This window comes from Mchenga conophoros, linkage group LG4, assembly GCF_057382185.1.
Source record: "Mchenga conophoros isolate Kocher_MC1m ecotype Shallow Benthic linkage group LG4, M_conophoros_male_GT1.1, whole genome shotgun sequence".
Lineage (NCBI taxonomy): Eukaryota > Metazoa > Chordata > Actinopteri > Cichliformes > Cichlidae > Mchenga > Mchenga conophoros.
Genome location: NC_140529.1, coordinates 4,474,030 through 4,536,329, shown reverse-complemented (window position 1 = coordinate 4,536,329; position 62,300 = coordinate 4,474,030). Strand labels below are relative to the sequence as shown.

Here is a 62,300-nt window from a genome sequence, read left to right as displayed (position 1 = left end):
AAAACTCAGCATCACCATGAAGCAGCTCTACAGAGTCCCATTTGAGAGGAACAGTGACGGGGTCAAAGGACTTCGAGCTGAATATGTACGGGTACGTGTAACTGTCCTTTACATGACAATACAGTATTGGTGAAATCCAGCAGCAGCTGAATATGTACCATATCAGTACCACATGGATCCATCCTGAGAGCTACACAGGTACCTGTGTGATGGGTGAGGGTCCTGTATGTGTAGCACTGTAGTGCAGTAATATGTTCTCTTTGTTTTACAGAGAATCTTGGCCATGGATGGAGCTGCACAGCCTCATTTTCATTGATGAAGCTGGATTCGACCTGTGCGAAACAAGATGACGGGGTCGTAATGTAATTGGCCAAAGGGCAATTGTGCACGTCCCAGGGCAGCGCGGGGGAAATATCACATTGTGTGCCGCCATAAGCCTTCGAGGGCTTCTGCACCATCATGCAATACTAGGTCCATACAATAGCCAACATATACTCACATTTCTAGATGCTCTCCATGATATAGTTGTACAGAACAGAGCAGATCAGCCCAGGTTTGTGGTGATATGGGATCATGTCAGTTTCCATCGGCTGCTCTGGTCCAGGCCTGGTTCTCCAACCACAGCCAACTTGAAGTGGTATACTTGCCCCCTTACTCATCATTTTTAGACCCTATAGAGGATTTTTTTAGGCTTGGAGATGGCGTGTATATGACCGCCAACCACATGCCCGCATGCCTCTTCTGCAGGCAATGGAACAGGCCTGCGGCGACATTCAGGTGACAGCAATCCATGGATGGTTTCGACATGCAAGAGGATATTTTCCCCGGTGCCCAGCGGGAGAAGACACTGCTTGCGATGTCGATGAGGTCCTGTGGCCAGACCCCAACAGACGGCGGGATCCATGAGCCCACGTATGCACAGTTGTCATGATTTTTTGTGTTTACAGTATAGTGTTTTTTCTATTACTGTATTATGTTGTTTTTGCTTGATCTGAATTCATGGTGCTGCAGTGGACAATATTGAGTAGGCCTATTTGCTTTTTTGGTTGTTTGTGTCTCCTGAAAATATGCCTTCAGAATAATATACTTGATGCTAATTAATTAATATTTCCCTTTGATGTTGCAACTATGCGGTCACTTCTGTCTTTAAACAAAATAATATTTTCCAGTTACAGAAATCATAAAGTCCAAACTAAAGTGCTACTGTTGCTATATGCATTTTATATAAATCATGGATGATGGTCCTGACATGAAGGAAGAGAAAGTTACAGGTTGCATCCTTTGACTTTGTCTCCGTGCCTTTGGGCCATTTTCAGAAGGACAGATGTTTCTGTTCAATTCTTAAATCAATTTTTTCAAACACAAACACTATTTTAAAGCTTCTAGAGAGTAAAATATTAATGATAATTATAATAACAATAATAAAAACAAAAGCTCTCAGATCCATCAAACCAAGCCGCAGAAAGAACAATAACTGAAGAGAAAACTTTAACCTTGTAGACTTCATTATGTTCCAGCTGCTCTACAGACGCTGTGACCTCGAACTTAAGCAGGTCGTAAAGTATGTGCAGCTCAATAACTTCATAATCAGACCCTGTGGTATTTAGGCAGCAGAACAACTAAGAATAACAACTACAAATAATGTTTTTAGGTTTCTGTTGTACTGCAAGGTTCTGTACAGGAGAACCAAACCAAGAGCAAATATTACGTCTCATTTACACCTGAGCACGAAGAGCCATCAACATTTAGCAAATTGAATCATCTTTGTTTAGATGCAAGAAGAATCATATAGAAATGAAAAAGTAGAAATAGAAATCCAGAGCAAAGATATCCTCTAATTCAGCGTAGCACATGTGCAGCTGCTGCGATTCACGTAAGCATTCGGCTCGTCGCTGTTGCAGATTTTTCTCTCGCTGTTCTGGCTCACAGCGCTGCAAACACAAAAATAAATATCCCCAAAGCTGTGAAAGGGAGCTAATTAGTAAGAGTATTGTTACTCTCCGCAGGAGTAGTCCAGCAGTAGAAACCAGTCCAATAACAAGGTGTGTAACATCTAGCAGGGTGACAGAAAAACCCAGGGTAACTTCTAAGGACCTCAACGTCTCTCTCACATTGTGTTTTTTAAACATGCTTCCATTTATCACGTCAGTCTTTACTCTGAAATACAGGAAGAGAAATCATGGCTGAAACAATTTCTCATGAAACCAGGGGTGTGGTCCAACAGTCAGTTTGGTGAGGAAGGTTCCTAACTGAGAGAAGTGACCCAGAAGTATCTGTGTAGCAGCCACAATGAATCCAGATCATGAGCTGATCCGTGACTGCCTTTGTACAACTTTTACAAAGTGACTGCAAACATTGTGGAAGGATTCATAGCGTTTGATTGCTTGTGTGAATGTATTAAACAGGAAACCAGGAGCTGCAGAAACCCAGTAATGCTGGGTTTCTGCAGCTGCGTGTGCGTTTATTATTATGGCTCCAGGTTACATTTCAGGTCTTCTCAGCCCACACCGCCCCACTCGAACTCTGCGCTCCTCCAGTCAGATGCTGTCATTAGTTCCACGCTCCCAGTTCAAATCTAGAGGTGACAGCTTTCTCCATTGCTGTCGTCCCCCTTTCATGAAATCCTCTTCATCCTTGGAAGTCTTCAAATCCAATCTGAAGCCCCTCCTATTTTCCAAGGATCTCTCTGACACCTCTGTTATTGTGTTTCAGCTATTCTGCTCTTTTATCTCATTGGATGATGTTTGCATGTGTAGACACGTGTACGTGTAGTTTAAGTTCACATATGTGTGTTTGTGTGTGAATGTGTACATTTTTGTATATGGATGTGCATATTTGCATGTACACATATTTTTTTACAAACATATACGGATGTCTCACTGTTTCTATGATGTTTTCATCTTATCTATTTTAATTCTTTTCACCATATCATCCCTCTGTTCAGCACTTTGGCCGACACTTGATGTCTTTTAAATGTGCTATATAAATAAAGATGACTTATATTTGCATCCGTGTGTCAGAGTGTGTGTTCTTACCTTTAATTTAGGACACGCACACACAGAGCATAGAGTGAACAGGGACTATTATTGTCCCACAAGGAGCAACAGGACAATTGACCTACTGTATGCTAATGTGAGAGATGCATACAGAGCCACCCCCCTCCCCCCACTAGGGAAGTCAGACCACAACCTGGTTTACCTACAGCCACAATACACACCCCTCGTCCAAAGGCAGCCGGTCACAACGTGCTCCATCCGGAGATGGACCCCAGAAAAGGAGGATGCTCTGAGAGACTGCTATGACACCACAGACTGGGATGTGCTCCTGAGCCCACATGGTGAGGACATAGAGGGGGCGACACACTGTCTTACAGACTACCTCAACTTTTGTGTGGACACAGTCGCCCCTGCTAAGACGGTACGGTGTTATCCTAATAACAAACCGTGGGTAACACAGGAAGTCAAAGCTGTCCTCAACATGAAGAAGAAGGCTTTCAGGAGCAAAGTGAAGGAGGAGATGAAAGCAGCACAGCGGGAGGTGAAACGCTGCCTGAGGGAAGCAAAGGACACCTACAGGAGGAAGGTGGAGCAGAAGTTGGAGAGGAACAATATGAGGGAGGTCTGGAATGGTGTGAAAACCATCACAGGCCACAACACCAAGAAAAGCACAGTGTGTGTGTGTGTGGGGGGGGGGGGGGGGGACTGTGGAGAAGGCAAACGAACTCAACAACTTCTTCAACAGGTTTGACCAGCCCACAACCCCCCCACCCTCACCTTCACTACAGAGTCCTCTCCCCACTCTCCTGCCTCCCTCGCTTCCCCCCCTTCCTGACACCATGACACCCCCCTCCTCCAATCAGCAGCAAGACATCTCCCCCCCTCCCCTCCTCCCAAACATCTCCCAGTGTCACAGTGGATCAGGTCAGGAGGCAACTGAGGAAGCTTCGCCCCAGAAAGGCAGCAGGCCCAGACAAGGTGTGTCCTAGGATGCTTAAGGCGTGTGCTGCTGAACTTGGGGAGCCGCTACAACGAGTCTTCAACCTCAGTCTGCGACTGGGGAGAGTGCCCGCCCTATGGAAGACATCCTGCATCGTCCCGGTCCCTAAAAGGAACCGGCCCAATGAGCTGAATGACTTCCGACCGGTGGCACTGACGTCACATCTTATGAAGACTCTAGAGCGGCTCTTCCTCAACCTCCTCCGACCACAGGTACAACATGCCCAGGACCCACTACAGTTTGCATACAAGGCGGGTGTCGGAGTGGAGGATGCCATCCTGTACCTCCTACACAGAGCCCACTCACACCTGGATGGGGGAAAAGGCACGGTCAGGATACTGTTTCTTGACTTTTCCAGTGCCTTTAATACCATCCGGCCCTGTATGCTTCAGGAAAAACTGAACAGGATGGAGGTGGACCCCTGCCTGGTGGCTTGGATCTCCGACTACCTCACCGACAGACCACAGTACGTCAGGCTGAAGGACATCACGTCTGACACAGTGGTCAGCAGCACAGGAGCACCACAGGGAACTGTGCTGTCCCCTCTTCTCTTCACCCTGTACACCTCTGACTTCTGCTACAACTCTGAATTATGCCATATTCAGAAGTTTGCAGATGACACGGCCATCATGGGGTGTATCTGGGATGATCAGGAAGAGGAGTACAGAAGTCTGGTGAGGAACTTTGTCGCATGGAGTCACACAAACCACCTGCAACTCAACACCTCAAAGACTAAGGAACTGGTTGTGGACTTCGGGAGGTCCAGAGAAGGTCCACTGCCGGTTCAGATAGAGGGGGAGGAGGTGGAGGTGGTCAACAAGTACAAGTACCTCGGGCTGTGGGTGGACAATAAACTGGACTGGTCATGCAACACAGAGCACCTGTATAAAAAAGCCCAAAGCCGACTGTACTTCCTCAGGAGGCTGAGGTCTTTTAACATCTGCAGGAAGCTCCTGAGGATGTTTTACCAGTCGGTGGTTGCTGGAGTACTTTTCTATGCTGTGGTGTGCTGGGGGAGCAGCACAGCAAAGAAGGACTCATCCAGGCTGGAGAAACTGATCAGGAGGGCTAGCTCTGTGGTCGGCATGAAGCTGGACACTCTGGTGACAGTGGCAGAGAAAAGGACATTAAAGAAACTGCTGGACATTATGGACAATGCTGGGCATCCTCTGCACACGGCCATAAACAATCAGAAGAGTCTGTTCAGTGACAGGTTGCTTCTCCCCAAGACAAGAACTAACAGACTTAATAACTCCTTTGTCCCACACGCCATCAAACTGTTTAACTCCTCTCTGGAGGGGAGAGGGAGGGGAAACAGGAGGACAAAGGAGGGGGGAACAACTAAGCTGTAGTGCCTCTTCACCTCACTGTACAATACCTTGTGCAATACTTTTTGTAAATAGTCAACAGTGCAATAGACTCAATACTTGAAATGTGCAATTCACTTGTATTTTTATTTTTTATTCCTATTTATTCTATTTATCCCCTTTGTATATTTTATTTATATTTGTCTCTGTATTATATATATGTGTGTGTGTGTGTGTGTGTGTATATATATATATAACAGTTCTGTAACTGTAACTTCGGTCGTTGCTGTGCTTTTTTTGGAAGTCGAATTTCCCAGAGGAACCCACCCGAGGGATTAATAAAGTTCTATCTTATCTTATCTTATCTTATCTTATCTTATCTTATCTTATCTTATTAAGCGTGTGGCCTGTGTGTATCTATGCCAGTGAAACTGGATCTGCTCATTTTGAATATTGAAAAATATCGTGACTTAAGACAAACATAATAACTAAAACAGAGCAGAAACACGACAATTCAGCAGAAAAGTAACAACTTAAGCAGAAATATTGGAAAATGAGCAGCTGAAAAAAGCTGAATAAGGTGACGTTCACTCAAAACTACTTGTTGTTCAACTGTGAAAAACTGGCAGAAATGTTAAAAACGCACGAAAGAACAGCCAGCAGATACACACAATTAGAAATATGAGCACATATGGAAACACAAATGCACAGAGACACACAGGATGTCAGTCAACCACTCTGAATATTCAATTTGAATCTTCCTGGTTTTATGGATTCCTGTCAAACGACTGGCCATAATTTCCTAACCGTAGGGGCTGGAGCGGTCATTCTTAGACCGTTCTGTTCAGAGGAGATGGGGGAATCTTCAAGTGTTGATAGTTCATAATTAAAATATAAATTATTAAAGATATATGGCTTATAATGCACCATAACTGAGTAGAGTTGAACTGCCTTGACTTGCCCTCAAACAACGGTTTGTAAGTCTAAATCTATTTGAAGCATCGATATCATTCTTTCACTGTCACATACAGCAGGCTTTGGTGAACAGTTAAGGCAATATTTTCAGGTCTCAGGCACATTTCATACACTGTGCTCTGCAGACAGGCACACGGACCTTTCAGGTCTACAAAAAGTTTCAAATGAAAAGCTCACAGGTGTGTTTTTATTAACTCAGTGTTGCAGAATCACAGTGATTCATTAAAAACGTCTGCAGAAGTTGCAAACTTATGATTCATGTCATAAGTTATGATACACTGCTCTCCCCTGCATAAGCTGTTTTTATAGTATCAGCATTGGTATCAGCAATACTGGCCATACATTTACTTGGTATCACATCTATCCCACAATCTGCAGTACTGCACACACTAAGATCACAGTGGACAGATTCTGTCTCTATGCTGGGAACGTCTGTTTTTCCCGGGATCAGCTGTTGCAGATTGTTGGTGCATGGAGGGCTGGGGCCTCTTCTGCCCCCCCTAACGGAGACCACGTAGGTAGTCGGAGGCTGTAAGACAGCGGCTCTCTGGAGAAATCTGATATCTCAGGAGGATGACAGGATTCAACCAGAGAAGCTGCTTCATTATAAAGTCTGTGGTTTATAACTGAAAGCTATGATACACATAAACAGCCGTCCATGCACTTAAGTAGTGAGTGAGTATTCACTCCAGTGATGACCTGTGAGAAAGAAACTGCACACACAGCGAGCGGGCGACCATAAGATTATTATTGCCAAGCAAGAACCTGCAGCTCGAGCAGGCTGAAGAAATCCTTTAATGCTGATGCAGGCTTCACAGTGTAGAAACGAGAACTCTAAGAAACAACAGAGCAGAAGTCATGTATGAAACACAACACAGTTAACATGTGAAGCACTTAAAAGAAAACACAAATAAAACACTTCCAGTGAGGCGTGGCGATTTAAACATTGCCTGTACTGCTCAGCAGTTGTAATGGCATCAAGAATATCTGCACATAGTTCATAATTACAATTAGAATGAACATTTCTTTCACTAAACTCAAAGTCACTCATTATAGAGCGACATCACTATTTTAACGCAGATGCTCTGATGTAGTAGGTCCAAATACAGGATGGTGGGTCACCCACCCTCCTGCTCCAACATGGTAGGAAAATTATACGGTAGAAAATGTTTATATTCATAACAATGTGAATTTTCTGCTTTAAATACTTTTATATATGTTTTTAAAATGGTCCCTCCACCCACTTTTAGTCCTTTTTCAGACATTGAAATCGGAGGAAATGTTCCAAAAATGTGCTGATTTGAAAGTGAATGATGCCGATCTTTGTTTCCATAGCACAGATTTGTCTGAGACATCATCGAGTGTCAGCATGTGCCTCTAAGGAGCGTCCAGCGTCCTGTTCATTGTCCATTTCTATCATAATGCACGCACTGGGGTTAAATATTGAATAACAATGTTCTTCCAACTTACGTTTTTCCCCACAGAGTTCAGACTCAATACTGTTAATAACAGACAATCATAGGGTCCTGCTGTCCACACTGTTATAGTTCTTACAAAAATACAGGCTGAAACATACAGACAGGAGCAGCTAAGAGAAGAAGAAATGTGCTGAAACTGTCAGAAAGGAGATTTATTTGTTTCCACTTTACATGTGTGTGAGCATGTGAAAGTTTGTGGATGTTCTTTGTCTGTGTGTCTGTATATAAGATGTAAGGGCGGTGGCCACAGAGATGGTCCTGGTGTTTCACTGGGATGCTCTCTCCACATTGCAATGTGTTTATTAAACCCACTTCAAATCAAGCTCACTGGGTGTGTTGCAGAGTATATAGTTAGTGTAGTTGTTGTTTTGTTTTGTGTGTCAGTTCTACTACTAAGTGTCTGTAATGTCGGGTTGTGTTTAGTGGTTGAGAGGAGGCGGCAAAAACACTTAGCAGGATAGTCAAAATCAGAATCAGAATACTTTATTGATCCCTGGGGGAAATTATTTTTTGTTACAGTGCTCCATTTTAAACCAACATTAAGACAAGACAGACAATACGCTAACTAAGAATAGTACAATATATACATATATATACATACATACTGTCATGGTCCTGAGTCTGAGGACTCAGTGTTTTGTGTTCCTTGTGCTTTTGTTCATTCAGAGTGTGTATTCTGTTGTGATTTTGCCATTTGTTAGGTTTCTGTTCTTTGCCTGCCTGCTTCCACTTCTCTGTGTTCCCTCTGTCTGTCCATGGTGTTATTGTGTCTGCTCATGAGTCTGCCTGTCAAGTTCAGTGTCCGGTCTGGTTCTCTGTGTCTGTTAGTTTCCTGTTTTATTCTGAAAGTTCATGTCTCATGTCAGTGTGTTCAGTTTTACCTCTCCCCTGTCTCGTTAGCCTTATTGCTCCCAGCTGTGTCTCCCTCCTGTGGCCCATTCCCTGATTACTCCCCGTGTATTTAAGCCCTGTTTTCCTGTGCTCTCTGTCGCGTCGTCTGTTTAACTCCATGTCAGTCTGCATTATTCTGTTACCTGGTATTCATTCTGCGTCTCTCTGCCATCTCTCTTTGTGCATTTCGCTCCTCCTCCCGTGAGTGTCTGGTTTAAGTTTTGTTCTTTAGTTTTCTCAGTTTAGGTTTGTTTACTCCCCGCTCTGCTCTTCCTGTTTTGTCACTTTATCACCTCTGCAAATAAATTTTCACTCGCACCCCAGTCAGTGCCTGCATCTTGGATCCTTTTCTCAATTCACCACACGACTGCTGTGCAGCCGTGACACATACATACATAAGTCACTTATAAATAAATAGTTGGAAAAGAAACATGTGTAGTTGTAGCAGCAAACAGTGTGTTAAGTGGATGCGTTGTACAAGGAGATGGCCACAGGCAGGAAAGATTTCCTGTGTCGTTCAGTGGTGCATCATGGGTAATCTCAGTCTCTCACTGAACGAGCTCCTGTGACTGACCAGCATGTCATGGAGTGGGTGGGAGGTGTTATCCAACATTGTCTTTATCTTGGACAGCATCCGCCTCTCCGACACCACCTTGAGGGAGTCCAGCTCCATCCCCACAACATTGCTGGCCTTACGGATCAGTTTATTAAGTCTGTTGGCATCTGCGACCCTCAGCCTGCTCCCCCAGCATGCAACAGCATAGAGGATCGCACTGGCCACCACAGACTCGTAGAAAATCCTCAGCATTTTCTGGCAGATGTTGAAGGACCTCAGTCGCCTCAAAAAATAGAGACGACTCTGGCCCTTCCTGTAAAGTGCTGTGGTGTTTTTAGCCCAGTCCAGTTTATTGTCAATGTGTACTCCAAGGTATTTATAGTCCTCCACAATGTCAACACTGACCCCCTGGATTGAAACAGGGGTCAAGTGTTTCCTGGTCTTCCTGAAGTCCACGATCAGTTCCTTGGTCTTTGCCACGTTGAGCTGCAGATGATTCTGCTCACACCACGTGACAAAGGAGTCGACCACAGCCCGGTACTCTGTCTCATCATCCCTGCTGATGCATCCAACCACCGCAGAGTCATCAGAAAACTTCTGAAGATGGAGGTCTCTGTGCAGTGGCTGAAGTCTGTGGTGTAGAGGGTGAAGAGGAAGGGGGAGAGGACAGTCCCCTGTGGTGCCCCTGTGTTGCTAATCACCTTGTCAGACACACACTGTGGGAGACGTACATATTGTGGTCTTCCTGTCAGGTAATCAACAATCCAGGACACCAGAGAAGCATCCACCTGCATCGCTGCTAACTTATCACCCAGGAGGGTCGGCCTGATGGTGTTGAAAGCACTGGAAAAGTCAAAAAACATGACCCTCACAGTGCTCGCCGGCTGGTCCAGATGGGTGTAGACACGATTGAGCAGGTAGATGATGGCGTCCTCTGTTCCGAGACGAGGCTGATAAGCGAACTGAAGGGGATCCAGATGTGGTCTTACTATGGGTCGCAGCTGGTCCAGGATGAGCCTTTCCAGGGTCTTCATGATGTGGGAGGTCAGTGCCACGGGCCTGTAATCCTGGGGGCCACTGGGACGAGGCGTCTTTGGTACAGAGAGAATACACACTCACACTGGGAATTCCACAGTGTGTCCTTTAATGCACCTGATAATGGATTGCATTTATATAGCGCTTTTCGAGACGCTCAAAGCGCTTTACAATGCCACTATTCATTCACTCTCACATTCACACACTGGTGGAGGCAGCTACAGTTGTAGCCACAGCTGCCCTGGGGCAGACTGACAGAAGCGAGGCTGCCATATCGCGCCATCGGCCCCTCTGGCCAACACCAGCAGGTGAAGTGTCTTGCCCAAGGACACAACGACCGAGACTGTCCGAGCCGGGGCTCGAACCGGCAACCTTCCGATTACAAGACGAACTGCCAACTCTTGAGCCACGATCGACCTTCTCTTCGGCAACCATATAAGCCCGGTTGAACGGCTGCAGCTTAACAAACATAGTGTTTACAAACATAGCACAGTGTTCGTACAACCCATAACGTTGCAAAAGAAAGGTGTCTGGAGAGGTAAAACATAAAATCCGTCCCTCCTCATGCACTAGCGTGCAAGCACATGTCCACACATTCACAGAGAGGGCAGTGGCGCATACCGATGACAACATTAACCCTCAACTTGGGTTGTCTTAAAGAGACACTATACCACTGTGACTTTTACATGTCACAGCAAAAAAGCCACCAACAGCAGGTTGAAGTGTAAACGCTGTGGGGAAACAGGAGGAGTGATACACCTCCTGTTTCCCCACAAAACAGCACAACCAAGGACTTAGAAGCACAATATAAAATACAAGTTAAAATGCTGGGTCACAAAGAACCGTGACAGACTCACCTTTAACTGCCCAAGACAAAGTTATGTGACATTAGTGATGTTTGTACTAACTTGGTTTTAAAGCTTTTACTTTAACTTATACGCTGTTCAATAGTTGTAGTTGATGATTTTATGGATAATTAAAGTCATATATAAGGAGGATTTTTGCTTCGGTTTTCTCATATTTTTTTCTCAGTCTCATCTTTTGTCATTTCAACTCCATGTGTGGCAGATTCCAACCTCAGCCAAGCTTTCCTATAACTATAAAAGACTATAAAGACACATCTCCGGGATGCACTGGTACGCATCTTCAGTGATGTATCCTGGGGTCATCAGGTGTTTCGGGTCTCACAACATCATACACCCTCGCCCAGGCGACCCAGCTGGGGGTGATCAGGCCCCGACTTGCGTACCAGTAGCTACCCACGGATCAGCCCTCTTGATCCACAGCCACCTTGTGGCTTTCTCTGCCGCTTCACTCACAGCCTGGATGGCCCTCTTCTTGGCTGCCCCAGCCACGCCCAGCCAGCCTAGGACTTTGCATAGTGATCGTCCTACAAAGCCCCTACAACCCACTTCTATGGGCTCATAGAAAGTCTTCCAGCCCCTTCCCCTGCACTCCTGCACTAGTTCCTAGTACTTTCCTCGTTTCCTTTCATTGGCCTCCTCGATCTGCTCTTCCCAGGACACTGTGAGTTCCAGCATGATCAGCTGTTTTGAGGCCTCAGAAATAATTATCATGTCTGAACGGAGGGATGTTTTTGCAATGTTCTGAGGGAACTGTAGCTGTTTACCCAGGTCAGCCTGTAGCTGCCAATCAGAGGCTGTGTTGAAGAGGCCGGTTGTTAAATTCGGGCGCACCTGGGGTTTCTCTCCAGCCTTAATGAAAGAGATTGCCTTCCTCGGAGCATGATGATGCTTGCTGGTGCTGATTGCTGAGGCAATCTTTTCAGCAACTACTCTGAGCACCTGGTCGTGCCGCCAACGATACCGACCATCGGCCAGGGCCCTTGGGCAGCTGCTAAGGAGGTGTTCTAGGGTCCCTCTTCCAGAGCACAGGGGACAGACAGGTGTCTCGCTCTTCCCCCACAGATGGAGGTTTGCTGGGCTTGGCAGAGTATCGTATACTGCCTGCACTAGGAATCGGATCCGGTGGAAGTCTGCCTGCATGATGTTTGCCCAGGTGACCTTGCGCTGCAAGGTGCTCTCCCACCTTGTCCATGCTCTCTGCCGCTTAAGGCCTACAGCTCGACTTACTCGCCCCTCCTCCACACCTGCTCGGACCTCTTCCTGGAGTAGCTGGTGTCTCTCCTTTCCCTGTGCCCTGCTGACCTGGGCCTTTGGGAAGTACCCCAAGCCTGCTCCCCCTGTTGCTAAGACCCTCACCAGTGTTTTCTGCCTTAGGTGTGACTCCGCCACCTCAACTGCCTTCTCAGCCTTCCACTTTCTTCCTGTCCTTACCTCAATACCTGCTGATGCCACCTCGCAGTCTTTAGAATCTCTGTACTGTAGGGCTTCTTCTAGAGCGGGTATTGGACGAATGTCACCAATGTCACCAATTTTCTAAAGAAATATATTTCAGAAGGTTCTGTTGACATGAAAATCTCACCAGATGTGGCAACAACCCATCAAATCCACACATGCAAAGTAATCAAACCACACGTTTCCATAGATTATGTGTAATAAAGAGAAATAAGACAGGGAAAAAGTCTTGAACACACTTGCTGCAGTTTGTTTAACACTTTGTACAAAAGCCTTTGTGTATGATGACAGCATCAAGATGCCTCCTGGTGGACAAATTAGTCGAACACATGTATTCTGTGCGCTGTGGGCGTGGCTCTACACAAAGTGACAGATAGTCTCTGAGGTAACCACCATGAGATGCTCAAATGCTCTTAACTTGCACATCACATGTGCTCAGACGTTTCTCCACATCAACAGGGCCCCTTCTATAAACTGTGAGGATTCAGGTCAATGGCTGTTCTATCAGCTTTAGTTTCTCTCTCTGAAACCAGCTGGCTGTGTTTGGGATCATTGTTTGCTGAAATGTCAACCCTTGTTTCATCTTCATCAACACAAATTTTACACTAGAGGGTGTATTTACAAATGTACTTACAATGTCTCAGAGTTTATGAAAAATCTAATATTAAACAGTTCCTAAAATAAGCACACTGGTCAACTGGCTGATTCATTTCTTTTATTTTTGTGTCTTCAGTCTCCTGTGAATGTGGAGTCAGTGTTTCTTTCCCAAGATGTATGTTTGAATTTTAAGTTGCTTTCAGATCATGTGAATGATCACACAGATCAGACTTGGTGCAGATAAAGTTAAAGGTGCAGATACATTTGAATTAAACTTGAATGAGCCCTTTCCACATCTGATCTCTGCTCTTGTTACAGTCACAGTTTCCAGGAAGCTCCACAAGTGTGACGTGCTGGAGAAGAGGTTTGTTTGGCAGCCTGACAGTCACACACTTCACTAGTGGCCAATACCACGTCTTTGCCTTATTACCTTCTCTTTGTCTTGAATCATTACTTGAAGAAGAAATGACATAACTAAAAGTTCATATTAAATAAACTGAAACTAGCAAACCCAAAGTAACAAATGAGTTTTGCATCAATCATTGGTTTTTAATTTGAGATTGTTTCGAGTTCGAAAAATGTTGAGCAACAGAACACACCAGCAGAGGCTCAGGAGAGTGCAATCAGACAATGAGTTTATTAAAACACACGCAGGAGAAGAAGTATACAGCATCACATCAGCAAAACGCCTCCCCCTAAGAATACACAAGATGATGATTTCATAGCATCAGGGTTTTACGCCCCCTCGTGCGTCAATTACAGATTAAAATACATCGATTACAGTCAATGGTACATCTTAAATGTGTAAAAAGAGATACAAAAGTTCAGTTTTTGATAACACCTGCCATACATGGTAATACATTTCAAGCCTACATGGTCCCTGAAGACTGATCCCTTTCTTAACTGCTCTCCTGTCATCTGTTACCAAGTAGACTAACATGCAGTTAGAAGCTAAATGAATTCCAGACCTTTGGCCTGGCAAGTTTCTAGATTATATGTGTTTGCAAGCGTGTACGCGGCCTTCTATGTTCCAGGTCACCCACACAATGGATTGTGAAGACATAGCGCTTCACAAAGCTTGAGACCTTTAATAGACTGAACATCAACTCTGAATGAGCACAAATATGCAATGTGTATAAAATGATCATAGCTACACCTGTAATGAAAAAGGTTAATATGATGGCAAACATCTTTGATACAATATCAATCCTGTAAGTAATATTATTAAGGCAATGTTAATAATGCAGGTTATATTATTGCAGTAAAAATAATTTCTGTATCTCCACAAGATCTACGTATGTCCAAGAATGCTAATCACAAACTGCTAATGAACTTCTACCATGGAGCTCCTTCTGCTGCACACTGTGGTTCAGCTGCTGTGGAGGACAAGAGGAAACTGCAGCGGGTGGTGAGGGCAGCAGAGCGGCCCTGGGCCCGACACTAACCTCCCTCAGAGACATTTATATACTGGCAATGTCATCCTCAAGGACCCCTCGCACCCTGGACACTCACTGTGCACCACCACCCATCACATTGCACCTTATATTGCACTGATCACCTCCTCCTTTGTCTGGCATATAACTTGTATATAAAAAAAGCAGGAACTCCAGCAACACTTGAGGGAAGAAGAACAACTTTAATAATTGACCACCGCGTTTCGGCTTGTGGCCTTCATCACGGTCATAGTAAAACATTGTAAAGAATTGCTTAAATACAAGACAGGAAACAGAAAAAAATTCAAATTAACCAGTCAAAACTTCATAGATAGGTCAGCTGACATATAATAGGTAGGTATTGGTTAATTGGTTAAGTCCCGCCCAAGTAAATACTGGGCTAGATCATTAATGATGAGGAGGGGGGGACATAACCCCCATATGTCTGAAAATAACACGTGCATGAAATGCATAAGAAGGATGCTATAAATATACACACAGATTTTAAACAAACAAAACAAAAACAGGGGGGCAGTCTTTAATGGTAAAAGCACGTTAGAATTAGAAAACACGATTACATCATCACATGGGAACACATTTGTTAAAAGAACCTTATTTATGTCTCTAAATTGTAAAGTCTCTAAAGATTAGACTTAAAATGTAGACTTAAGATGAGATGTCTAGCACGCTACTCCTTCTTTGGCTGAACTAACAAGATTACTTGAATAAACATTACTCATGTGAGAGTAATTTAACTGATAAAATTAGGATAAAAAAATAAAAATAATTCTTTTTAAAAAAGATGTAGTTCATAAAACCTCATTGATCGAAAAATGCTCATTCATACCTCTGGGGTGCAGACTCTTAAAACGGAATATCCAAGATGCTTCTCTTTTTTTCCGGATAAAATTTATGTTGCCACCTCTTTGGTTTAGTTTAATGGCTTCAATGCCGGAAAAATAATGGTGAATTTGGATGTTTATCGTTGAAGTGTCTTGCAACAGGGCTGGTTGAATCATTCCTCTTGATCGAACTTCTGTGTTCATTAATTCAATCTTTAAGAGGGCGGGATGTTTCTCCTATATATATCTTATTGCATGGGCACTGTATCATGTAGATTACATTTTTAGTTCTGCATGTGATAAAGCCCTTTGTGGCAATGGCTTTGTCACCTATAGGGTCTTTGAATGATTTGACATTTTTGGTGTATTGACAATTAATGCATCCCCCACACTTGAAATTACCATGTAGGTTATGAGTTATCAGGGTTTGATCTGGAGTGTCACCATTGGTGATCAGGTAGATTCTGTTCCAGTTATAGTCCCATAAATCATGAAGCTTGCTGCCAGAAAAGCTTCAAATCTCCTTTAAAAGCTGTTTGTGGTCTTGGTTGTGGTCACTGATATCATTTGCAAAAACCCCAGTGTGAGAATTGTTGTGTGTGTGTGTGCGCGTGCGTGCGTACATGCGTGTGTGTGTGTGATTAACATTATCGTGCAAACGAACCAACAGAGTTTGATTCTACCATGAAGCTTCTGATGAAACTTATCACAGTAGATCACCACCTTAGTTAAAGTGGGTGAAAGGTCACAGATAGAGACAGGGTGGGGCTGAGTGTCAGTGATGTGGGTGGAGATGGTGGAGATAAAGTGAGCAGACCAGAGGCGTCCTCACTGAGTCTCCTGTGAGACGAGCAGTTAAAGGACTCCAGATGTTCACCACAGCAGAGACAGTGAGGGGACGGAGGCCTCCTGTGGACTCACAGTCAGCTCCATGTGTGTCATGGTCCCCGCACCTCGCCAGCTGACGCCAGTCAGACACTTAGTTTTGTTCATTCTCCCTCTCTCGCCTCTGCTCTCTCTTTCTCCTGCCGGGGCGGAGCTCAGTGTGGGCTCCCGCCCCTGGCCCACGCACCTGGGGATGATCAGCACCCCTGCCACCGATCACGAATTAGAGCACTACTTAAGATGGCGGACCTGCTCAACTCGTCGCTGGATCGTTGAGCCGTCAGCATTCCCCCTGGACCCGTTCCCTGTGCACTGTGACTGAGCGTGAGCCAGAGTGCTGGTGGAGAGAAGAGGAGCTGTTTGTGAAATCCGTGTGAAAACCTTCTCTTCCTGGACTCCGGCCCCTTTCACACCCGGACCCTGGAATCCCGGCCCCTTTTCCCAAACACCGTTGTACACATGTTTCACTGTGGAGAGCACTGTAAATAAATTCACTCTTGTTTGAAGGAGTTTCTGGTCTGCGCTGAGTCTGCCTCACTACCCATGACAATGTGTGTCTGTTTGTGTTATTATCCTGTCAGGAGAGCTTAGAAGTTATTATTACATTTGTGAGGAGAATATAACCGACACCTTAGTGAAGGGGGGGGGTTTTCTAAAATATCTGCCAATGTCCCGTTACTGAGACAATATGACAATGTACATCAAAGGCAACACAATTTGTCTAACATACACCTTTACAGACTAGTGTCTAAAACGCGTCTGTGTATAAGGGGGCCCCACAGTGTCAGGATCAAAGATGAAGTCATTGTATAAATTCACACTGAAATATCACTTTATAAAACTCGCCCCATTATGAGGAGACGGGTGTGAGTGGTATGTGCACGGACGGAGGGATCAGGTCTGGAGGGGGGTGCCCGCGCATTCATGAAGGTGGTGTGGACGTGGAGAAGACAGGACCCACTCACAGGCTGAGTGGTCAATAAAGAGATGCTGAAAGCGTGTTCATGGAAACATCGTCGGGTCTGCCGTGATATGTTTACAACGGGACTTCTGCTCCTGAACCTCTGCGCACAGCGTCTGCAGGTCGGGGCTGTACGAAGTCACTTTATCTCTACAGGACTGTAAGCTGTCGTCTGTGAGGCGTGAGCGTGTTTGTTTGAACACAGTTCACGGTGGAGCTGCTGACATAATGTGGATCCAAGATCCATAACTGGCCTACCTGGGGCTGAAAGTCTCCATAAATGCAGGCGTTTCGGCGGCTACACCGGCTTCCACGAGTGTGACGCTTATTTTGAGAAAATAATAGAATATAAATTTATTTTTATATTTCAATATCACAATAATCTTCCAATGTAGAACTACAAGTTAAAAAAGAACTAACATAAATCAAATCCACTTCAGCTAAACACTTCTAATTTATTTCCATCTTACATGCTGTGACTGCAGCCATTCCCACATCTCTGTGAATGGGACTCATGGACATGGATCAGTGGTTGTTGATCAATGGTCCTGAGAATCTGCATAATTAAGATGAAGGAACGGAGCTCCCAGCCCATCGTTCCTGCAGCTGCTTTCAGTCTTTATGCAAATGTCCTGTTTGTAAGACTGAAACCTGCAGCTGAGACTGAAGACGTCACCTGATGATGACGACACGTTTCTCCCACAAAACGCTGCGTCCAGATGAACAGAAGCAACAGACTCACTTTCCTGGATGATTGAGATGCATCAAGACTTCATTGTGTGTTACTTCTCATTCAGCACAGACACATTATTCCTGTTAGGTCATGTCAGCTGTCACTCAGTACAAGCACAACTGTGAACAACACAAACTTCTCTTCAATGTGTCACAGAAACACTAAGTGTGAGAGCCTGTATGACACACAGGACAGACTGTAAGCTCTGCTGGCTGCACAGCACTTTGTAGCAGTTTTCCAACATGTCCTCCACCCGTGATGTCAGTGGTGGGACCCCAGTCACAGCACTCAGCACCACCTCCTTTAAATGGATTTTATAGCAGTTCCTCCCGTTACTCGGTGCAACGCTTCTTAAATGTGTTTTTGCAGGATAAAACACAGCAGGTGGTGTAGAGAGGACGTCAGCTGACGGAGCAGAGGGAGGCAGACTGTGGATAAATGACAGAGTGAGAGGAGAGCAACCATGACAGAAGCACAGGTGTGGCAGATAGAAGTGGCTTTATAGACACTTATTGTCAGTCCTCGTGCATGCTGTGGAAATAAGTGTCTGTGTCATGAGGTGACATGTGAGCTTATCTTTGGTCAATAATGTCATGATCGGCTGTGTGCAGGCAGGAATTTGACCCAAACGCAAACTCACTGGAGACAAGACTGAACTCAAAATGGCAGCTTTTATTGCTGAACACAAAACTCTACAAAACCTAAACTGGGAAGACTCTAACAAAACACACATAGGGAGCCACAGGTAGAAACAGAAAGAGAAGAGAAAAGAAAAGAAGAAAAAAACAAAAACAACCCCCCCCCCCCAAAAAAAACAACAGCAAACAAACAAACAAACAAACAAACAAACAAAAAAACTAGGGTTAGGAGGCAGCAGGGCAGCCAGGTTTACGTAGTACTCAGGGTTGTAACATCGTACACAAAATCACACCTCATATGCTTAACATAGTCTGTCCATTTAGACCATATTCCCTGGAAGTTTAAGAGAAAATGACACTTTTTCCATCGTATAGATCTCTTGTACAGAATGGATCCAGTCTTCTATCGTTGGTGGTTCAGGCTTAAGCCATCTTCTCGTAAGAGGCTTTTTACTTACGGCCAGAAGGATGTACAGGAGTCTTCTGTCGTTGGAATCCAGTTTATCCACTGGTGCATTGCACAAAAACATGGTCTCAAAAGTTGAAGGAAAAACAAATGAAAAAACATTTTGTAAATGATCATGGATTAGAGAGCAATACTGGCGAATATCTTTACAGTCCCAAAAGATGTGGAAATGGTTAGCTCCGTCTCCCCCACATCTCCAACATTTATCACCAAGTCCTCGATATCTTTGTTGAGCAGGGGTAATGAAAAATCTCATGATGCTTTTCCAGCTAAATTCATGCCAAACATTAGACCCAGTGGTAGCCCACTGTATCTTGCATGCGTGAGCCCAACACTTCTCTGTAATTGTCAAATTACCCTCCTTTTCCCACTTCGCTTTAATATACAGAGTGCTGTCGTTTTTACACCGCCGGATGCTGTTATATAATTTAGAAATAATTTTACTTTGCACTTCAGATTTGGTTAGTAATAAGAATGTTTCTACAAATTAAGTTGTGATTAAAATAATTTCTGATCTGTAGATATCTAAAAAAATCATCAGATCCCAAGTCATGTTTACTCCTCAAGAGATTTATTCTAAAGACACTTCTTCAGCTGAGAATCTAAAGGTAGAAACACACAGACGCTGCAGCTTTTACTTGCAAGGGCATGATCACAGATGCTCCCACCAGAGTGGGGCCTGTGATGTGCGCTCTGTTCTTGCACTTGTCTTTATTTATATACAAACGTAATACAACAGTGAATACATCTATTCATAGGCAGAGGGATGTTAGTGTGTAGGGAGTGTGTGTGTGGTTCTCTTCTTGTTAGTGCAGATAAAGTGTCCAGCTCTCCTCTTCCTGGCAGGAGTGAAATAATCACAGCTGGTTCAGCTTTTATCGCTGTGAGGAAGAATTTATCAAATCTAAGTCATCAAAAGGTCATCATGCAGTATTCTGTCACATGCAAACTTATATCACTCAAAGCTTATACTGACTGCTAAGTACAATTTTATATTGACAAACTGAAGGAGGAACACACTGAGAAAAAAAAGGAACAAAAAAGGGCAGCTCTTGGATTTACGTGAGCATCTCGCGTGTGTTTAACACGATTGCCTCAGGCTTTAAAGATCTGTACGAAATTCAACTTCATTGCATCAAATACAGGAAATCATAGCTTTCCTGTATTTCCTCCATTGTTGGCATGCTGGTTAGTGCTGTTGCTCCACAGTAAGAAGCTCCTGGGCTCAAGGCCACAGTCTGGCTAGTTTGCAGTGGTTTCTCTCTGGGTATTCTGGTTTCCAGTGTGAGAGGAAAAGTCAGGCAGTTATTAGAGCTAGGTTAACTGATGATTCTAAATTATCCATGAATGTAAACGGCTGTGTGTTTCTATCTGATAGACTGGTGAGCTGTCCGGGGTGTACCCTGCCTGGTAACCTATCACTTCAGGGTTATTTCCCGGCCCTGCTGCAACCAGGATAAAGATAGGAGGATGGTAGTTGTTGTAGACCCCTTCAATTTTTATGGTAACCAGGATCTAGACTTGATACTGAGACAAAAACGGTGCCGACTTTAGGATTAGTGAATGTCCACAACAATTCACCCAGCCTGTAGAAGAAGGGTGGAGGTTTTGTCTTGCTTTGTTTTGTGTTTGCAGGAGCAGAAGGATGACAGAGACTAAAGGGGGAGGCTGTAGCTTCACATGAGTGTGAGCTGCAGACTGAACCCTTTGGTTGCTAATGTTGAGTCACTGATGTTTGCATTAAGAAAATTGTGTTTTATTAGCTGTGTTTTAATTAAGGTATCACATTATATTGTTGGGAATGTTAAATGCTAAAGTGAAGAAAAGCTTTGATTTCACTCATGACTGAACATGTTATTATTAACCATAGCAGGCCACTGTAAAGAGTCAATTAGCTTTTATAGAGGAAAAAAGGCCAAAAACTCTGTTAATACCTATGAATAACAGGCAATGATAGACTTGTCACATTCAAAATAGAGATATGTAATAACAAACACGGGTCCGTGTCATTTAGGTTCTCCATTGAAATAGTCAATCATTTAGAAAAGTAGAATATATATATATATGTCTCAACGCTGTTTCTCAATAATATTAAAAACCTAAAAACTATTGTTGTGGAAGATAGAAGTCACTGTGACAGCCCTCTGACTGTGGAGGACGTTTGTAATCCTATTTCTGCACTTAAGGCCAACAAATCTCCCGGCACAGATGGTTTAACTGCAGAGTTTTATGAATCATTTTCTAATCTCCTGGCTCCGTTCTTACTGCAGCTTTTCATAGGAAGTGTAGAGAATAACAGCCTCCCTCCTACTCTTACTCAGGGTCTCATAACACTTATTCCAAAGCCAAACAAAGACTTACTTCTTATTGATAATTGGAGACCCATCTGTCTGCTCAATGATGACTATGAGATTATGGCTTTAGTACTTGCTAACAGAATGAAAGAGTTCTTGGACACAATTATGGATGAGACACAATCAGGCTTTATGAGAAACAGACACCTTTCTAAGAACAATCCGTCCAGCCCTTAGTGTTATTAGTGATTTCTCTGAGGCATCTGCTTTATGTCTAAATCTTAAAAACATGTGAATTACTAGCAATTAAAGGCTGCACTGCAAATGCTCTCTGTAACATTTCTGTTAAACAAGAAGTCACACACCCAGGACTGTTAATATCCAAAGACCAAAAGTCAAGATGCTCGTCAAACTTGTCAAACAGTGTTGGGGAATTCTCTTTTTTTTTTTTTTTTTTTTAACGATCAGAAATGCTTTTATTTCTCAATGTATACGTTTTAAACAGTCATCGTAATTTCTCTTTTTTTATCAGCCATAGTAGACATGTCCAACTGGGACTTAACCCACATATGGTTGCTGGAGTCTATCCCAGCTATCACAGGGTGAGAAGCACCATACAATCTTAGCAGTTGCAGGTTTAACCATTCATGCTCACATTCACACCACATCAGTTTAGAACCACAATATAACCTATTATGTCAGCATTGAGGGCAGGCTGGGGGGTTTGTACCATTTTCTCTCCAGGAAGCTTTGGGTGGTTCCTTCCGGTGGAGCTACCTTCCTGGGCTTTCTGTTCCCTGCATCTGGAAGTAATAATTCATTAGAGACCTCCATATTTAAGGACCGGTTGTGGCCGTGATTTTCTGGCAAACTGTTATACCTACCTTCATGAATTTATGATCCACCTGCTCAACCACCAGAAGAACTCTCCTGTTTCTCTTTTTTTCACTTTCCCACTCTCAACTGGCCCTGCTTCCTGCACCTTCCACATTGCTCCCCACCTCTGTGAGACTCAATATGCTCTGGACCCAAACCACCATGCTCTTTACCCTGCTCCAGAACCCAGCCTGCCCACAGACCTACCTCCTCTCTTCCTCCACTCTGGGAGCCACAAATCCTCCCAGACCCCCAGCATCCGACTCCTCTCCCTTCACTACTGCACCTCTTGAAAAAAATAAAATAGCTCCAACAGAAAGACTCAAACAAGGTGATGTGGCATGGAAAGCTTCCAAAGGTTGCATGAAAACTGAGTAAATTAAAATAATTTACTGCAGTTCTAACTGTAAAAAAATCATCAGTAGAAAAAACACAACTCTGCTAAGATTAACACACATCTATATAAAGCAGGAAAACATCAGTAAATCATTTTTATCTTTCAATAAGGGGATGGGAAAGTCTCACATTAGGATGCGCTAGTTACTGTTTTCTACTGAATACATTTTTAGAAATTGTGACCTGAATATTATTTTGCTGAATGTCTTTAACCGAATGACTGACTTTCCTGTCTTTTTCTTTCGTTTCATTCCTCGCCTCAGCTCTCACACCAAAAGAAACCAATGATCATTTTATGACAGTTAAAAATAGAATAATGGTGCACACAGATTGCAACGTGATTGGAGAATAATGTGCTCAATTATTTGTGTGTGTGCGTTTTAAAATACATGAACACAAAAAGTGGGTAAGACACATCTTTTCTGAGAGTGTATCTTTCAAAGGTCTCTAGAAAACATCAGTGGGTACTTCTAGTGTTGGGTGGTTATCCTTCAACTTGAGGGTATTAACTGTTAAACATTATGGTGTTAAGGTTAGGACAATGTGCTTGATTTTTTTTTTTTTTTTTGTGTCCCGTTTGGATCTTTAGCATCAGAATTGTTGTCTTAAGGCCAAGAAAGATGCCAAGCGGATTTATTTTACCAAGTGGATCATCATGGCCTTGCCATATTGGTCCATTTGATTGACCTTTATTATAATTATGAATTTATTTTATTTTCAGTTGCTACAAACGGGACAGACATGACTGGGGGATAGGACAGGGAGAAAGAATGAAAGAAAGAGAGGGAGCGAAAGAAAACCAAAGGGGAGAAGAGACGGTGAGAAGGGGGGGAAGAAAGAAAAAACAAACACCTGGGTCACCTGTATGGAGAAAAAAAACAGAAAAGAAAGCAAACAACAAAGAGCAACATAATAAAAAAACAGCACCATCACAATAAACTAGCTAGCAGTAAATATCAGTAGATACTAAATAATAAACGATATTGTGCAGCACGCAAGATAGACAGCGCACAATGTGCTTTGAGGCAGCAGCCAAGAAAGCTGTAGTCCGCGTCTGTGAATACCCGTGTGTACACCTGTGTGCATACCTGTGTGGATCAGCATGCTTGTATTCCAAAGGTTTCTCCATGTAACGATCTGCTAGAGGGTGTGGGGGGGCCACAGCCCCGTCCTTTATGGTATCAAGCAGGTATGGAGGAGATCAAAACTCCAGACATCCAGAGGCCCCCAGAACACAAGAGACCAAGGAAGACCAACAGAGGGGCAGCCGCGCCACTGTCCCAGAAAGAGCTGAGGAGAGTCCCAGATGAGGGCTCACTCAGCAGCCGCGGAGCAGAAGCCAGGGGGAGTTGCAGTGACGCGCCCGTGAGCTCCGCCGGCAGCCAGCTGTGCCTGAGTGACCGAGCCCCAGGCCGAGAGGCCGGGGGCACCCCACCTCCGAAGTGGCCCGAGCGAGCCCCAGGCTCCAGGCCCCGATAAGCGGTCACCAGGGAGTGAGCCGGTGTGTACCCGGACGCCCACCCCCGGACACAAAGAACCACCAACGCACCGACACCTGAGGGAGTCCGCCACCGGCAGGGGAAGTGGTGGTAGGGAATTCTCAATGGTGCTTGGTGCCATACCCTCAGGGACTTTAATGTTATATAAAAACACTGACAGCTCAATATCTGCCTCAGTCACTCTCCCTGATCCAGCTGAGTCAGCAGTGGGAAAAATCTGCTTTTCACAGGAACTTGGTAACAGCAATAAGAGAATACGTAGTTTATTCCAAGAAGATATCGTCTCTCCCATATATAGAATATCTTACTGGAACCGACATGTTCCAGATATCACCTGGAAGACAGTCTGGATGATCCCATAAATATCTAGTTGTGAACAAGGTAAGGAAATCTCATATAAAATTCTTCATAAATGTGACCCAGCCAGTCACTATATGGTAACATTTAAAAGAGACATAAATACTAATTGAACTTTCTGTGGGGATCATCCAGAAACTGTGGCACATCTCTTTTGGTTCCTCTACACAGAGATTCTGGAAGAATTTAGCAGTTTTGTTATTGTCCATATTTTAAGGGAGTTTTCTTTACGATGGGAAAATGTTTTATTCTGTTTCTTTAAGTTCCCCAGGAAGAATGATAAATGTTTTTTTATAAAAAATTTGTTAATACTTTTAGCTATTTTATATCCATGAATGTAAGTTTATTAATAAAACACCATATTTCTGCCGTTTTATAAGGATATGAATTGTACATACAATCAATTTCAGACTCAACCAACAAAAAGCCTCTCAGAACAATATTTATATGTTGATTTTTTTCGCCTCCTCATATCATCATTTTTTTACTCCTGGTTCTGTATGTTCATGTTCTGTTCTTTTGTAAACTTCATCTGTTTGTATGTTGTATACTCATTGTGTTTCAATAAAGTTCGATTTAAAAAAAGGTACGTTCTAAAGGAAGCTTCAGACGTCACTGATCACGTGACTCTGGCCAAACGAATCAAGCCTCGACACGGTGCTTCTGAAGCAGCGCGTTGATCTTTCTGACACACGCACCGGAGCGTCAGCTTCAAGCGGACCATCACTACGTCTCACATCTAAAGGTGTCAAGGTAACTTTGAACTGAGTTCAGTCAATCTGGAGTTTTTCCAAGTTTTCTGTTGCTCTCTGTGAGAGAAGAGCGTTAAAGGCGGGGCTCTCCAGAGTCCAGCAAAACAGGAAACCACAGCTGGGTGTGTGTAAGTGTGCAAACCAATAGAATGCATCGTGGTGGGGGGGGCATCACGGGCAAGAAAAAAATAAAATAATCGGTCGTACCCATGCTTCCCCGACGTCATGCCAGCGCATATTGGGAAATTCGTAGGCACCGATCGGTTTTCTATCAGCCATTTGCTGGGAGTAAGGGCGCCCTCCGTTTGCGAGGTGCGCCTGCTGCTGGCGGCACAGGGAGGAGAGGGCGGGGCGGCGGGGAGTCTCTGGCTGGCTGGAGCGGCATCTAATAACCAACTCGCAAAACAAAATAAAAACAACAAACAGATATTATGATACAGACTTATAATCTGCACCCATGTTTTTTCTACATTCTATAAAGTGAGCGCGAGAGCCCTCGGTGCGCCTGCGCGCTGCTGAAGTCAAAGTAAACTTTATTGTCATCTCCGCTACAGACAGTCCAGCATATAGAGACGAGACGACGAGGCTGCAGTTACAGCGGTGCAAGTAAACAAACAATAAATATAAGAAGAGTAAGAAAATAAATCTACACTTTAGGACTCGGGGTAAAGGATCAATAACAATTTAAATTTATAATTTACAGTTTGATGATTTAAAGTCTCACACAACCCGTCAAAAGGGGCGGGGCCGGCTGCTTCCAAGTAGAGCACATTTCATTTATAATGATGTAAATCCAAGCCCATCATGGATTCACGATCTGAATCCTGGGTTGTGTGAAATCCCAGAAATCAACCTTAGACAAAGTGAATCTGTGAACTAAGGTGTAGGTCTGTTAGGTTAATTGTGCTGATCCTCGGGTTGGGGGATTTGTGTTTGTACTGGAGCGCAAAATTCAAACCAATGGAAGATGGACAACAAAAGTTCAAAGCCATCAGGTGCTCAGTTTATGTATTTATTTTTGGCCTGCATCAGTAAGAAATGCCAAATTATATACACAAAGTTACAGGAATCACCACTCCTGTTATTCATGATGATTTCAGTAACATCACATAATAACATGTAACATCCTGTAAGCACAGTCTGCCTGTGTCTTTTCTCTGCAAATGAACATTTTCAGCCAATATAGGTAATACATCAACATGGCTGCCGTGGCTAAGTTAGGAATATTTATAATGTCATTTCAAAACTTGCATATGATCTGCAATTTGTAGCAGATCTACTGACTGTCACAGCAGCTGGAGCAGTCTCAAATGCAGGTCAGTCCACTGCTGCCCCCTGTGGCCAAGTGCCATAGCTACTGCTGGATGAACTCGTGACACATCTGCACCTGTTTCTATGAACACATTGAGTCTGAGTGGCTGCACTTACACTGGTGCATTCAAACATATTGAAAGATGGCAGCAATGTGGATTGTCAAGACTCAAACCAACCATTGAGCAAAGACAGCAGGATCACTTGTTTCTGTTTGTTATACAGCCAGATTTACTCGTGACACACATGTGCAGCTGCTTTATCACCTATTCTGAATTTGTTTCAAGCACAATACATTTGTTACACATGTTGGGATATTGTGTTTGTTTTAAATGTTATATACCTGTGTGGTATGTGACTTGTGTTGCCATGACGCCAGGTCTCTCTTGGAAATGAGATTTTTAATCTCAATGAGATTTTTTTTTACCTGGATAAATAAAGGACTAATTTGTAACTTTCAGTGTTTTCCGGTCTTCCAAAAGAAAAAAACCTTCAACTACATGACATGCAGTTGTGTATTTGTTTTCACCTTATCATACACTTGAAGTTTTACAAATCCCCACTTCTTTAGTGAATATCATTTCAGTCTCAGACAACCTCGTTTCTCTTACAGAGGTTGAATGCACCTTCTGCGGATGGCGGTACCACACAGTGTGCGTGGACTTCCCCTGCACAGAAGGCAACTACAAATGCTGTGAATGCTAAATAAACAGAAACAAATGATCCCTGTTGTCTTTGCTTGATGATTGGTTTGAGTCTTGACAATCCACATTGCTGGCGTTGCATCTTTCAAAGCCAGCAATGGCAGGTATCAGTGCTCAAAGCTTTTGTGTTTGTTTCCAACAAGTTGCCCACCTCGGGAAACAAAAATGTGTTCTTTTACTTGTCAGATGAACATATGAGACACTTTGACTCTTCAGTGCAGTGTGGAGCCTAACAAAGATCTGTTTTGTGTCCCAGCTGATCAGCAGGAGGAGGAGAGTCTGACGGAGCAGCAGAGGAACATTTTCAGCTACTTGGACTCAGCTCAGCCACTACAGAGGAAACAATGAGCTCAACACAGAAGGTGACAGACAGAGCAGGACCATATGACCAAAGATATTTATCACCATATACATCTGAACATTTGCCATAACGATGTAGCTGACGATAGAATTGACAGCAGACAAAATACTTTACAGCTGCACAACTTTATTAAAAAGCCATCAATGTATTTTCACTGAAACAAGCAGCTGTTGTTTATGTGCATTAAAGTTATATAAAAATGTAACAGTGCAAATGCAAATTCCTCGCTGACAGTTTAACCAAAAGGCGTTTCCAGTGGAAACTGGCCGACACATCCTGAGCATAACCATGTATAATATCCACTAAACTTCAGAAGAGGTTATACAGTCGTGGCCAAAAGGTTTGAGAATTGCATAAATATTGGAACCTGGAGAAGTTGCTGCTTAAGTTTTTATAATAGCATTTTGCCTGCACTCCAGAATGTTATGAGGAGTGATCAGATGAACTGCATCGTCCTTCTTTGCCATGAAAACGAACTTAATCCCCAAAAAGCCTTACCACTGCATTTCATTGCTGTCATCAAAGGACCTGCTGAGACCATTTCAGTGATCGTCTTCTTAACTCAGGTGAGAATGTTGGCGAGCACGAGGCTGGAGATCATCATGGCTGTATCCCGATTCAGGTTCTGCAGCTTTAAAGTCCTCAAGGGCCGCGTACTCAAAGGCCGCTAAGGCCGAAGTGCGAGGCTCGTAGGCTCGTGAAATGGGACGTCTAGCCTCCGTCGCGCTGCCCAGGTTGCCTAGCAACCATGATACTAACAGCTGGAAACGTTTCATACAGCTTTGTTTGACAGAAATGAAGGAGAACATATTTAGTTCATTTGTTTCTACATGAGCTCTGTGTGATTTGATGAGTATCTGAGGCTGAGACCACAGGACTGTGAAACATGATTGTTGGGCTTCATTTCTGTGCTGAACAGTCGTTTAAGATTAGCTGTAAATAACAATTAGCTGATGTTGTTCATGAGACTAAAGTCATCTCACTGTGGTAATGTAAATATAATATGGCCAATATTATAGTTATTATATTAATCACTTCACTCACAGACAAGTATCTGTGACAGTGTGTATACAGATGTATCATATATAAGAGACAAATATTGTTCATTTAATATGTTGTCATTACTAAATTTGGCTCAGTGCTTACATATATGTGTAAAAAGCAAATGTAGGAGCTGTGATAACTGTGTCTGATAGAATGAAGAGTAGACTGATATATGAAATATTCCTTTATTGGGTGAGAAAATCAGACCATGTCATAACTGCTGTAAGTCATACAGAATAGACATCAGAGCCTTAAACAGGCTGACGTCTGCTAAATGGGTCAAACTGGGCAGAAAGTCTACAAACACATAACATCCTTATAGAATATGATGTAACACTATAGATCAACTTAGCTCAGAATATATAAAGCATATAAACAGTTACAGCAATATGATGCAACACACACAGCAGCTACTGATCCAAAATACTCAAAGCTTCATAGAACTGAAACCAACATTTATTTTAGCTCCATTCTGCTGCTGATACAGACTTTAGGTTTCTGAACATTAAACTTGTTGCTGCCTTTCATAGTGTGTAGCTTGAAGGCCCTGAGTACTCTGAGTACTTTCTCCCACACTGGAAACACTGGGATGATCACATTATTTGAACATTACCTAATAAGACTGATTCAGCACAGACAGTTATGTTAAACTTTCCTAGCAGTCCTTCACAAACAGGGAACAGTCTGTCTATTCTCTCCATCTGTCAGCTGCTGCTGGCTCTTCCTCCTCCTCTTCCTCACACACTGCTGAGTTTGTCCTGGTGGATCATCAGGGCTGCAAAGCCTCACAGATGATGTGCAGCAGTGGGTCCCTCAGTCTGTCCTCACTCTGGACACTTGCAGTCGTCACACATGGAAATCAAATGTGTGATAAGCTGCAGGATTCAAACACAAGTGTAACTTATAAACACACGTTCATACTTTTATTCCACAATCAGAGAGAAAGAAACAGAGAGAGAGTGCAGGACAGACAGACAGGTGACAGTCTCAGGTGTACACACTGCTACACAACAGCACAGAGAAGCAGGATTTAGTGTTTGTGTTATTACGAGTGTAAACAAGAAGAGTTCCAGATGGTGCAGTGGACACATGTGTGACTGCTGTGATTAAAGCATCTTTCTTTCAGCTTAACGAGTGAACCGTCAGCTCGTTCAAACACGTTAAAGTGCGTTTGGCTCGACACCACCGAACAGAGGCAGCAATATAACACAGCTAACATTAACAGTGCAGTGAATCCTGCTTGTGCCGTGATGTTCAGGACTGCAAACCGAGCAGCATCACTGACTTTCAGCTTGTTGTGTTTGTGGATATATGACTGACTTTAATTATCCACAAAATCATCACATTCTCTGTCAGATTAAGGTCGACTATCTAACGGCGTATATTTAAAGGCTTTAAAACCAAGTAAACGCTGAAAGTACAAACATCACTAATGTCACATAACTCTGCCGACAAGGCATAGCTATGGCTATGAAATGCTCTTTGTGTATCACTTCTTCATTATGAAAGATGTCATTAATGCACTAGTAATGTCTCATCTGGAGTATTGTTCAATCATTTGGTCAGCAGCTAATAAGACAGATCTTAACAGACTTCAGTTAGTCCAGAATAAGGCGTCCAGATTAGTGTGAAGATGTTCATACTATACTAATATTGATCAAATGCATAATAACCTTTCTTGGCTTCCTGTACAGGCTAAAATATTCTATGGCTTACTTGTAGTTCTAAAGAAAGCAATTCTGTTAAACACACCACATTTATTCTGCTCAGCTGCAGTATCCAGATGAAATACATCATCATATTACACAGTTTTCAACAAGCTGCAATTTAGTAAATGCTCGAGTTAAAAGTAACGTTTTGTAAAACTGTTACATTTAGAGCAACTTTTAAGTGGAATAAGTTGCCTTAAAAAATTAGAGAATTATTCAAAACTTCAATGAACACTTAAAAGCCGATTTACAGAGCTTTTAGTTGTTGTAAATATTGTAAGACATGATTTGTTTTTGAAATTTGTGTAATGTGCCTCAATGTTATTGATATTATTATTATTGATTGCTTATATTTGAACAATTGTGAAACCTCACTGTGGATGTAAGAGTGCAATTATGTGGATATCTTGAATCCACTTTATTGTGTAATATTTTATGTGAGTATTTGACGGAAGACGAGCAACATCTGTTGTGGAAGCTAACGGGGTTCCTTTAGAATAAACAAACATAGGATTTATTATCACTGAATAATTCTGTATAAATCTATACAAATTATAGAAATATGTAATAGGAAACAACAAAATAATCTAAATTATAAAATAATGTGTGTGTGTGTGTGTGTGTGTGTGTGTGTGTGTGTGTGTGCATGATTTTAGTGTTTGAACAGTCATGAATTATCTTTAACAGCAGGTTGGATGTAATGTGTTAGAACTACCAGCAGGTGGGGATAAGAGACCTTTAAGGTGTTTGGTGCCACGCTCCACCTTCAGGTTTAAAACTAGTGTTAATGGAGTTTGAAGGCTGAGTTTGTTCCACGACTGCATTTCACTCACTGCCTCTGTTTGTATCTCTGTCACTGCAGGACCAACATGGAGCCAGAAGTCAGCGCTCTCAGGAGGCCGACAAACCTCACAGAAGAAAGGGAGAGAAAAAACACACCTGTGACGAGTGTGGGAAGGAGTTTACTCTGAAGGCTTCACTAAAACAGCATCAGGTCATCCACACTGGAGAGAGACCGTTCAGCTGTGAACAGTGTGGAAAGTCTTTTTCCTGGATGCGTTGCCTAAAAACACACCAACTCATCCACAGTGGAGTTAAAGCGTACAGCTGTGATCAGTGTGGCAGAGCTTTTACTCGCAGTAGCCACTTACAGAGGCATCTAGTTACCCACTCTGGAATTAAGGCATACAGCTGTGATCAGTGTGGCAGAGCTTTTACTCACAGTAGCAGCTTACAGAGTCATCTAGTTACCCACTCTGGAATTAAGGCATACAGCTGTGATCAGTGTGGCAGAGCTTTTACTCGCAGTAGCCACTTACAGAGGCATCTAGTTACCCACTCTGGAATTAAGGCATACAGCTGTGATCAGTGTGGCAGAGCTTTTACTCGCAGTAGCCACTTACAGAGTCATCTAGTTACCCACTCTGGAATTAAGGCATACACCTGTGACGAGTGTGGGAAGGGTTTTACTGAGAAGGCTTCACTAAAACATCATCAGGTCATCCACACTGGAGAGAGACCGTTCAGCTGTAACATGTGTGGAAAGTCTTTTTCCTTGAAGCGTTCCCTAAAAAGACACCAACTCATCCACAGTGGAGTTAAAGCGTACAGCTGTGATCAGTGTGGCAGAGCTTTTACTCGCAGTAGCAGCTTACAGAAGCATCTAGTTACCCACTCTGGAATTAAGGCATACAGCTGTGACATCTGTGGAAAAACTTTCAGCCAAAGAGGGCACCGAAATGAACACCTACGCATTCACACCAGACATGATGTGTACTGCTGTGAACAGTGTGGCAAATACTTTACAACAGACGCACAGTTACAACAACACATGTTTACCCACACTGAGGAGAGACCTTATCAATGTGACCTGTGTGAGAAGACTTTTAAATCTCCACGTCACCTGAGACAACACCAACAGATCCACACCAGAAAGAGACTCTACAAGTGCAGCTACTGTGAGGTATGTATTTATATTGTTATCTTGTCATTTTAGCCTGACTGTTTGGAACAACTCTGCTCATTAAACTGTGTTAGCATGTTAGCAATTCTACTGCATGGAAAAGCAGCTCTGAGTGATTATTCAGATTTTCCTTTCAGTTATGATTTTAGTATTACTGTAGTATTATGGTGGTAGTATTGTAGTTATTGCAGCCCAGTAAACTGAGTGTGTTAACTGAAACAGTCAAATGTAGTTGGACGTCTGCAGAGATGCTCTTTATTTCAGGCGACGTTCAGGATACAAATGTTGAAGGACTGACTTACACTGTCTTTGTGTCTTTGTTTAGAAGCAGAGCGACACAGATGGATCCAGTTCTCAACCCTGTCATCACCGTGGTGGTGGGAAAGACTTTCTTTGTGACCTCTGTGGAAAAATCTTCAGTCAGCAAAATACCCTAAAAGTACATCAACGTAGACACACTGGAGACAAACTGAAATACTGCAAAGAATGTGGGAGAAGCTTCCCCACATCAGGTGGATTAAAAACACATGAACTGATTCACAGTGGGGTTAAAAAGCACCTCTGTGATCAGTGTGGGTCATCCTTCACCACTGAAGGTGAACTTAAAAGACACAAACGAGTCCACACAGGAGAGAAACCACACAAGTGCAGACACTGTGAGAGAAGCTTCTCACATTCACATGGTCGTAACAGGCATGAACGTGGACACATGGAAGGAAACTACAGCTGTGACCAGTGTGACAAGAGCTTCAGGAATCTCAGTTCATACTCTGCACACAAACGATCCCACGTTACTAATAAACTGTTTCACTGTTACCAATGTGCCCAAACATTCACCTCATTGTCTGCTCTGTGCAAACATCAGCGCGATCACTCAGGGCTGAAATCACTCCCATCACTGGATCACAGTGAATCTGAAGACACAGAAAGATCCTCTGGTTTCTGTGTCAGACTCAAAAAGCTTGAGATCAGGCTCCACAGAGTTCAGATAGAATCATTTAAACTTGTGTTGAACTGAACTGGTTGCTGGGCTGAACTTCTACATAATACAGATCTACATGGGATCTTCTTTTCTGTTGTTTTACTGAGTCAGTTTTGTCCTTTTTTCTCTGTCCTGGTTTTGCTCGTCTGTAAATGATTGAAACTCAGTCAAATAGTTCATTGTTCTCCAGCAAAACGTTTTGGAAACTCATGTTTAACCTTTGAAACTCTGACATGTTTTAGCACACAAGGCTTCATCGGGGAGTTCACTCATGATTGGACCATGAGAACAAAGGATTTTAGTTCTTTCAAAGAGAGTCTTGGAGATGTTTGATGTTTCTGTTTTTCTGAAACCACCTGAAAGAAAAACTATTTTTCTTGCTTTATGTAGTGTGGAAGTTTTTAATGTTTCTTCATCTGTGATGTTCTTGAATGTGTTCACGTGAAGATGGTACAAATAAACTGTCCTTTCAGCTTTAGCTCCTAATTTATTCATTATTTATGGATGTAGCACAGCAGCCGTCTCTTGATTAACACATGGAGGGCTCGGGATCTGATGGTGTCGTCTCCCTAATTTGCCCACTCAGTAAATCTCACTCATGGCCAAGAAATTGAAATAAACCTTGTTTCCCTGCTGGATAGTGATCCACTGTAACTCTGCTCCTCCTTCCTGTTTAGGATTTCTGTGGCTGAAGTAAAATTCCCTCTTTTACCAACCCGTTCTCACTCCCGACGCGTAAAATAATGACGATTTGTCACGTCCCTTAACTTCTCATGCTGACGCCTAAGGTACCCTTCCACGTTTTTATGTGACGCTGTGGGTTGTCAATTCATTCCAATATGAACGTGCTCGCGGCGATCAGAGATGCTTCGAGCAGAGGCTCCAGCCATCCATTTACTCCAATAATAACCCCGTCACGGCGAAACATGACGCCGTGAAGCACAATCTAACTGGAGACCCAGGGACCCTCTCCGCGAACGGGTTTTTCTCCCTAATTTAATGCTTTCTTTTAATGACATCGTTAACATTTCTCAACAAAAACACGTGAAAGTATCACTGATAATTCAACAATAAAATGGCTTCATGTTGTGGCCATCACACAGTGTTTTCCAAACTGATTCACGATCTGAAAGTGCGCAGATTTAACGTACATAATCCTTTGTTAGGTTTATTATTTTCATTTCACACGTAAAACACATTTATAGATTCATTCACCACTCCTGTTAGTTTTGGATGCGCTCGGCTCCAGCCAATCAGACGCAACCTGTGTAAGCAAAGGCTGACGGGAGAACGGAGAGACCCATTTATAAGAATAAGAAAATGAGGCGGAACTGATTGATTCTAATGCAGGTATGTAAAAAATACATATATTTAACATAATACCTTGATGTGTGTTTCAAAGTTTGTTTTTTCATAAACGCTTCAAACAAACAGAGGTAAACGTTATGTTATTTGAATTTTTGTTTAAAGTTTATGTCAAATTAAGTTGGTTAACTTAAGATGTTTGATAATCTTTGCTTTAATCATGGACTGTATTTTAGGTGTTCCCTTTTTTCCTTGTTAATTGCGTAGAATGATGCACGGAGTGAACCTCAGCCAAGACCAGTGCGCTGGAAAAAACGTGACAGACAGGGAGCTTTTATTCCTCAAAGACCATCAACCAGTCGAAGTACTAGTTGCATGCCACGTGGTCAGTGTTCACACAACCATTGATTTTATCTCACAACTTGTTTTCACCGAAGAATTTCAGTAAGTAAATATTCTTCATCCCCCCCCCCCAGTGTCCAGAGAGCAGCATCAATGTCCACGTGAAGAACCTGGTTATGTTGCCAGTGTCAACCCAACAAAAGGTACTTTACCTTCTTGTATATGTTGTGATTTCTGTTTACTTTTATATTTGTTGTTATAGTTGAGTTATGCAGGGCTTTTGTGCAGTCCTAAGAAACATACTGCCCAGAGTGTTTTTCACTTTGTGGAAGAGTTTCTTCCTTTCTTTATTTTTTTTCTGTTAGTGTGTGGAACTGAGGTGCTTCGTCAGGAGCTCCTTCAGTTGTTGGAGGATGGAGAAGAGGACGCAGCCATGACTTGTGAGACGTCGTCTGAGTCAGCTGCTACTCACTGGGCGATCAGAAATATGGTGTCCTCGCAAAAGTGGAAAGAGGCCAGGCCTTGTCTTATAGACAATATGTTAGCTACTCTGGATCCACAGTCACACCGTGTGTGTCAGTGTGGCAAACAAGTAGTTGTGAGGTGTCTGGACTGCCTGTCTCTTCCATTCCTTTGTGCTGACTGTGATATTGCAGTTCACACACGCTTTGTCCTGCACAACAGAGAGGCAGTAACAGGAGGGTTTTTGCAGCCTTCATCAGAGTTTCACAAGCCAATAGGTACAGTTTTTAAGTCTTATGCATTTCTTGCTATGTATGAGTATGAGTGGGTGCTGTTATTGTATATTTATTGTGTATCAGTTAATTTCTAATTCTTTTTATATATATTGTGTGTTTTAATGTTAGTTCGGCTGTTGCCTGTGCAAAGGCCAGACTGTGTGTGACTGCCCAGCAGGTAACGTTGAGGTTTCACCCGGCGCAATTGTGGCTCTTGTAACCATAAATGGTAAGTTGCCCTTTTGTCACACACTACATACACAATAGATGTGTTTGGAGGTTTTATTGCAAATTGTGCATTGCTATCTTTGTTTTAATTACCCTCGGCCCGCAGTATATGTGGGCACCTGTCAAAGGTCATTTGGATTTACCAGACCGATTTGAAAACAACATGAAAAAAATGAATGCTTTGAGCCATGACTGAATTTCTCCTGATCCTTTCTAAAGGCCGTTATAACCTTGCACTGCCAGTGGTGAGCTGCACCAGCTGTGGCCTAATGTGGTCCCCCTCAGTTAAGGACATCCTGGGTAGTGGATATTGGCCTGGCACCTTAAATTTCTGCACCCTGTTTTCAATGGATGCCTTTCAGTCTTTCTATGACATTAAGAAGGCTGCACCAGGGATGTCACTTAAGGCATTTGTCAAAATGCTGGATGAACGAACAGCCCATTTTGGAAGGGTGAGTTCCTAAATTTGCCAAGTTTAAGGAAATTGTGCAAATCAATGTTTATGATGACTGTCCTTGAATATTCTGTTGTATGTCCTCTATGTAAAAGAATGGCCGAATATCAGCTGATGCCTTCAGTAAAAGTTTCTTGGAGTGGAGTGCTGTAAAGTTTGAGGTGGACAGGATGTGCAAGGAGCCATGCTTTAGCTGCCCTGCCTGCACTCCACACATGCTTGCCGTCTCAGTTGATGGAAACCGCAAGCTTTATCGCTTTCAGTCTAATGCAAGGTACATTATGCATTGTGGACATAAGTCAAATATGGATTTGTAGAAAAATGTATTTTAATGTTTCTTTTCAAACAACTGTCACTGTGTTCGTTCAGCACTTCAGAGCAGGGGAACTTTGAAGGTGTCTTCATTGAAAAAGATGAGGAAGTTGCTGAGTTTGTGAAATACATCCAGAGACACACAAATCATGTAAGATACACATATATATTAGTGCTGTTAATCTTGTTAAAATGACGTTAATGCCGTAACCATATACACATACGTGTGTGTGTGTGTGTGTAGACATATATGGATGGGTCGATATTTTTTTTTTATTTTTCTCTTGGTGTTGTCGTAATACTATTTACTTTACTTTATCTTAATGTGTACTTAATTTTGTCACCATGTGTATTTAAAAAAAACAACATGATTTTTATTTTGTGTTATCAGTGCTGTCCTGGGGAGATATGAGGTCTTGTGTGACTCGAGGCTAATTCAGCTAATTGTTATGCATTTGTTTTAAAAAGTTTGTCCCTGATAGGGCTTCATCATGTCATGTCTTTTATGTTAAAATCTTTGAGTGTATAGGTCCCGGGGAAAGGGTTGTGCGGATCTTCATCTTGGACTGCAGCAAAGGAGTCGTCCAAAAAGTCCACTGGGAAGTTGGATGAGGAGGGCATGGAAATAGCTGTTTGTCGCCACGGAGTCCTCTTAGCTGCATTGAACATGTTTCGAGGGGAGATCTTTGCTTACCCCCTTTTTCTCCAGAGGAAGTTGGCAGCTAGCGTCCCAGGACATATTACGTTCCTTTGCTCCGATGTGACCTGTAAATATTTCCCCTATTTAACCAAGGTGGCTCAGCAGTGCCCTGAGCTGAGGAACCTCTTGTCAATGCTTCCTCTTCTCTCCGTCATGCATGCAAAGCTCACACTTGGAAATGCGAGGTATACTGCAGCTTGTAGTTTTGGATTAGTTTGAGACATTTTGTTATAAGGTTGAATGAATTCAGCAGTCATGTATTGTGACCTCCTTTCTATAGATCAAATGGGGAGGTGCGTTTCAGGATGGGGCCGGTTCAACAGTTGGAGAAGAGGTGGAACAAGTAAACAGTTTCCTGTCTAGGGCGGCCATCACAACGAAGTACATGTCTAAAGCAGGTGTGTGTCCGTGTCTGAGATTCCACTCAGTCTCCTGCTCATTAATTCTAATTTGTATACTAACTGAAATGCAGGGCGAACAGACATGCTGACCCTCCTGGCTTTGGGCTGGAACAAAAGGAAAGTGGAACAACTGGGCCGCACTTTGAGCCAGCGATATCTAAAGGTCATTTTTTCAACACCCATTTTAATGTGTGTGGTAATGGGGGGAAAACACCAGTACTCTTTTAATGTCAATATGAATGACATTTATGAATGCATTCTTAGATCATAAGGATCCTTAGAGAACAAGTGGAGAGCCTGAATGCGACCAGAAATGAGCTGGGTGTGGATGACGACACACTGCAGCAATGGGCTGAAGGTGAGTCTCAATATAATGCACTCATGTATAACAATAGGACCCACCATGGCCTCATTAAAGAACTTAGAGTTAAGATCTTTCTGACAGTGTCAACAAACAATGAAAAATAAGCCTTGGAAAAGCAAATTTATGGCAGAGTTGTTGCGTTTCATCAAATTGGATAGAACCTGGGTTGAAATAATGTCGTACTAGTTGGTTTTATAAACCTGAACACCAACATACTTGTTATCTCATGATTATCATGAGATAGCAGCACATGAAGGCTCCAGATGTCTTATAATGAATGTCATCAAGTCAGTGATTACAGAGTCCAGTGTAGTTTGGTGACTGTTACTCATCCTGTGCTCTGATTAATATTCCTCTCACTTAGAAAGTGATCAAACTGATGGCAGCCTTGGAGCGTTGCAGGCACAAATAGAGGAGCTTGTCGTCATCATCAGAGTGCGAACACAAAGTCTTTACAGACAAAATGGTACGTCCCAGTTTCTTTGAAACGGACCGTTTGATGCTGAGTTTGTACAGCTTGTGCAGCTACTTTGTAAACAGAATAAAATCAGATCCAGGTTTGTTTAAGCTGGATGTGATTTGTTCCAGCAAACAAATTGATGAGTGTAGATTAAAATGTAACTATATACATTATGTGAAGGTGTGAATTTTTTATGCTTATTTACAGATAGCAACAAGAGGCGACACAGAATTCGCAAGGTCATCTTAGTTGAGAAGAAACGCTTGGCGGCTGCTGTTGACGACTACAACAAGCTCGCTGAACCAACAAAGCAAATCGTATCCAGTGATGCCCTCATGCAGACCGATATTTGGCCCTGGCAGAGCACAAGTGAACGTAAGCTCTTGATTTCCAAATATCCTTTTTAAACAAACTCCCAGTATCTGAGCAGTAGTTGAATGTTTTGTTCTTGAATCATAATATGCTGCTATGTTTTCCCATCTGATGTTGTTAAACTGTAGCTGCTGCTGACCTCCGGACAAAGAGAAAGGTCTTTGAGAAGGTGATGGCTGTGAGGCGCCTGAGAGAGGAGGAGATGATGCTCTGCAGGGAGATGCGGCATCACTGGACAGTGTTGCGAATGCGTTCTGTGGTGTTGGGGACAATCTCCTCAGACTGTAAGCACTTTATTTATTTATTAATTTTTTGATGAATCGATTGAAAATAAGAGCAGATGCTAAAGTCTTACTGGATCTTTTACCTATATCTAGATTGCTAGCTAACACTGCCTTCTCCCTTTTAAAAAATGTTTAATTACAGCATCCTAATTCCTTGTGTTTATGAGGTGATGTTTTTTTTTGTTTGTTTTTTTTACTTTTCTCATATTTATTTGTTTTGTTCTTTTTACAGCCTCCTTTGTTGGCATGTCGGAGGATGCACAGAAGGGACTCTGTAGCCTGGTTTTAAAAAAACAAAGTGAACTGAAAGCTGAAATGCTCAAAGTAAAGGACGTGTACAAGAGAATCCTCAGCCACCAACCACTCCTGGAAATGGACTCGGAGGAGGAGGAGGACATTCCAGACGATGCCACTGAGAGTGATTTGAGCACTTCTGATGAAGACTGATTGTGTCATCATTGATGTTTTGTTTGGTAAAATAAAAAGTTAATCACATCTCTGTTCAATGTGATTTTTCAACAGACATTTTACATTTTGAGAAGAAAAATGGAATTCCCTTGGTGCAGTTGTTTACCCTGAATCATTATTTCCCATCTAATTTAATGACTAGTGTACATGTTCAGATACGATAACATAATTTAATTTATGGGATGCTTTCTGGGCTGCTCAAATTATCACAAAATTTAAAAGCACCAGGCAGCACACTCACAAGTAAATTTTTTGTTCAGTGTTTTGTCGAAGAAATCAACAAGTACAACTGAGATGTTTGCTGTAGTGGTGTGTTTGTTAAGAAGCATGCCAGCACACTGGTGAACTGACAGTCCCAGAATGCACCCGAGCCAGTGACTCGCCCCAGAGCAAATGAAATTGCTTATCTAGAAAGACAACCGTGATCAAAGAAGAAGTAAAAGAGTAGGAAACAAATGGTAAGGGAAGGTACTGTGGGGTAGGAAAGAAAGGCCAGAGCTGTGCAAAATGACCTCCAGCAGGCCACAAATGTGCACGTCTGCTCAAACGGTCAGAAATGGACTCCATGAAGGTGGTATGAGGGCCCGACGTCCACAGGTGGGGTTGTGCTTACAGCCCAACACCGTGCCGGATGTTTGGCATTTGCCAGACAACACAAAGATTGGCAACTTTGCCACTGGCGCCCTGTGCTCCTCACAGATGAAAGCAGGTTCACACTGAGCACTTGTGACAGTCTGGAGACGCCGTGGAGAACCTTCTGCTTCCTGCAACATCCTCCAGCATGAGTTTGGCAGTGGGTCAGTTTTGGTGTGGGGTGGCATTTCTTTGGGGAGCTGCACAGCCCTCCATGTGTTCGGCAGAGGTAGCCTGACTGCCATTAGGTACTGAGATGAGATCCTCAGACCCCTTGTGAGACCATATGCTGGTGCGGTTGGCCCCGGGTTCCTCCTAATGCAAGACAATCCTAGACCTCATGTGGCTGGAGTGTGTCAGCAGTTCCTGCAAGACGAAGGCATTGATGCTGTGGACTGGCCCGCCCATTCCCCAGAACTGAATCCATTTGAGGACATCTGGGACATCACGTCTCGCTCCATCCACCAACTGCACCACAAAATGTCCAGGAGTGGGCAGATGCTTTAGTCCTGGAGTCTGGGAGGAGATCCATCAGGAGAGCATCTGCCACTTCATCAGGAGCATGCCCAGGTGTTGTAGGGAGGTCATACAGGCATGTGGAGGCCACACAGACTAGTGAGCCTCATTTTGACATGTTTTGAGGACATTACATAAAACCAGATTAATGATTCTGTATTGCATTGATCAAGGAACCAACCCAATAGGAGCTAAAGGAATCCTCTTGACATTACTTCACTCAGTAAGTTTATACTATGTTTAATGTGCATTTTCTTCATCAGTTTAGAACATAACATGTTAGCGCTCCCTGGTCCTTTTTGGAGACAGATCCTGAGACAGCAGGCAGCTATGGAGAACTCGTGTCAGCTGTGGTAATTAAGGAATACTTTGATTTAATATTGATTTCATGACAACTATCCTCTGGCACATATTCCTGGATATATACAATGACATAAGTAAACTCCCATTTTAGAATCATTGCCTTCTTTGATCTGACTTATTGCCTCAGACTTTGGCCCCGTGTCCCCAAAACTACAGAGAATCCATGACACTGGGTAAGAGGCCTTGATCATGTTATAAGTGAGAGAGTTTGGTGTAACAGTGGTTGAACATGCCAAATCAATCCACAACATACTGCCATTCCCCAGCTGTAACCTGCATATGCATCAAACCAAAATCCAGTACCACAGCCACATGATAGACGTACAGATGAGGTTAAAGGGCTGTCTCATTTTGCCAGATAGCTTCATCCCAAAAAAGATCAACATTCTTCAAAAACAAAAGTTTGTGAGTATTTGCTTTTTTGCCAGGCCTAAACCAACCTGTTAAACTTATCAAATTATTGTCATAGATACGAACCTATTGATTGAAACAGAATAATCCATTCAAGCCTCCATCATCATCCACGATCACTGTTACTGTTCAGATTATTTTATCTCTGTTTTCCTCTAGAATGTTTTGAAAATCAGCATTTGATCAACAGACTTTTTAAAAGTTTATTTTGATCCTATTGTTTACGTGTGTAATTGCATTTTTATTGAAATTATGACAGGAAAACCCTCAATCAAATTGTATCTTTGATATCTAATAATAATATTAACCATAATGTTACATATGTAATATGTACACAATAATATTGTGCAAACAAACAAGAAAAATAGCAAAAAATGTCAATTTTTTTAATACCCTGTATATAAAAACCACATATGACCACAACTCCAAATGTGCAATTGTCACTGCATCTAAACATGACATATTACAAAAAGGTAGAAACATATAATATACAATATGTTCTGAAGCTGGTACTGGTGCAGTTAACTTTGCTTTAGGCTCCCATACACAGTAGGTGTTACTTACTATACGTGCAGTGCAGTATTACTTTACCTTGTAATATGTTATAATAAGCAAGTCACTTCTATATTTATGAGCATGTAGACAATAATGTTGGCTGATATGTAAAACTATGAGATGTCGAGTGCAGGGAAGATATTATTGATCGATCAGATTCATGAATATGTTAGGTACTTAAGCCACAATTAGAGAGTGAAACAGAGACACTGGTTGAAATGTATAGTAAATATTTTATTTTGAACTTTTATGCTGAACTGCAAGCTGTGAACTGTGCGATCTCTGCGGCCTGTGGTGCCTGGTTTACTGTGTGTAAAACTGCGCAGGTTCCCATGTGTCATCCCACACTTTGCCACTGTCAGGAGAAAAACATAACAAACAACAACCACACACAAAATAGGACAATTTAGGTTGTGACATATGACAATTTTTTAGGATGAAATATCTTCTATATTCATGTCATGCTTTATACACCTTCATTGTAATATAAATTAATCAAATCAAGTCAGAGAGTATTAATATATGAAGCAGACGTCAAGCAGGACCACAGCAGCAGCCACGATCCATCGGAACCTGCTGGATGAGAGAGCACAGAAACTCCAGGGAAGAAGTTTAGTTAGTAACATGCATGAACTGCATTACTGAGACATGTATGTTTACAGATGGTGGTGAGGGAGAGGGGGAGAGTTTTCAGTAAAAGGAGACGTGACTGCATCTTCAACCAATACTGAGCCTGCATAACCCTGAAAGAGACAGAGAGAGAGGGGGGGGACACTAACCCCCAGCAGTCTGGTCCTATTACAGCATAACTAAGGGCTGAGCTGAACCAGCCCTAACTATAAGCTCTATAAAGAAGTAAAGTCTTATGCCTACTCTTAAAAGTGTTGACCATGTCCACCTCCAAAACTCATAATGGACTTTGGAGGTGGACAGCTATCAAGCTCCTCACAGAAGAGGAGCTCGATAGCTAAAAGCTCCCAATTTACTTTAGTCCAAATACATGAATTCAAATTGAAGTGATAACTATTTATCAACAATATGAATGTCTGTTCCCGTCCAACAAAGTTGTTACTACATACCATGTTGAGCAAGGCTTCCACTTGACTTTAACTTCTTCTTTTTCCTGAAAAACATGATATAAACAAACAATTAATTAAGAAAGACATGCAAGTTGCATACAAAAAGGAGCTTATAAACATTTGTGTACTATTGAATGGCTCAATATATTATACAATTAGTTTACAAAAACATAAGAACCACTATAATGCTTGTACTGCCAGCATCAAGTGCATGTCAGCAAAGCAACACTGCTTACATTGTGGCTCACAAGCAAAACTAACTGAAGCAGATGTTACTGAATGGGAAGGAGCACCTCCACATCAATCACTCCTTCTGAGCATGATGTCAGGAGGACTTTAAAGAACGTAAACATCAGGAAGGCAGCACGACCAGGTCGTATCAGGTGGTCTGTTCCTATTTAATGTCCTATTTGGAGCGAAATCCTGACTCAGTGGCTGAATTAGTGAAGATTCATCAAATACAAAAGCTTATGGATAGTCAGTCAGGCACAGTTCAAATCTGGGAAGTCCAAAGACGCAAACAAATCTGCACAACAGCAGGCTAAATTACTTACATTTACAACTCTCCTGTCTACTATCTCTTCATATTTGAAAATCTTCTGTGTACGGTGTTTTCGGCATTCTGAAAAATAACAAATGAAATATTTACATGAGTTCTGTAAAACTGGAAAAAATGCAAAAATTAAGAAAAAGAAATCTTAACAAACTTAACGAACCTGTCATGTGTTTCGTACATTTACAATACCATAACATCTAACCTTTCCTTGTCCTTTTTTTGTTTGGGACATCCGAGGTGTACACCGTAGAAATTGAGGGAGATGTAGGATGTGGAGATGGAGAGGAGGATGCAGGAGGAAGCAGAGATGGAGAGGAGGATGCAGGAGGAAGCAGAGATGAAGAGGAGGATGCAGGAGGAAGCAGAGATGGAGAGGAGGATGCAGGAGGAAGCAGAGATGGAGAGGAGGATGCAGGAGGAAGCAGAGACAGAGAGGAATATGCAGGAGGAAGCAGAGATGGAGAGGAGGATGCAGGAGGAAGCAGAGATGGAGAGGAGGATGCAGGAAGAAGCAGAGATGGAGAGGAGGATGCAGGAGGATGCAGAGATGGAGAGGAGGATGCAGGAGGAAGCAGAGATGGAGAGGAGGATGCAGGAGGAAGCAGAGATGGAGAGGAGGATGCAGGAGGAAGCAGAGACGGAGAGGAGGATGCAGGAGGAAGCAGAGATGAAGAGGAGGATGCAGGAGGCTGACAGAGGGAAGATGTTGGTACAGGCTCTAAATGAAGAATAAATTCCTGGTTTAGAGCCTCTGGGTCTGGGACTGGTCCAGCATCGACACTGTCAGCAGAGGATGGTCCAGCTGCTGGTGTAGAACGTTTAGCAGGAGGTGAAGCTTGTAATTCTGAAAAATTTTAAATATTAAACATTCATTAAAATGGGTTGAAAAAATGTACAGTACACATAAACACATAATAAGTAGTGATTTGCATGTTTTCAGTTAAGTTTTACTAAAGATACAACTGGTAAATATTGGCATCAAATAAGTCATCTCACACACTCACTGACCCAAATCATTCAGTACAAGTGCCCTCGGGGGTAGTGTGACATCTGTAGTGCTTTTCTACATTGTACATTAATAAATTAATGAGTGTGACTATAAATCCAGATAGATAATGACTTTTTCCTCTGATGACACTACTTTCCTGACTTTGTAGTGAATAACATTTGACACTTCAAGCTAGTACTGTGACTTAGGAGTTTTGTACAATGGTGATGCTAACTACCTCAGGGAGGTAATCAGGTGACCTCTTAAGAAGTATATAAGTTATTTAAGAATCTTGGTGTTCATATTGGTAACATTATAACATTTGTTATACTAGAAAGTCTCGAAGAGAATTATCAGGTCTGGTTTTTGTGAAGATTTTTAAAATTACATTTGTATATACATGAGTGTGAAAGACCATACTATACACACACACACATACAAAATTGTTCAGGTGGGTAACACCAGAGGTTCAGTATGGCTAGCTTTGGTGATGTGACCGACACATGGGGAGGTAATAAGGCAGATATAACACTATTTTCATGTTAGCAACAGGACACGTAGGGCAGCTGTCACCTCACAGCAAGAAGGTTACTGGTCTGAACCTTGGCTGAATAATAGAATAGAACAGAACAGAATAGAGTAAGTAGAACAGAATAGCTGGTGACTGTTAACTATCCTCATCCTCACCATCTTGTTTGTCTCTATGTACCCCGTGATGATCTGCCTACTTATCTAGGGTGTACCATGAGTATCACCCAAAGACAGCTAGGATAGGCTACCTGATAAGGACACCTGGTTACAGATAATGGACAAAGCATATCTTACTTCTCAGAAGGTGTTCATAAAGCTTCCTCATCTTCATGAGGATGTCACGTGCAGCACCTTCCGCTGGTTCGATCTGAGTGATCACGTCCCCTACTATACGGCCCTTACGGTCAAACTGTCCAAGAAACAGAATTGGTTGGTAGCCCAGGGCATGTAGCTTTGAAACCTGCAAGAACAACAAAGAAAAACATGCAGCCAGTCTTTCATGTAAGCAAACGGATGTATAACAAACCTTTAAGTTTCACATCTTTGTTGTTTTATTGTTGTCGATAGTTAAAAAGTATTTATGGTGACCAAACCTGTAAATGTATGATAAAATCCATCTTGAAATGTTTTGTCTCTCAGTTAATAGCCGATTAAATTAAAAATCAGAAGTAGCTTAAATAAAAATAGTTTTTAACAAGTTTTTTCTAGTTGGATGTCTTTAGTGTGATGATGTTATTCTGATGTGAATAACTTTTTTATTTATGCTCTTTTATAAATTAATATTTTATGTGTATATACATGTCTTGTTAGTTTCTTACTTCATGATATACAAGAAAACATTGACAACTGTGATTAATAAAGAATTGTCTAGCAGACCAACCACTTATTAGATCAGAACTTTTAAACTTACTGACAACTGGGCTGAATTAACCACCCTGCTCGCATTTCTGTTTTTTTTAACAGAGGCAGCCCAGTTACTGTTTTTAAACTGTTCTTGTTTCTTTTTCAATCCCTCCTTTAGGTTCAGGCTGCCCAGGCATCCACTGCATGTCTTCCTGTTGCAGGTGTTTGGGGCCTGACAGGAAGGGCATGGTTTGGTTTTTGGCTTTGTCATTTCTGCAAATGAAAATGGAACATGTAGGGATTATTTCAGGTCTGTTTTGGTGAAACGATTACAAAAATAATTTATGACCAAAGAAATAACTTATGTTACGAGGCAGTATTACACCATATTTAGAAAAAAAATCAATTACGAGATTAAAGTCGTTAATATTGAGTTAATTACGTGAATAGGGTTAAAAAAAACCCTGAATTGATTACAGAAAAGATACATTGCTAAAATAGAGCAGTACTAACATTAGCTGGGTGGCCAAGCAAGTGTCTTACACATGAGAATACATCACAAAAAAAATTAAATAAACTTTTGCAGAAGTAGTTCTCTTGGTACACAGACTGCTCTGTGAAAACATTTCAAGTTTAATATCAGTTTAATATCACTGAAATTAATATTTCAGTGAACATGCAAATTACCCACAGTTTATCACAACTTACTTAGCTAGGATCTGCCTCGTGTCCAGTCGAAAACTTCGCTGCAGGACCGTGAGTTGAAAGATACATTTACTGCGACTCCCAAGATGCATTGCAGTAAAAACCATCCAATCGCCTTGCTTAAGATCTGTTGACGTGTCGCTAAAGGCGCGCTGTAGATAAATATTGCAATTTGTAAAAAATAAAATACTAAAATTTGCAATTTTTAATTACATAATTAAACACTGGGCCAGTTTAATTTCGTATTATCGCTGGTTATTATTTTAGAGTAAATAAAGGAATAACGGGTAGCACCAAGCTGTTGTTATCTTCATTCCCATAGCGACGGCGGTCGAGGATTATGGGTAGTGTGCAGTTACGGGATTAGTGCGTCTGCGTAAATTGGTCTGATTGGCTGGAGCCGAGCGCATCCAAAACTAACAGGAGTGGTGAATGAATCTATAAATGTGTTTTACGTGTGAAATGAAAATAATAAACCTAACAAAGGATTATGTACGTTAAATCTGAGCACTTTCAGATCGTGAATCAGTTTGGAAAACACTGTGTGATGGCCACAACATGAAGCCATTTTATTGTTGAATTATCAGTGATACTTTCACGTGTTTTTGTTGAGAAATGTTAACGATGTCATTAAAAGAAAGCATTAAATTAGGGAGAAAAACCCGTTCGCGGAGAGGGTCCCCGGTTCTCCAGTTAGATTGTGCTTCACGACGTCATGTTTCGCCGTGACGGGGTTATTATTGGAGTAAATGGATGGCTGGAGCCTCTGCTCGAAGCGTCTCTGATCGCCGCGAGCGCGTTCATATTGGAATGAATTGACAACCCACAGCGTCACATAAAAACGTGGAAGAGTACCTTAGGCGTCAGCATGAGAAGTTAAGGGACGTGACAAATCGTCATTATTTTACGCGTCGGGAGTGAGAACGGGTTGGTAAAAGTATATCCTTGCTGTACCCTTAATGCTAATTATGCTAAATTAACCGCTGCCTTTGCCCCTTTGGGATTATTCTTATGTCACTGGGATGTTGACCTTTGACCTTCACATTAGAGAGATGGGCAGACATAATTAGTGTATGAATTTTAAAGTAACAGGTAATAAAGAGAGTGTAGCAAATGTAGTCAGGTTTATTACTCTGTATCACACATGAGTGCCCGAGGGAGGCGGGGCTGACTGGGGAGACGCAGGAAACAGAGAGACAGGGCTGACTCGACATGAAACGATGAAACGTGGGACACGGGAACAGAAACTAAACACAGGCTGAAATGAACACTGAGGGAGGGAGAACTAAGATTACTGAGAGCCTGATAAATAAGAAGAACAAAAAGCAAGAAAAACAAGAGTCAAAGAAAAGCAAAAACACAAAGCATTGGGCCAGGACCCACTGCTGTGACATTTATATGTGATAAAAACATTAAAAACTGCTCAGATGTTGAAATCTTTCTACGTATACTTTAGGTTCAGCTCTCCAGCCTGGCATTTGGTTAAGCATGATTCAAACATTTGATTTTGTTTAACTGGTTTTAATTATAGTTACTTTTTGTGAACATTTGTTGCAGCATTTAAAAATACATCATTTATTTTCAAACTTTTATTGGATTTAGAGCATCATATTTGACCAACGTAAATGTTTTAATTTCATATAAAATAACTGAAACAGTGAACTAAATATCTGAAATCTTTCCTTCCTTAAAAGTTATAATCCTACTTAAGTTATAGTGCAAACGCTTAAGCAACAAATATACTTGATGCTAATTAATTAATATTTCCCTTTGATGTTGCAACTATGCGGTCACTTCTGTCTTTAAACAAAATAATATTTTCCAGTTACAGAAATCATAAAGTCCAAACTAAAGTGCTACTGTTGCTATATGCATTTTATATAAATCATGGATGATGGTCCTGACATGAAGGAAGAGAAAGTTACAGGTTGCATCCTTTGACTTTGTCTCCGTGCCTTTGGGCCATTTTCAGAAGGACAGATGTTTCTGTTCAATTCTTAAATCAATTTTTTCAAACACAAACACTATTTTAAAGCTTCTAGAGAGTAAAATATTCATGATAATTATAATAACAATAATAAAAACAAAAGCTCTCAGATCCATCAAACCAAGCAGCAGAAAGAACAATAACTGAAGAGAAAACTTTAACCTTGTAGACTTCATTATGTTCCAGCTGCTCTACAGACGCTGTGACCTCGAACTTAAGCAGGTCGTAACGTATGTGCAGCTCAATAACTTCATAATCAGACCCTGTGGTATTTAGGCAGCAGAACAACTAAGAATAACAACTACAAATAATGTTTTTAGGTTTCTGTTGTACTGCAAGGTTCTGTACAGGAGAACCAAACCAAGAGCAAATATTACGTCTCATTTACACCTGAGCACGAAGAGCCATCAACATTTAGCAAATTGAATCATCTTTGTTTAGATGCAAGAAGAATCATATAGAAATAAAAAAGTAGAAATAGAAATCCAGAGCAAAGATATCCTCTAATTCAGCGTAGCACATGAGCAGCTGCTGTGATTCACGTAAGCATTCGGCTCGTCGCTGCTGCAGATTTTTCTCTCGCTGTTCTGGCTCACAGCGCTGCAAACACAAAAATAAATATCCCCAAAGCTGTGAAAGGGAGCTAATTAGTAAGAGTATTGTTACTCTCCGCAGGAGTAGTCCAGCAGTAGAAACCAGTCCAATAACAAGGTGTGTAACATCTAGCAGGGTGACAGAAAAACCCAGGGTAACTTCTAAGGACCTCAACGTCTCTCTCACATTGTGTTTTTTAAACATGCTTCCATTTGTCACTTCAGTCTTTACTCTGAAATACAGGAAGAGAAATCATGGCTGAAACAATTTCTCATGAAACCAGGGGTGTGGTCCAACAGTCAGTTTGGTGAGGAAGGTTCCTAACTGAGAGAAGTGACCCAGAAGTATCTGTGTAGCAGCCACAATGAATCCAGATCATGAGCTGATCCGTGACTGCCTTTGTACAACTTTTACAAAGTGACTGCAAACATTGTGGAAGGATTCATAGCGTTTGATTGCTTGTGTGAATGTATTAAACAGGAAACCAGGAGCTGCAGAAACCCAGTAATGCTGGGTTTCTGCAGCTGCGTGTGCGTTTATTATTATGGCTCCAGGTTACATTTCAGGTCTTCTCAGCCCACACCGCCCCACTCGAACTCTGCGCTCCTCCAGTCAGATGCTGTCATTAGTTCCACGCTCCCAGTTCAAATCTAGAGATGACAGCTTTCTCCATTGCTGTCGTCCCCCTTTCATGAAATCCTCTTCATCCTTGGAAGTCTTCAAATCCAATCTGAAGCCCCTCCTATTTTCCAAGGATCTCTCTGACACCTCTGTTATTGTGTTTCAGCTATTCTGCTCTTTTATCTCATTGGATGATGTTTGCATGTGTAGACACGTGTACGTGTAGTTTAAGTTCACATATGTGTGTTTGTGTGTGAATGTGTACATTTTTGTATATGGATGTGCATATTTGCATGTACACATATTTTTTTACAAACATATACGGATGTCTCACTGTTTCTATGATGTTTTCATCTTATCTATTTTAATTCTTTTCACCATATCATCCCTCTGTTCAGCACTTTGGCCGACACTTGATGTCTTTTAAATGTGCTATATAAATAAAGATGACTTATATTTGCATCCGTGTGTCAGAGTGTGTGTTCTTACCTTTAATTTAGGACACGCACACACAGCATAGAGTGAACAGGGACTATTATTGTCCCACAAGGAGCAACAGGACAATTGACCTACTGTATGCTAATGTGAGAGGTGCATACAGAGCCACCCCCCTCCCCCCACTAGGGAAGTCAGACCACAACCTGGTTTACCTACAGCCACAATACACACCCCTCGTCCAAAGGCAGCCTGTCACAACGTGCTCCATCCGGAGATGGACCCCAGAAAAGGAGGATGCTCTGAGAGACTGCTATGACACCACAGACTGGGATGTGCTCCTGAGCCCACATGGTGAGGACATAGAGGGGGCGACACACTGTCTTACAGACTACCTCAACTTTTGTGTGGACACAGTCGCCCCTGCTAAGACGGTACGGTGTTATCCTAATAACAAACCGTGGGTAACACAGGAAGTCAAAGCTGTCCTCAACATGAAGAAGAAGGCTTTCAGGAGCAAAGTGAAGGAGGAGATGAAGGCAGCACAGCGGGAGGTGAAACGCTGCCTGAGGGAAGCAAAGGACACCTACAGGAGGAAGGTGGAGCAGAAGTTGGAGAGGAACAATATGAGGGAGGTCTGGAATGGTGTGAAAACCATCACAGGCCACAACACCAAGAAAAGCACAGTGGGGGGGACTGTGGAGAAGGCAAACGAACTCAACAACTTCTTCAACAGGTTTGACCAGCCCACAACCCCCCCACCCTCACCCTCACTACAGAGTCCTCTCCCCACTCTCCTGCCTCCCTCGCTTCCCCCCCTTCCTGACACCATGACACCCCCCTCCTCCAATCAGCAGCAAGACATCTCCCCCCCTCCCCTCCTCCCAAACATCTCCCAGTGTCACAGTGGATTAGGTCAGGAGACAACTGAGGAAGCTTCGCCCCAGAAAGGCAGCAGGCCCAGACAAGGTGTGTCCTAGGATGCTTAAGGCGTGTGCTGCTGAACTTGGGGAGCCGCTACAACGAGTCTTCAACCTCAGTCTGCGACTGGGGAGAGTGCCCGCCCTATGGAAGACATCCTGCATCGTCCCGGTCCCCAAAAAGAACCGGCCCAATGAGCTGAATGACTTCCGACCGGTGGCACTGACGTCACATCTTATGAAGACTCTAGAGCGGCTCTTCCTCAACCTCCTCCGACCACAGGTACAACATGCCCAGGACCCACTACAGTTTGCATACAAGGCGGGTGTCGGAGTGGAGGATGCCATCCTGTACCTCCTACACAGAGCCCACTCACACCTGGATGGGGGAAAAGGCACGGTCAGGATCCTGTTTCTTGACTTTTCCAGTGCCTTTAATACCATCCGGCCCTGTATGCTTCAGGAAAAACTGAACAGGATGGAGGTGGACCCCTGCCTGGTGGCTTGGATCTCCGACTACCTCACCGACAGACCACAGTACGTCAGGCTGAAGGACATCACGTCTGACACAGTGGTCAGCAGCACAGGAGCACCACAGGGAGCTGTGCTGTCCCCTCTTCTCTTCACCCTGTACACCTCTGACTTCTGCTACAACTCTGAATTATGCCATATTCAGAAGTTTGCAGATGACACGGCCATCATGGGGTGTATCTGGGATGATCAGGAAGAGGAGTACAGAAGTCTGGTGAGGAACTTTGTCGCATGGAGTCACACAAACCACCTGCAACTCAACACCTCAAAGACTAAGGAACTGGTTGTGGACTTCGGGAGGTCCAGAGAAGGTCCACTGCCGGTTCAGATAGAGGGGGAGGAGGTGGAGGTGGTCAACAAGTACAAGTACCTCGGGCTGTGGGTGGACAATAAACTGGACTGGTCATGCAACACAGAGCACCTGTATAAAAAAAGCCCAAAGCCGACTGTACTTCCTCAGGAGGCTGAGGTCTTTTAACATCTGCAGGAAGCTCCTGAGGATGTTTTACCAGTCGGTGGTTGCTGGAGTACTTTTCTATGCTGTGGTGTGCTGGGGGAGCAGCACAGCAAAGAGGGACTCATCCAGGCTGGAGAAACTGATCAGGAGGGCTAGCTCTGTGGTCGGCATGAAGCTGGACACTCTGGTGACAGTGGCAGAGAAAAGGACATTAAAGAAACTGATGGACATTATGGACAATGCTGGGCATCCTCTGCACACGGCCATAAACAATCAGAAGAGTCTGTTCAGTGACAGGTTGCTTCTCCCCAAGACAAGAACTAACAGACTTAATAACTCCTTTGTCCCACACGCCATCAGACTGTTTAACTCCTCTCTGGAGGGGAGAGGGAGGGGAAACAGGAGGACAAAGGAGGGGGGAACAACTAAGCTGTAGTGCCTCTTCACCTCACTGTACAATACCTTGTGCAATACTTTTGTAAATAGTCAACAGTGCAATAGACTCAATACTTGAAATGTGCAATTCACTTGTATTTTTATTTTTATTCCTATTTATTCTATTTATCCCCTTCGTATATTTTATTTATATTTGTCTCTGTATTTATATATGTGTGTGTGTGTGTGTGTGTGTGTGTGTGTGTGTGTGTGTGTGTGTGTGTGTGTGTGTGTATATATATATATAACAGTTCTGTAACTGTAACTTCGGTCGTTGCTGTGCTTTTTTTTGGAAGTCGAATTTCCCAGAGGAACCCACCCGAGGGATTAATAAAGTTCTATCTTATCTTATCTTATCTTATCTTATCTTATCTTATCTTATCTTATCTTATCTTATCTTATCTTATCTTATCTTATCTTATCTTATTAAGCGTGTGGCCTGTGTGTATCTATGCCAGTGAAACTGGATCTGCTCATTTTGAATATTGAAAAATATTGTGACTTAAGACAAACATAATAACTAAAACAGAGCAGAAACACGACAATTCAGCAGAAAAGTAACAACTTAAGCAGAAATATTGGAAAATGAGCAGCTGAAAAAAGCTGAATAAGGTGACGTTCACTCAAAACTACTTGTTGTTCAACTGTGAAAAACTGGCAGAAATGTTAAAAACACACGAAAGAACAGCCAGCAGATACACACAATTAGAAATATGAGCACATATGGAAACACAAATGCACAGAGACACACAGGATGTCAGTCAACCACTCTGAATATTCAATTTGAATCTTCCTGGTTTTATGGATTCCTGTCAAACGACTGGCCATAATTTCCTAACCGTAGGGGCTGGAGCGGTCATTCTTAGACCGTTCTGTTCAGAGGAGATGGGGGAATCTTCAAGTGTTGATAGTTCATAATTAAAATATGAATTATTAAAGATATATGGCTTATAATGCACCATAACTGAGTAGAGTTGAACTGCCTTGACTTGCCCTCAAACAACGGTTTGTAAGTCTAAATCTATTTGGAGCATCGATATCATTCTTTCACTGTCACATACAGCAGGCTTTGGTGAACAGTTAAGGCAATATTTTCCGGTCTCAGGCACATTTCATACATTGTGCTCTGCAGACAGGCACACGGACCTTTCAGGTCTACAAAAAGTTTCAAATGAAAAGCTCACAGGTGTGTTTTTATTAACTCAGTGTTGCAGAATCACAGTGATTCATTAAAAACGTCTGCAGAAGTTGCAAACTTATGATTCATGTCATAAGTTATGATACACTGCTCTCCCCTGCATAAGCTGTTTTTATAGTATCAGCATTGGTATCAGCAATACTGGCCATACATTTACTTGGTATCACATCTATCCCACAATCTGCAGTACTGCACACACTAAGATCACAGTGGACAGATTCTGTCTCTATGCTGGGAACGTCTGTGTTTCCCGGGATCAGCTGTTGCAGATTGTTGGTGCATGGAGGGCTGGGGCCTCTTCTGCCCCCCCTAACGGAGACCACGTAGGTAGTCGGAGGCTGTAAGACAGCGGCTCTCTGGAGAAATCTGATATCTCAGGAGGATGACAGGATTCAACCAGAGAAGCTGCTTCATTATAAAGTCTGTGGTTTATAACTGAAAGCTATGATACACATAAACAGCCGTCCATGCACTTAAGTAGTGAGTGAGTATTCACTCCAGTGATGACCTGTGAGAAAGAAACTGCACACACAGCGAGCGGGCGACCATAAGATTATTATTGCCAAGCAAGAACCTGCAGCTCGAGCAGGCTGAAGAAATCCTTTAATGCTGATGCAGGCTTCACAGTGTAGAAACGAGAACTCTAAGAAACAAAAGAGCAGAAGTCATGTATGAAACACAACACAGTTAACATGTGAAGCACTTAAAAGAAAACACAAATAAAACACTTCCAGTGAGGCGTGGCGATTTAAACATTGCCTGTACTGCTCAGCAGTTGTAATGGCATCAAGAATATCTGCACATAGTTCATAATTACAATTAGAATGAACATTTCTTTCACTAAACTCAAAGTCACTCATTATAGAGCGACATCACTATTTTAACGCAGATGCTCTGATGTAGTAGGTCCAAATACAGGATGGTGGGTCACCCACCCTCCTGCTCCAACATGGTAGGAAAATTATACGGTAGAAAATGTTTATATTCATAACAATGTGAATTTTCTGCTTTAAATACTTTTATATATGTTTTTAAAATGGTCCCTCCACCCACTTTTAGTCCTTTTTCAGACATTGAAATCGGAGGAAATGTTCCAAAAATGTGCTGATTTGAAAGTGAATGATGCCGATCTTTGTTTCCATAGCACAGATTTGTCTGAGACATCATCGAGTGTCAGCCTGTGCCTCTAAGGAGCGTCCAGCGTCCTGTTCATTGTCCATTTCTATCATAATGCACGCACTGGGGTTAAATATTGAATAACAATGTTCTTCCAACTTACGTTTTTCCCCACAGAGTTCAGACTCAATACTGTTAATAACAGACAATCATAGGGTCCTGCTGTCCACACTGTTATAGTTCTTACAAAAATACAGGCTGAAACATACAGATAGGAGCAGCTAAGAGAAGAAGAAATGTGCTGAAACTGTCAGAAAGGAGATTTATTTGTTTCCACTTTACATGTGTGTGAGCATGTGAAAGTTTGTGGATGTTCTTTGTCTGTGTGTCTGTATATAAGATGTAAGGGCGGTGGCCACAGAGATGGTCCTGGTGTTTCACTGGGATGCTCTCTCCACATTGCAATGTGTTTATTAAACCCACTTCAAATCAAGCTCACTGGGTGTGTTGCAGAGTATATAGTGTCGAGGAGGGAAATTATTTTACTGCTATTGTTAAATAATTGTTATTGCATTAATAATATAATTTGCAGCATGGATATTGCATTCCAAGGTTTAGACAGTGTCTCTTTCAGAAAGACTGAGTTGCAGGCTGACAGGAAGTTGTATGCAGAAAGAAGCAGGAAGTTATTTTGAGCCGCAGGCTAAGACGAGGCTTTAACAATGTAACAGATAGCTTTATCATTTTATATTAAGGTTTTAGTAGAGGTTCTTGATTAAAACATTTATTTAGTAGAAGACATACACATAGTCTCAGTGAGCTTCTGGTCTGGTAAAAGGTCAGAAGTGTAAGAGGTGACACAAAGAGCATGTGAGGTCAACACACACACACACACACACTTTAAATTAGATTTATTTAGAGGAGAGGTTAGTTATGTTTGGCTGTAACTGCAAAATTGTCTTGGTAAAAGAGGAACCGTTTCTTGGTGTCTCGGCAAGAAAGAGGAACAAGACAAGAACTGAAAGGTAGACAGGAAGGGCTAGCCATGAAAATAGAAGATGATTTTCTAGGTGAAAAGTCATGATGTTGATCTGATCTATGTATAAAATATATCTGTGACGTATGAAGGGGCGTCAGTAAATAAACCCTGATGCTATAAAATATCTGTTCATGCTTTGATTAAGTCGAAGACTACTTCCTGTCTGCGTACAGAGTTTTCTTCCCACGCGTGTATTCATTAAAATCTTCGTTTGACTTCACCCGGCCGGACCAGTGTGGTTATTCTTCGATCACCTCTTGTACCCTTCCTCAATATTGAATCTTAACATTTGGGGGCTTCGTCCGGTTATTGGGGAAGGAGAGTTGGAGGTTTGGACGGAGAAATCCGGGGTCTTGGGTGGTCTGACGGGCAGACGTGAATTCCAGTGGTCTAAGTGAGTGGGCATAAGCCGGCTTATCCAAAAGGTAAGGCACTACCTGTTGAATTATTTCCAAAGTGTGCCAAATTGGACATGATAAAATTTAAGTCTACTCACTGAAATTACTGGTGGATGTCTGTTTTGATTTTGATGAAAATTTCATGAGTTGAAACAGTTAGAGTTCTGCTAAGAAGAAATGAAAGCAGTAAAGTCTGCTAAAGCAGTTTGAGTCTGCCAGGAAAAAGTTTAAATATTGGGTTGAAGTCCCAAAGAAATTGAGTTAGAGTCTCAAGTAGTTTGGTAGGGAATTGGTTATTGTGTTGGTTAGAGTCCAAATTTGGTCATAAGAGTGGACCTGAGCGGTCATTTTGTGAGTTGGAGTCTCCATTTGACCACTAGGTTGCACCTACTTCAGTTATACACTTGTTTCGGGTGTTGATTGTTGTTTCAAAGTATTATAAATTATTCTAGAACGGCAGTTCGAGTCTGCTAGGAAGCGCAGTTCTCGGAGGTAACGCTCCCTCCCGGCCAAGGACGCTTGGCCCTGACCTATCGGCGAATAGGGTTAGTACGGTTGGCAACCGGGGAGAACTTGGGAACCTCCAAAATAGCTAGGAGTTGGAGTCTCCTTACCGTTTGCAACGGTATCTGCGCTTTTTTGGCCAGCAGAAGTGGTCTTCGGGCGTGTAACTTTAACCTAAAACTTCAAAAAGTTTGGGTTGGTTGACGCTTTTAAATTGAGTTAGGGATTTTAGAAATGAGGCCAGAAACAGTTAAAGTCTTGATACTGGTTAATTGATTGCAAAAAACGGTTATGTTAAATTTGTCGAAATTTGATAGGTGTTAAAAGGTTTAAAATCTGTGCAGTTGTAAATATAAGACGTCTCTGTATTAAAAAAGATCTCTGTGGGTCGAGTCAGCAATGCACTGACTGCCTGCTGCTATTCTTAGATGAAGAGTGTGTGTGCATGCAAATGAGGCAGCTGATGCAGAGCGCATGAGAGGACTATGCTTTCGGTTTTGTGTGTCATTCAGCTCTATAACTATTGTTTGCAAATGTGGATAAATGTCTGCAATTAAAATGCTGGCTTAGTAAATAATAACATTGTAAATATATGAATGGTGACAGCGTTTCAAAATAGAATATAAGAATTGTTTGTGTTTAAAACCAACGGTTAGGTAAAGAAGATTTAAGGTGGATTTGAAGGCATAAACAAAAAATAAAAGGGTTACAGTCTGCAAGGGTTGTTAATTCATGAGCTGACTGGATGCAGAGTAAGTGGAGTGGTCATCCTGAGAGGATTGAATGATGCTCTAACTCTGTGGTCAAGTCAGACATAGGCTTTAAGCAACCATGAGCCACTAATAAGCGTGACAGATTAATGAGTATGTGTAAATGGAACTTGTTAAATAGTTTTGATAGGAGTAACTCAATGAGCACGCAATAAAGTGGACTTTTTAGGGGCAGTTTATCACTGACACCATAAAAAGCAACTTAATTAGTAGTTCAATAACAAATTGTAAAGATAACCTTTGTTATTTGATAAGAGAGAGAAAATTCAGGTTACATATAGTGAATAAATAAGGAAATGTTAATCTCTGCGTCATTCCACACTGAAATTTCAATTGTAGGGGATCATTTGGAGGTGAATTGTGTAGGACACGGGGAGACAGAAGAATCTCCCCATGAGTTTTCAGTGTGCATAGAAATTGAGGAGGCTGAACTGGAAGCCTGCCTGGGTCGTTGTTTTTGTTTATTTGAGGGTCTGCTGGAAGTTTGTGAAAACGACCACCTTGATATGTGGGAGCCTTCTCGGGCAGCTATTTTTTTGTTAAACCTGTGGCAGGCTGTGCAACATGGAGAAAGTTTTGACATAATGTCATAAAGGTGATTTCTTGGTTTTAGATTTATTAGTACGGGATGCTTGAGGGTGTGTTGCTGTAAAGTATATAAGGGACGCGCAGCGCCGTTAATGGGTTTAAAATAAATGAAAAAACACTAATCCGAGGAACTATTGGAGAGGTAAGTATACGGAGATGAGCGCGTTGCGCATAAGGGTTGCTGGTGTCATATATTAACACTTTGAGGGCGAATAATTTTGATTGAGTGTCAACGCTTGAGAACGCGAGGACAGCGTCTAAAGGGCTGGGTTAAACTTTGTGTATCACCGAGCAGGGGAAGAGGAGCCAGTGGTTGCGAGAACAGCGAGACGAAGACTGAAACTGAAAGTTAAGCGTGTCTGGGTGACCTAGACCAAGAAGGTGGAGTCGACCAACGCCATTGGAAGAGGTAAGTCTGTGTTTCAGAGAATGGCTGACAGCTCGGGTGCGACACCTAGTAGGAAAAGGGGATGCAAACCTCTGAAGGATCAGCTCGAACAGCTTAAGAAAGCTGTTCGCTTGGCTTCCCCTGGAGTATCAAAATCAGCAGAGAAAGAGTGCCAAGCGATGGAGGTTGAGGTAAGTAAACCTATTATATCCCAACAGAAAGGGCTGGGTGATAAAATACCTCTGAGCTTGGTGTTAAAAACTGAAGGAGAAGTGTATGGACAAATGCATGAGGCCCTACGTGCGTCCATAGAGGCATTAACGGCATTGGAGGTTATAAAGCAGAGAGTAATGCAGGGAGGGCCAGAAGAGGAGAATGAAGACCGTGCGACGTCATCAGAAGAAGACGATGAGGAGGACGAAGATGGAGGAGCTGAACCCCAACCAAGTACAAGCCTAATTTTGAGGAAAAGAAGTGTGAAGAGAGACCAAGCACAGAGACAGCCCATATTTAAGAGCTCAAAGGGGAAAGGAAAGTTGAGGAAGAGTAGAAGAGTGAGTTTTGAACAAGGAGCTCCTGACCCTGGTTTAAGTCTGCCTCTAATAGCAGGTCCAAAGAACGAACCAGTTTATCGCGCCTATAAGGTGAGAGATTTGGAAGCATTGGTTAAACAACTTCCACCAATAACCAAGGGAGAACATTGGGAAGGAGAAGAATTAGCGCTGGGCGACTTTCGCACTTTGGCCGGACGTTGTATGCTGGGTGGTGGGTTAGCAGATGTAGAGCAGATAGCTCAAACAACCAGATATGCAAATGACCTGAAATATCATGAGGTGCAGAGTGACTTAGCAGATGCAGTTCGGGAGAAGGACCCAACTCCTAACTTTGGAGCCATTCCAAAAATTATTTGGGATCCCAAAAACACACCCAGAGAGTGTTTAGCTAAAGCAAAGGAACAATGGTTGTTAGGAACAGGAATACATCCGGGGAAGGAGGGTGAAAGTAGAGCGTGGTGTCGTTCGGCAGTGCTGGCAGGGCTGCCCAATCAGGTTGCAGTTGACTTGGAAAAGAACCCAGATTTTGCCGTTGCAGACTCGGTGCAGTGGGAGAGACATGTGACCCACAGACTTCAGCAGGAACAGGATTTGGCAAACAAACAAAAGAAAGAGTTAGATGAAGCACAGGCGCAGCTGCTTAGGCTGCAGCTGGGTGAGGCTCGCGGAAAATATAATGCGAAGAAAAAAGAACCGAAAGAACTAAATAAGACTATAATGGTGGCAAGGCCTCAGCCCGATCCTGTGCCTGACTGGCCAGATCAGGATCCGGGTCTCTACCCTGATGATCGTTGGCCCGCCAATGCACCAAGGCAGCGTCAACCCGTAGGGAATTGGGGGACCGGTGGACCGCAGAGAGGGCGTGGTGGATCCGTGAGGGGAGGACAAAGGGCTCGGAATCCGGGGAATCCTGGCAGAGTGTCTTGGACTGCGTGTCTGAGATGTGGAGCAGAAGGACACTGGGCCCGAGATTGCCCTGAACCGCCGCAGAACTATCAGGGGCGAGGCTATCAATCCCAGGCACGAGGAGGCCCAAGACAAAGAGCTGCTTACAGGGGAGCACATCAAGCTCCAAACCCGAATGCAGCACCAGCCCCCCAGTACCCAGTAGCCGACTGGGGCTGGGAGGGGGAGCAATACTGATGGAGCCCGGAGAAACTGAACAGCGTGGGGACGGCAGAACCTATGCTGTCAATGATGATGATCCAGCATTGACACAGCTGGGAAAACAGACTTTGAAGCACCAATATGTGGTGTCCTCACAGGTGCCTGGAAAATCTCATGGGCAGGGACCTGCTTGTGAAACTGGGATCACCTTCAAAGACTCAATATTTAAGTCCAGAACTCTGAACAACCCACTGCCGAAATCTACTGGGGGAGGCTAGTGGAAGAAGGTATTCTGAGACATTATCAGCTGTGGAAACCCTGGATAATGAGCCTGGCCGTCTATTCCCCACCGCGAGATCCTTTCCACGTTACACTCTTTTATGATAGGGAAGATAATGATATCTATCGGGAACAGTTCCAGTCTGATCTTGAGGGACAGACGTGGAATGTGCAAACACATAACATTTATGTTGGACCAGAAGGTGTGGCCGCGGCTGTGAAATTTACTGATGAACAACTGCCTTGGTACAATGTGGGAGAGGATTCAGCCCCTCACATTACATTGGCGGTCCACGAGGGTCATGGGCCAAGAGATCTGGGACCAATGGTCAAGCGGGCGCTGGACAACGCATGCTGGCAAGGCACCCAAATTCCAAATGTCTGGTATGCACCAAAATGTAAAATATATCGCATAACTTGTTTGTCCAACGATGTAGTGATCTTAGAACATAAAGAAATCTCCAGAATACATGGCAGGGAAAGAATGGATCATCCTGATGCAGTAGCTGAGCTCTCAAAATTGCCTGGTACTTTGTGGTCCGCAGGGCCCACAGATGTGGGTCTAGCTAACTGTTCGCCTGTCCTGTTCCGGCTGAAGTATGACATACCATTTAACAGACCATAATAGAAGCACAAAACTGAAGACCAAAAGTGGTTCACATGTATTGACCTAGCGAATGCATTCTTTTGTCTCCCACTGCACGAGTCACTCAGAGACATTTTCTCATTCACATACAGAGGCCGCAAATTTAGGTACACACGCCTACCACAAGGCTTTGCACTCTCACCAGGAATTTTTAATCAGGTGTTGAAAGAGGCATTGTCCCCATGTCAACTGCCAGGGGGCTGTAAATTAATACAGTATGTTGATGATCTTCTTATTGCAGCCCCGTCAGCAGCGGCCTGTACGGCAGCATCGCTCGTGGTGTTGAACAGATTGGCGGAGTGTGGCTTCAAAGTGAGCAAAGAAAAACTGCAGTTGGTCCGGCCAGAGGTAACATTCCTGGGCCGGGTGATCGTACACAGATCAGTGGGGTTAATGAACACACACAGAGACCAAATTCTGACACATCCAAAACCAAGAACTGTGAAGGAGTTGCTTTCCTTTCTTGGCTTGACAGGTTACAGCAGGCAGTTCATTCCGAACTATGCGGGTAAAACGGCCCCTTTAAGGGACTTGATCAAGAAAGTTAGTGTTCGAAATCTGAAGGCTGAATTGCCTTGGACGCCGGACACAGGGACAGCGTTCATTTCACTAAAACAGGATTTGTCAAGAGCCACAGATCTGGCCGCACCTAACTATGATGAGGCATTTTATCTTGATGTTTCAGAAACAAAGGGAGTTGTGAATGGTGTGTTGTTTCAGAAAAAAGGGGGAGGTAGGGATGTACTTATGTATGTCAGCATAAGATT

The 62,300-nt window shown here is 42.7% G+C and overlaps 1 protein-coding gene and 1 pseudogene across 2 annotated transcripts; one reads left to right on the top strand and one right to left on the bottom strand.

Annotated features, from left to right (window-relative positions):
* The first annotated feature begins 36,159 nt into the window (after positions 1-36,159).
* LOC146575340 (uncharacterized) lies at positions 36,160-39,775 on the top strand (annotated as a pseudogene). The gene is made up of 11 exons (XR_014892298.1): positions 36,160-36,423; positions 36,521-36,699; positions 36,795-36,888; positions 37,267-37,622; positions 37,718-37,835; positions 37,910-38,001; positions 38,103-38,196; positions 38,567-38,668; positions 38,870-39,037; positions 39,163-39,318; positions 39,551-39,775. The product of XR_014892298.1 is annotated as an uncharacterized LOC146575340 (transcript).
* Positions 39,776-44,096: 4,321 nt separating this feature from the next.
* LOC146575339 (uncharacterized) lies at positions 44,097-46,955 on the bottom strand. Its single transcript, XM_085272544.1, has 3 exons — positions 46,329-46,955; positions 45,713-45,878; positions 44,097-44,743 (listed from the first exon to the last, which is right to left on the bottom strand). Exons 1-3 carry the CDS (start codon positions 46,530-46,532, stop codon positions 44,097-44,099), a joined length of 1,017 nt encoding a protein of 338 aa, XP_085128670.1. The 5' UTR covers positions 46,533-46,955.
* Between the last annotated feature and the right edge of the window lie 15,345 nt (positions 46,956-62,300).

What these genes read in the sequence shown, in the direction of transcription:
- LOC146575339 (XM_085272544.1), bottom strand. Translation starts at nt 46,532, where the DNA reads ATGACAAAGCCAAAAACCAAACCATGCCCTTCCTGTCAGGCCCCAAAC. An exon ending in TTAATTCAGCCCAGTTGTCA is followed by an intron (nt 45,879 to 46,328) that starts GTAAGTTTAAAA and finishes TTGTTCTTGCAG; the next exon opens with GTTTCAAAGCTACATGCCCT. An exon ending in TTATGAACACCTTCTGAGAA is followed by an intron (nt 44,744 to 45,712) that starts GTAAGATATGCT and finishes AAAATTTTTCAG; the next exon opens with AATTACAAGCTTCACCTCCT.